The sequence below is a fragment of the Triticum aestivum genome, chromosome 4D (genome assembly GCF_018294505.1).
Source record: "Triticum aestivum cultivar Chinese Spring chromosome 4D, IWGSC CS RefSeq v2.1, whole genome shotgun sequence".
Lineage (NCBI taxonomy): Eukaryota > Viridiplantae > Streptophyta > Magnoliopsida > Poales > Poaceae > Triticum > Triticum aestivum.
This window is the reverse complement of record NC_057805.1, coordinates 191,235,391-191,307,479: the sequence shown is the minus strand read 5'-3', so window position 1 is coordinate 191,307,479 and position 72,089 is coordinate 191,235,391.

Here is a 72,089-nt window from a genome sequence, read left to right as displayed (position 1 = left end):
TGGTCTTGGTACCCACGCGCCGCCGCCGCAGACGGTGCGCGGTCTTGACGTGGTGGTGCCGGGAGTGCAGGAGCATCCTCTTGCGGCCGCTGGACCTCCTGGCAGCTTTCTTCTTCATGCGCGGGCGCCCTGCGCGGCGGGTCACACCATGGGGCCGCGCGTCTTGGTCCGAGGACGACATCTTGATGGGGAGGTGATGGAGGCGATCCATGGGCTACGTCGCCCGCAGCGGGAGGCGGGCGAGGTAGCGAGAGGGACTGTGCAGGAGAGCCCCCGGCGGCGCTGATGACCTCGTCGATGCGGTTCAACCAGTCCTCATAGAGGTCATCGACGGGGCGGTAGTGAAGGAGCTCGCGCGCCATGAGCAGCGCAGCCTGCGCGTCCGCGGGCCCGCGACAAGCATGAGACGATGACCTGGCTGGAGTCAGCGATGGGGTGGTGGTGCGTCCGTCCCTCCACACGGAGGGGTGCAACGACAAAGCTTGCTGCTCGTTCCTCGCCGGGCCGGTGGCGACATTGGCGGCGGGTGACGAAGAATGACGGGGAGGCCCGCTGACGAGCGCCGTCTAGGCAACGCGAGCAGCGAGAGCGGCTCGGCTCTCAGCACGGGCTCGACGAGCATCAGCCATGGAACCAGTGGGGCGGTGGTGCATCGACCGACGGAAAAGAGGCTTTGGTGCACCCCTACCTGGCGCGCCAAATGTCAGATTCAGGGTTCCACAGACCCTTGAGAGGTTTGAACTCTGGGGTGCGCACGAAGAACACTCTCTCCCCAGTCTTCCCACTCAACGATCCCACAGCCTAGCTAGACGAACCCAAAGAACAAGAGACACAGGGATTTATCCTGGTTTGGGCCACCTTGCGGTGTAATACCCTACTCCAGCTTTGTGGTGGATTGCCTCGAGGGGCTGAGGATGAACTAATACAATGGTGGAACAGCCTTAGGAGGTGAGGTGTTCTTGGGCTCGATGAGCTGGTGAGGTGGTCAGGGTGGAATGGCCCCCCTTTCAGATGCCCCTCTATGGTGGCGGCTAAGTCCTATTTATAGTGGCCTTGGTCCTCTTCCCAAATGCACGCGGGAAGGGATCCCACAATGGCCAAATTTGAAGGGGGACAACTAGTACAAGCTATCCTGACAAAAGTTGTCTTCGCCTGTAAAAGGCTCTGGTGGTGATGCTGTAGTGGGCTCCGCGATGACCTCTGTCCTGCCGTCTTGGCAGTCTTGGTCTCTTTGCACATATAAGGAAACCTTTGTTTGATGCGTCGGGACTCCATGCCTGCGCTTGAGTCCTTAGCACCAAAGAGGAAACTGGTACACTACGCCCGCTGGCGCCCGCCTGACCTTGGTCGTCATGGCTCACATCATGTGAACCTCGCGAGGTGAGCTCTGCATAGATATCTCTGCTCCTCGGGAGCTAGCCTAGCGTGGCTGCCCCCAGGGAGGTCTTGGTGTCGTCCGCCTCGGGAGGCTTGGCCCCTCGCGAGGGTCCTGAGTTGTTGCTTGCCAAAGCTGGGTCGTACCGGGCCATCGATGGTGCCACGCCACAGGCCACAGGCAGGCAAGTCTGGGTACCCCCATTCCCAGGATGCCGACAAACTATGATCAATCAAGGGGGCTCCTATGGTCGGTCGAGGCTCTGATACCAACTTGTCACGCCCAATATGCGATCCTATCCGAGAGGAACTTGAAGGTCCCACCAAGGATAGAGCCGCATATTGAAACACTTTTGCAAGGTGGATATCATTACATCGTACCATTACAATATAGCTGGGGATACATACGAAGGCATACAAATGCCACAAGAATACATCAATAGAACATACATGAGAACAACATCCGTCTACGGATGAAACACAAATAGAAACTCAAACGACATCCACCCTGCTAGCCCAGGCTGCCGACCAGGAAGCTATAACAAGATCGACGACGAAGAAGAACTCCAAAACAAGTAAACATCACTCTCACGTCGGATCATCGCATTACCTGTACATGCAACTGTTGTTGTAGTAATCTGTGAGCCACGAGGACTCAGCAATCCCATTGCCATGGGTATCAAGACTAGCAAAGTTTAATGGGTATGGAATGGATAAGTGGTGAGGTTGCAGCAAGCGGCTAAGAAATATATGGTGGCTAACTTATGAGTACAAGAGTAAGATGAGAAACTACACAAACGGTCGCAAACTAGTAATGATCAATAAGTGATCCTGAACTACTTACGTTCAAACATAACCCAACCGTGTTCTCTTCTCGAACGCATCTGAAAAGAGACAATCACGGTTATGCACGCGATTGGTGTATTTTAGTTGAGTTTAGATCAAGTTCACTACAACCGGATATTAACAAATTCCCATCTGCCACATAACTGCGGGCTTGGCTCTCGAAAGTTCAAACCCTGCAGGGGTGTCCCAACTTAGCCCATCACAAGCTATCACGATCAACGGAGGAAAATCCTCCTCCCAGGACAACCCGATCAGACTCGGAATCCCGGTTTACAACACATTTCGACAATGGTAAAACAAGTCCAGCAAGACCTCCCGACGTGCCGACAACCTGATAGTACCCATGCGTATCTCATCTCAGGCCAGGATGAATGAGCTACGCGTACATGTGGTAAAGAAAATAAATTAGGTTTCCCTAGGGCGGCCCCGCACAGTGCTCTAGTTTGGGACCAACACCATCAGCACTACCCCCTGTATTATGCTGATTAACGAACCTCAGGGACGCGACCCCTATGCGTCAAATTTATTATCATGTTTAGTTATTAAGTTGAGCAAATGGTAAAACAAATGTTGGGTCTTACTGAAGGAGTTTTATTCAAAGTGAATTGTCAAGGGGGCCCCATAAACCCCAACCATGCTAGGAACGCAAAATCAAGGAACATAACACTGGTATGACAGAAACTATGGCGGCATGAGTGGAACACTTCCACCCATTACCAAATATATATGTGCATTAATTAAATCAGAGATACTGTGATATCCCAAAATATCCATGTCCCAGCATGGACCAACCTGCAATTGCATCTCCAACTAGCAACGCTATAAGCAGGGCAGAGCAAAGCGGTAACATAGCTAAACATCGGTTTGCTAGGATGGTGAAAAAGGTTAGAGGCTGTCATGGCAATTTGGGAGGCTTGACAAACAAGTGGTAGGTAGCGCGGCATAGCGATATCATCGAGACAACTAGCATAGCAAAGATAGTAGTGAGATCCAAGCTGAGGGTTATCTTGCCTGAAATCCCGCTAGGAAGAAGATCGAGTCCATGAAGTAGACGAACCAACGTAGTCGAACGGATCCTCACAATCGCAACGTTACCAGAACTATCAAGATGACGCAACACCGGAAAGAAGAAAACAACACGGTAAACACCCAACACATAAGTATGATGCATGACAATTCTATATGATGCTACTCATGGCAAGAGATGATGCATACAAGAACAACACATTCACGCAAGTTTAAATGAGGCCGGAATAAACATACACCAATTCCGGAAACTCCCCATATGCAAATTTCGGAATTGGTCGAGATCTGAATATCTCATTATGTTTAAGTTGTTAAATAGAAAGTTAAAATGCATCATGATGATCTACGCGTCTTTCTAGTCAAGTTACATATAAGGTTCATTTAATTCGGAGCTACGGTCTAGAAGATATGAGCACAACAAGTTAAACATGGCATTGATGCAGATGCAAGCAAAACACAAACAAAAACACTGCAAAACATGGATGCAATAAGGCATGATGAATCTACATGCAAAACCAAGCAAGTTTCATATAGAGCATGCTCAAAATGGAGCAACGCATCAACACGTACACTCAAGACAGGATATAACATCAATCTGCCTAAATAGCAACTGGGCACTTTGTAAGCAAGGAAACAACATGCTACAGGAAACATATGAGCACAAACTTGACATGCACTTAAAGTATAGGTAACGTGCTTCAAATATAATTAGTGTTCAAGTTCATAGGAGTCAAGATTAATCCAACATGAGCAAAGCAAAAGGCAACTTTATAACACAGATTATGACGGTGAAAAACAGGGCATACATGAGAAGGAATAACATGTTGACAAGTTGGAGGCATGAAACAAGCATGCCTCAGAGCAAGATCATCGCAAAAAAAACTATGGTACTAATGTACGAGTCAAGCACTACAAAACATGATTAATGAGCTACTGTTGCAAACCACTATAACATGCTCAGAACATCATGGAAAGATTGCAAATAATAACAGATTCACAGACATGGTGGAATTTAGTGAACATGGTAGAAACAATGACAAGTAGATATGTTTGCAAGCTTGGTTAACACAACATAGCACATATCATGGCAAGTGAATATAACCAACAGCAAGAAGACATATTTGTGCAACTACTCATGTCAAGAACATGGTCATAGGATGCATAGAACACCAGATATTCACATGGCAAAACTGAACTTACTGATAAAAGGCTGGCAGAAACATTATTTAGCAACTTTAGAGCATGGTAATGGCAAGCTACAGCAGGGAATAATTGCAAACAAGGGCATCGACGGATAGAGCATGACAAGATCTACAAAACATCCTTACTGAGCATCTCCCAAATATGCATGGCTTCACTAGTAGCGTCATGTTAACATGGCAACATGAAAGTGCTAGTTATCGACTAGTTCCAGTTGTTGTGACAACTGTACGTTTGGTTAGGGAGGCTGAGATTCAACTCAGAAGACCGCGTCTTCACCTTATTCCCCTTGAGCTAAGAACACACAGTCCTTGCCCACTCACTCTGGTAAGTATTCAAGGTAGACTTCCAAACCTTCATAGACTTCATTCACCGGCAATCCACAATGGCTCTTGGATGCTCAGAACGCAACGCCTAACCGACTGGAAGATTCACAGTCCTCAAGTGTAACAAGTCTTCAGATCACGCGGACAGAAAGACTTTAGTGATGCGTAACACTCTTTGGCTCTTGGTGTTTTGGCTTTGTCCTTGCAAGGATGTCTCTCTCAAATGCTTCGGAGGTGGGTTGCTCTCAACGACAAAAGCCGTGCACTAACTCTGAGCAGCCACCAATTTAAGGTATAGGGGGTGGGCTATTTATAGCCAGGAGGCAACCCGACCTGATATGTCTTAAATGACCCTGGGTCACTAAGGAACTAACACGTGTCCAACGGTCAGATTTCAAACACACGCGGCAGCTTGACTTGGGCTACAAGTAAAGCTGACTCATCCAGCTCTGGATAAGATTTGCTCTCATTGTCTTTGCTCAAAGACATAGGATTTGGTTGAGCATCACATCAGTCACTCTGACTTTGTCACTTGGACCCCACTTAACAGTACGGTGGTTCCTATGACTCAACAAGGAAGAAAAGGAAACTACGAAACAACTATGTCTTCGCACTCCATAGTCCTCATGCGATGTCTTCTCATGTCATAGTCTTCATGTGAATCTCTTCACAGACCACCATTGTCTTCAAGGTATTCACAAATTTTTAGGGGTCATCTCTGGTAGGTAAACCGAATCAATATGGGACTACTACCTGTGTTATCCTGCAATTCTCAGAAACACATTAGACCCTCAACCAAGTTTGTCGTCAATACTCCAAAACCAACTAGGGATGGCACTAGATGAACTTACAATCTCCCCCTTTTTGGTGATTGATGAAAAACTGGTTGAAGTTTTCAACGGGGATAAAAGTATGTGAAAGTTGAGAATTACGGCATTGTCTTCATAAGTAACAAAAGGCTTCCCCTGAAGATTTGCATATAGGTAGTTTGCTTTTGAATGCAAATGCACATGGAAGGTTTTACTTTGTGGAGATCCTTTTCAACTTATGAAGACAATTCATCAAGCATATAGAAAGATAGCAAAGATAATGACATGCATAATGAAAAATGGACGTCTACGGTATGACTTCATGCGAGGTTTATCATCGCATCACAAAAGTGGCAAAAAAGTAGCAGACGACCATCGAGTTTAAGTGTTACAACTCAGAGAACCAAATGTTTCAAATGACGAGAGTTGTAAAAAACTTAGCCAAAAATAATGCAACCACCCATAAGGACCCGCTTGAAGACTATCAACTCATAAGCTTCTCCCCCTTTTGTCAGTAATGACCAAAACGGTTTGAAGACATAGAGTACCTACTCGTTCCCATCAGGAGTAGATGTAGGTTCAGGGTCGACGCTGAAGTTTGGTGGTGCAGACGGGCCTGATGCAGTGTTGAGATGTAGTGAAGCCATGGTTGGTGAAGTGGGGTCGTCTTCTTTATCGATGACCCTCGCAACAACAGTTGCAGCCGAAGATGAATACTCAGAATCTTCTATAGAGGGAGTGCGACGCCAACTTGCATTTTGGGGAGGCCTGGAGTCAAATTTGAAGTCCCCAATGAATCCATCGTCGTGAAGATCAGCTTCAGGACAGAGTAGTGTGAGACTCTTCCAGGACCGCCGACAGGCTTCATGGGCAACAAACGAGTTCTTGGTGGCCAAGTTTCGAATGCGATTGACATCCACCAAGATACTCTGCATCTGACGCTTGAGCCAGTCATGATGCTTATCCTGCTTATGATGTAAGGCCACAAGAAGCTCTCGGTCGTTGAGTACACGAGAATGCTTCCGAGGCCTTTGAGAAATTGTACTGTGAGTGGCTTTGGTGTTTGCACGATGGGGCACACGCATATTGCCAGCCAGAGGATAGGATCGAGTTGCAGCATTGGGAACAAGAATACCCTCCATTGGCTATGTGAAGCTTTGGTGATCAGCATTATGAAGATATAGTGGCTCCTTGGCAGGCTCCGGGTAGATGGCTTCGACGGACAGATCAACCTCGGGAAGAAATACAAGGTGGTTGCGCGCTGAGGGCTGATAGTCAACAGAAGAGTGGAGCTTGATGAGGCGCATCACCCATGGAGCATAGAACTTCAGGCCAAACAGATCAATCCCAGATGCAGCAAGTTGTCTGATGAAGAAATCCTGGGTGTTGCATCTGATGCCATTGACAATATAGAATACCAAAGTCTTCATGGTTCCTTCAAGTTTGGCTTCAGAAGAACATACCTTGATTGGCCATAGAGTACACCGCAGAATATGATAAACTGTGCGGGGCAAGTACTCGAGGTCTTTGAAGAATAATTCCTTGGGATATTCAGCATCTTGAGGCAGTGGCTTCATCATACTGGGCATCTGACTCATATTGGGTTCAGGCCTCTGAAAGATACTCTGTAGTTCATTGCGGTGAAGCTGACAACCAGGCTCATACAATTCACCTGGAGTGGGCAGGGAAGTAAGCTCGATGATGTCTTGAGCTTTGGCTTCATGATGCACATCCCCTGTCATCCACTCAAGGATCCATGTCTTCGGATCCCTGTTGTAGCCCCGAATGTGAAGTGTGGCATAGAACTGCAGCAGAAGCTCGTCATTCCTGTGCTCCTTGTCAGTGACGAACTGTAGAAGACCAACCTCCCTGGAGCAATCAAGACTTCTTCCAGACAGGGCAGCCCAGCAATAGCTTCACAATCAAGACGCATGTGTGGAAAGATTCGCTCTTGATTGTATAGGATGCAGGAGTAGGAGCTGCGCTGCTGATGGCTCCAGAATCAATCAGAAGAGATCTTTGGCTTCGAGTAAGGATTATTGGCGTTGTTGAAGAAGGTGTTGTGTGCTCTGAAGCTGGTGACGCTGAATGATCCTGGCGATGTTGCAGCACCTGGAAGCCTAGGCAACCTTGGCTTTGGCTTCTGAACCTGAGGCCTCTGCTCCACATGGTAGTCATACTGTGGTCCGGGAGAGCAGTGGGAGGAACCAAGATAGGCCATTTCATAGTGACCAGCTGCCCACGATCAAATGCCTGTTCAATGGTGTGAGGCCTAGGAGGTGGAAAAGTGGCTTCAACGCTGATATTGGCTTCAGGCTGCACATTAGCTTCAGACACCACATTTGCTTCAGGCTCCACATTGTCTTCGACCATGACAATGTAATTAGCTTCAGCATCATTGTTTGTGGCAGCCTCAGTGGTGTTAACCTCTGTTCGTTCAATGAAAGGAGGGTTGGGCACAGTCACATTCTCCCTGAGAATGACTTGATTAGTAGCAGGGGGTGTGGCAACTCGTTCTTCTTCTCTTTCTCCTTGATCTTCATCAGCTGATGCAGCCGGAATGTCTTCAATAGCTTTAGCTTCAGACTCAGAAACGTTCGCAGTAGGGGTGGCTTCAGGAAACACTTGACGTGCTACTGAGCTTTGTTGCGCTTCCCCTTCCGGAATGCTCGACATGGTGACCTGCGTTCTGGGGCCTTTGTGAAGCCTGCGGAAAGTTGGTGACACCTGTGGTGATGGAGTGGTCTGCACCATGTAGTTTTCGTCCTCAAGCACTGGAGTGGTGATTTGAGGTGGTGGAGTTCTGGGTGTCTCATCATGAATGGTGGTGTCTTGTTGAGGGCGATCGGCCCATGCATCATCCTGAGAAATTGGCATCAATGGGCGACCAATGCTGATGAGTTCGCTGTTCATAAGAATAGGCAATATACCATTTGGTGCTCAAGTTGAGGAAGGACTTCATCATCTTCTACATTGTCTGCACGACCAATGTCTTCAGCCGTGGTGGGGTCAACAGCGGGAACTTCTTCATCTTCAGAAGCCTCTGTGAAAGCAGGCTCGTGAATCACAAGGTGACATTCTTGGTTGGTGGAGGCTGGACGGGCAACAGAAATGGGCTCAACAACAAGGGGTTCAGAGGCCGCAACACGCTCTTTCTTTGAAGACTTTGTCTTCAATTTCTTCTTCAATGGTGCATCATCAGAAGCATTCTTGTTCTTGCGTTTCTTGGCTTCGGCTTCAGCTGCCCTTGTCTTCTTCAGTTCTGAAGCAACTGAGGGGACCATAGGCTTCGAGCCTGTCATGCTGGCAGGGATGACAATGCGAGGTTCTTCCTGCCTTGATGCTTCACTTTGGGCTTCAGCCGACTTCTTCTTTTGTTTGGCAGCCATCTTGGGGTTGATGTCAGGACGCCCAAGAGCCTTGCGCTTCTCAGCCACATTGTGTGCTTCAACACATTTCTGTGCAAAGTACTTCATGCGCTCTCTTGAACCTTTTGCTTCTTCATGCTTCTTGTGAAACTGTTCCTTGAGCTCATGCAACATCTTCTTGAAGATATGAACATTTGCCACGCTGAGCTTGGCCATGTTCTTCTTGAAGTGAGCCTTCTCATAGTCAATTTTATTCTTGAGCTCGACAATCTTCTGAGCCAAGGCCAACTCATTTGCAATGGCTCCGTGAAATGTGACGCTAATGTCCACAGGAAGCTGAAGATCATCAATGCTAATGCTCTGGTCGTCGAACCACTCATCAATGACGTTGTTTAGCATATCAACATCAAAGAGGGGCATATCGTTGAAGATCTTCGCCTCTTGCTTGATCTTGATCAGTAGCTCAAGGGCATCATCACCAAGATCTTCATCGCTGGACAGATCAATGGTGTCATCCTCATTGCGGAGAACGGCAGCAGGATTCAGTTCATGCCCATAAATCTTCTTGGGCTTCTTGGTTTTCTTTGTCTTCTCGGTCTTCTTGGAGACACGAGACAGATCTTCAGATTGCACACTGGGTTCAGGAGGTGCAGTTGTTGGGTAACGTAGTAATTTCAAAAAAATTCCTACGCACACGCAAGATCATGGTGATGCATAGCAACGAGAGGGGAGAGTGTTGTCCACATACCCTCGTAGACCGACAGCGGAAGCGTTCTCACAACGCGGTTGATGTAGTTGTACGTCTTCACGATCCGACCGATCAAGTACCGAACACACGGCACCTCCGAGTTCTACACACGTTCAGCTCGATGACGTCCCTCGAACTCCGATCCAGCCGAGTGTTGAGGGAGAGTTTCGTCAGCACGACGGCGTGGTGACGATGATGATGTTCCACCGACGCAGGGCTTCGCCTAAGCACCGCTACGTATTATCGAGGGAGTATGGTGGAGGGGGCACCGCACACGGCTAAGAACGACCGAGGATCAAGTGTGTCGATGGGGTGCCCCTGCCCCGCGTATATAAAGGAGGGAGGAGGGAGGGCCGCCCAGGGAGGTGGCGCGCCAGGGGAGTCCTAATCCCACCGGGAGTAGGATCCCCTTTCCTGTCACTGGAGTCCTTCCAGGGGAGTGGGAAGAGGGGAAGAGGAGAAGAGAGGAAGGAGGGGCGCCCCCCCCCCTAGTCCAATTCGGACCTAGTCAAATGGGGGGGGGGGCGCGGCCTGCGGTCTCCCTCCTCCCCTAAGCCCAATAAGGCCCATACTTATTCTCTCGTATTCCGTACTCCCCGTACTCCGAAAAATACCCGAACCACTCTGGAACCTTTCCGATGTCCGAAATATAGTCGCGTCCAATATATCGATCTTTACGCATCGGCCATTTCGAGACTCCTCGTCATGTTCCCCGATCTCATCCGGGACTCCGAACTCCTTCGGTACATCAAAACTCATAAACTCATAATATAATTGTCATCGAAACCTTAAGCGTGCGGACCCTACGGGTTCGAGAACAATGTAGACATGACCGAGACACGTCTCCGGTTAATAACCAATAGCGGAACCTGGATGCTCATATTGGCTCCTACATATTCTACGAAGATCTTTATCGGTCAGACCGCATAACAACATACGTTGTTCCCTTTTGTCATCGGTATGTTACTTGCTCGAGATTCGATCATCGGTATCTTAATACCTAGTTCAATCTCATTACCGGCAAGTCTCTTTACTCGTTCCGTAATACATCATCCTGCAACTAAACTCATTAGTTGCAATGCTTACAAGGCTTAAGTGATGTGCATTACCGAGAGGGCCCAGAGATACCTCTCCGACAATCGGAGTGACAAATCCTAATCTCGAAATACGCCAACCCAAAAGTACCTTCGGAGACACGTGTAGAGCACCTTTATAATCACCCAGTTACGTTGTGACGTTTGGTGCACACAAAGTGTTCCTCTAGTAAACGGGAGTTGCATAATCTCATAGTCATACAAACATGTATAAGTCATGAAGAAAACAATAGCAACATACTAAACGATCAAGTGCTATGCTAACGGAATGGGTCAAGTAAATCACATCATGTTCCTAATGATGTGATCCTGTTAATCAAATGACAACTCATGTCTATGGTTTAGGAAACATAACCATCTTTGATCAATGAGCTAGTCAAGTAGAGGCATACTAGTGACACTCTATTTGTCTATGTATTCACACATGTATTATGTTTCCGGTTAATACAATTCTAGCATGAATAATAAACATTTATCATGATATGAGGAAATAAATAATAACTTTATTATTGCCTTCCTTCAGTCTCCCACTTGCACTAGAGTCAATAATCTAGTTCACATAGCCATGTGATTAACACCCATAGTTCACATCGACATGTGACCAACACCCAAAGGGTTTACTAGAGTCAATAATCTAGTTCACATCGCTATGTGATTAACACCCAAAGAGTACTGAGGTGTGATCATGTTTTTGCTTGTGAGAGAAGTTTAGTCAACGGGTCTGTCACATTCAGATCCGTAAGGATTTTGCAAATTCCTATGTCTACAATGCTCTGCACGGAGCTACTCTAGCTAATTGCTCCCACTTTCAATATGTATCTAGACCGAGACTTAGAGTCATCTAGATTTAGTGTCAAAACTTGCATCGACGTAACCCTTTACGACGAACCTTTTGTCACTTCCATAATCGAGAAACATTTCCTTATTCCACTAAGGATAATTTTGACCGCTGTCCAGTGATCTACTCCTAGATCACTATTGTACTCCCTTGCCAAAATCAGTGTAGGGTATACAATAGATCTGGTACACAGCATGGCATACTTTATAGAACCTATGGCCAAGGCATAGGGAATGACTTTCATTCTCTTTCTATCTTCTGCCGTGGTCGGGCTTTGAGTCTTACTCAATTTCACACCTTGTAACACAGGCAAGAACTCTTTCTTTGACTGTTCTATTTTGAACTACTTCAAAATCTTGTTAAGGTATGTACTCATTGAAAAACTTATCAAGCGTCTTCATCTATCTCTATAGATCTTGATGCTCAATATGTAAGCAGCTTCACCGAGGTCTATCTTTGAAAAACTCCTTTCAAACACTCCTTTATGCTTGCAGAATAATTCTACATTATTTCTGATTAACAATATGTCATTCACATATACTTATCAGAAATGCTGTAGTGCTCCCACTCACTTTCTTGTAAATACAGGCTTCACCGCAAGTCTGTATACAACTATATGCTTTGATCAACTTATCAAAGCGTATATTCCAACTCCGAGATGCTTGCACCAGTCCATTGATGGATCGCTGGAGCTTGCATATTTTGTTAGCACCTTTAGGATTGACAAAACCTTCTGGTTGCATCATATACAACTCTTCTTTAATAAATCCATTAAGGAATGCAGTTTTGTTTATCCCTTTGCCATATTTCATAAAATGCGGCAATTGCTAACATGATTCGGACAGACTTAAGCATAGATACGAGTGAGAAACTCTCATCGTAGTCAACATCTTGAACTTGTCGAAAACCTTTTGCGACAATTCTAGCTTTGTAGATAGTGACACTACTATCAGCGTCCGTCTTCCTCTTGAAGATCCATTTAATCTCAATGGCTCGCCGATCATTGGGCAAGTCAATCAAAGTCCATACTTTGTTCTCATATATGGATCTTATCTCAGATTTCATGGCCTCAAGCCATTTCGTGGAATCTGGGCTCACCATCGCTTCTTCATAGTTCGTAGGTTCGTCATGGTCTAGTAACATAACCTCCAGAACAGGATTACCGTACCACTCTGGTGCGGATCTTACTCTGGTTGACCTACGAGGTTCAGTAATAACTTGATCTGAAGTTCCATGATCATCATCATTAACTTCCTCACTAATTGGTGTAGGAGTCACAGGAACAGATTTCTGTGATGAACTACTTTCCAATAAGGGAGCAGGTACAGTTACCTCATCAAGTTCTACTTTCCTCCCACTCACTTCTTTCGAGAGAAACTCCTTCTCTAGAAAGGATCCATACTAAGCAACGAATGTCTTGCCTTCGGATCTGTGATAGAAGGTATACCCAACTGTTTCCTTTGGGTATCCTATGAAGACACATTTCTCCGATTTGGGTTTGAGCTTATCAGGATGAAACTTTTTCACATAAGCATCGCAACCCCAAATTTTAAGAAACGACAACTTTGGTTTCTTGCTAAACCTCAGTTCATAGGCGTCGTCTCAATGGATTTTGATGGTGCCCTATTTTAACGTGAATGCACTGTCTCTAATGCATAACCCCAAAACGATAGTGGTAGATCGGTAAGATACATCATATATCGCACCATATCTAATAAAGTACGATTACGACGTTCGGACACACCATTACACCGTGGTGTTCCAGTGGCGTGAGTAGTGAAACTATTTCACATTGTTTTAACTGAAGGCCAAACTCGTAACTCAAATACTCTTCTCCACGATCAGATCATAGAAACCTTATTTTCTTGTCACGATGATTTTCCACTTCACTCTGAAATTCTTTGAACTTTTCAAATGTTTCAGACTTATGTTTCATCAAGTAGATATACCCATATCTGCTCAAATCATCTGTGAAGGTCAGAAAATAATGATACCTGCTATGAGCCTCAATATTCATCGGGCCACATACATCTGTATGTATGATTTCCAACAAATCTGTTGCTCTCTCCATAGTTACCGGAGAACGGCGTTTTAGTCATCTTGCCCATGAGGCACGGTTCGCAAGCATCAAGTGATTCATAATCAAGTGATTCCAAAATCCCATCAGTATGGAGTTTCTTCATGCGCTTTACACCAATATGACCTAAACGGCAGTGCCACAAATAAGTTGCACTATCATTATTAACTTTGCATCTTTTGCTTCAATATTATGATTATGTGTATCACTACGATCGAGATCCAACAACCATTTTCGTTGGTGTGTATGACCATAGAAGGTTTTTATTCATGTAAACAGAACAACAATTGTTCTCTAACTTAAATGAATAACCGAATTGCAAAAAACATGATCAAATCATATTCATGCTCAACGCAAACACCAAATAACACTTATTTAATTTCAACACTAATCTCGAAAGTATAGGGAGTGTGCGATGATGATCATATCAATCTTGGAACTACTTCCAACATACATCGTCACCTCGCCTTTTACTAGTCTCTGTTTATTCTGCAACTCCCGTTTCAAGTTACTACTCTTTAGCAACTGAACCAGTATCAAATACTGAGGGGTTGCTATAAACACTAGTAAGTACACATCAATAACATGTATATCCAATATACCTTTGTTCACTTTGCCATCCTTCTTATCCACCAAATACTTGGGGTAGTTACGCTTACAGTGAACAGTCCCTTTGAAGTAGAAGCACTTAGTCTCAGGCTTAGGACCAGACTTAGGCTTCTTCACTCGAGCAGCAACTTGCTTGCCGTTCTTCTTGAAGTTCCCCTTCTTCCCTTTGCCCTTTTCTTGAAACTAGTGGTCTCGTCAACTATCAACACTTGATGTTTTTCTTGATTTCTACCTTCGTCGATTTCAGCATCACGAAGAGCTCGGGAATTACTTTCGTCATCCCTTGCATACTATAGTTCATCACGAAGTTCTACTAACTTGGTGATGGTGACTAGAGAATTCTGTCAATCACTATTTTATCTGGAAGATTAACTCCCACTTGATTCAAGCGATTGTAGTACCCAGACAATCTGAGCACATGCTCACTAGTTGAGCGATTCTCCTCCATCTTTTAGCTATAGAACTTGTTGGAGACTTCATATCTCTCAACTCGGGTATTTGCTTGAAATATTAACTTCAACTCCTGGAACATCTTATATGTTCCATGACGTTCAAAACGTCTTTGAAGTCCCGATTCTAAGCTGTTAAGCATGGTGCACTAAACTATCAAGTAGTCATCATATTGAGCTAGCCAAACGTTCATAACGTCTGCATCTGCTCCTGCAATAGGTCTGTCACCTAGCGGTGCATCAAGGACATAATTTTTCTGTGCAGCAATGAGGATAATCCTCAGATCACGGATCCAATCCGCATCTTTGCTACTAACATCTTTCAACATAATTTTTCTCTAGGAACATATCAAAAATAAACAGGGAAGCAACAACGCGAGCTATTGATCTACAACATAATTTGCAAAATACTATCAGGACTAAGTTCATGATAAATTTAAGTTCAATTAATCATATTACTTAAGAACTCCCACTTAGATAGACATCCTTCTCATCATCTAAGTGATTACGTGATCCAAATCAACTAAACCATGTCCGATCATCACGTGAGATGGAGTAGTTTCAATGGTGAACATCACTATGTTGATCATATCTACTATATGATTCACGCTCGACCTTTCGGTCTCTGTGTTCCGAGGCCATATCTGTATATGCTAGGCTCGTCAAGTTTAACCTGAGTATTCCGCGTGTGCAACTGTTTTGCACCCGTTGTATTTGAACATAGAGCCTATCACACCCGATCATCACGTGGTGTCTCAGCACGAAGAACTTTCGCAACGGTGCATACTCAGGGAGAACACTTTTATCTTGAAATTTTAGTGAGAGATCATCTTATAATGCTACCGTCAATCAAAGCAAGATAAGATGCATAAAGGATTAACATCACATGCAATCAATATAAGTGATATGATATGGCCATCATCATCTTGTGCTTGTGATCTCCATCTCCGAAGCACCGTGTTCGTGATCTCCATCTCCGAAGTACCGTGTTCGTGATCTCCATCTCTGAAGCACCGTGTTCGTGATCTCCATCTCCGAAGTACCGTGTTCGTGATCTCCATCTCCGAAGCACCGTGTTCGTGATCTCCATCTCCGAAGCACCGTCATGATCACCATCGTTACCGGCGCGACACCTTGATCTCCATCGTAGTATCGTTGTCGTCTCGCCAACTAATTGCTTTTACGACTATCGCTACCGCTTAGTGATAAAGTAAAACTATTACATGGCGATTGCATTTCATACAATAAAGCGACAACCATATGGCTCCTGCCAGTTGCCAATAACTCGGTTACAAAACATGATCATCTCACACAACAAATTATATCACATCATGTCTTGACCATATCACATCACAACATGCCCTGCAAAAACAAGTTAGACGTCCTCTACTTTGTTGTTGCAAGTTTTACGTGGCTGCTACGGGCTTAGCAAGAACCGTTCTTACCTACGCATCAAAACCACAACGATAGTTTGTCAAGTTGGTGCTGTTTTAACCTTCGCAAGGGCCGGGCGTAGCCACACTCGGTTCAACTAAAGTGAGAGAGACAGACACCCGCCAGTCACCTTTAAGCAACGAGTGCTCGCAACGGTGAAACCAGTCTCGCGTAAGCGTACGCGTAATGTCGGTCCAGGCCGCTTCATCTCACAATACCGCTGAACCAAAGTATGACATGCTGGTAAGCAGTATGACTTATATCGCCCACAACTCACTTGTGTTCTATTCGTGCATAGCATCAACGCATAAACCAGGCTCGGATGCCACTGTTGGGTAACGTAGTAATTTCAAAAAAATTCCTACGCACACGCAAGATCATGGTGATGCATAGCAACGAGAGGGGAGAGTGTTGTCCACGTACCCTCGTAGACCAACAGCGGAAGCGTTATCACAACGCGGTTGATGTAGTTGTACGTCTTCGCGATCCGACCGATCAAGTACCGAACGCACGGCACCTCCGAGTTCTACACACGTTCAGCTCGATGACGTCCCTCGAACTCCGATCCAGCCGAGTGTTGAGGGAGAGTTTCGTCAGCACGACGGCGTGGTGACGATGATGATGTTCCACCGACGCAGGGCTTCGCGTAAGCTCCGCAACGGTATTATCGAGGTGTAATATGGTGGAGGGGGGCACCGCACACGGCTAGAATATCGTATATCAAGTGTGTCGATGGAGTGCCCCCCTGCCCCCGTATATAAAGGAGCAAGGGGAAGAGGGCCGGCCAAGGGGAGGTGGCGCGCCCAAGGGGGGAGTCCTAATCCCACCGGGAGTAGGACTCCTCCTTTCCTTGTGGGAGTAGGAGATGGGAAGGGGAAAGGAGAAAGAAGGAAGGGGGCGCCCCCCCTCCCTAGTCCAATTCGGACTAGCCCATGGGGAGGGGTGCGGCCACCCTTTGAGGTCTTTCCCTCCTTTCCCGTATGGCCCATTAAGGCCCAATACGAATTCCCGTAACTCTCCCGTACTCCGAAAAATACCCGAATCACTCGGAACCTTTCCGAAGTCCGAATATAGTCGTCCAATATATCGATCTTTACGTATCGGCCATTTCAAGACTCCTCGTCATGTCCCCGATCTCATCCAGGACTCCAAACTCCTTCGGTACATCAAAACTCAATAAAACTATCATCGTAACGTTAAGCGTGCGGACCCTTCGGGTTCGAGAACTATGTAGACATGACCGAGACACCTCTCCGATCAATAACCAATAGCGGGACCTGGATGCCCATATTGGCTCCCACATATTCTACGAAGATCTTTATCGGTCAGACCGCATAACAACATACGTTGTTCCCTTTGTCATCGGTATGTTACTTGCCCGAGATTCGATCGTCGGTATCTCGATACCTAGTTCAATCTCGTTACTGGCAAGTCTCTTTACTCGTTCCGTAATACATCATCCCGCAACTAACTCATTAGTCACAATGTTTGCAAGGCTTATAGTGATGTGCATTACCGAGTGGGCCCAGAGATACCTCTCCGACAATCGGAGTGACAAATCCTAATCTCGAAATACGCCAACCCAACAAGTACCTTTGGAGACACCTGTAGAGCACCTTTATAATCACCCATTTACATTGTGACGTTTGGTAGCACACAAAGTGTTCCTCCGGTAAACGGGAGTTGCATAATCTCATAGTCAGAGGAACATGTATAAGTCATGAAGAAAGCAATAGCAACATACTAAACGATCGGGTGCTAAGCTAACGGAATGGGTCAAGTCAATCACGTCATTCTCCTAATGAGGTGATCTCATTAATCAAATGACAACTCATGTCTATGGCTAGGAAACATAATCATCTTTGATTAACGAGCTAGTCAAGTAGAGGCATACTAGTGACACTCTGTTTGTCTATGTATTCACACATGTATTATGTTTCCGGTTAATACAATTCTAGCATGAATAATAAACATTTATCATGATATAAGGAAATATATAATACTTTATTATTGCCTCTAGGGCATATTTCCTTCAGCAGTGGCCAATGGCTTCACACGCGAAGCTTTTGGTGAGGCAGAGGGTTTCGAAGCCTTTATTTTCTTCTTCTTCTGCGACTTTGGTGGTGCTGGCGCGTCTTCAGAGTCAGCGTCATCGGCTGATTGATCCATGGTGGCCCTCTGAGCTGCGATGTGAGAGAGAAGGCCATCAAAGTTGTCAAAGGGGGTGATGATATTGGGATTTGCATCAAGGGTGCCATCATCCCTCGGAGCAGACGGAGCAGGGTTGAAGTCGAGCCCGAATGCCTTCTCGTTCTTAGCCGCTGACTCCTTTGCAAACTAAAAATTCCGCTTGAAGAGATTGTCTCGCGACACCATAGCATTGATGTCAGATCAGCATTCTCAAGCTTTGGTCCTCGGACCATGCATGGGTAGAAGCCTTGAGCAATGGCTTCAGACTTGGACTTGGGCTGCAGATTTCTGTATAGAATATCTCCCCATGGGTGCTTGATGGCATTCTTTTTAGCATATTCAGCAGTCACAAATCTGTACCTGAACCATTCTTCCGCCCAATATCTTCGAGTCCATTGGGTTCGGGTCTTGCACTGGCCATAGCTTTCCTCAGGATCTGTCTTGTACATTTCAAACAGATCAGGAGGTAAATCCTTAGCTGTATCTCCACGGTGCTTCCTGCCGCCCTTTCTAGCTGATTTCTCAGTTGCCATTATATTCAGACTAAACGGCTTCAAGACAGTGAATGGCTTCCTTTTGCTGGTCACACAGGAACTGGCTTCAGGTGAGTGAATAGAACGCTGTAAGAACTCTGCGAATGAATGCAGACTATGAGAACCAAGGGATTCTCCCACGGACATGTACCTGTGACAGCATTAGAGGTGCGAGGGAAGGGGAAGAGGTCATATGCATTCTCAGAAGATTTTGAAGATAAATCAGTTTGAAGACCTTGACCTCATAGTGCGAATACATTCACTTATTTGATGAGAGTTGGTTTCTGATTTGTACGAATCCATGAATAAGTACAAGTGAGTAATCTAACTAGTTGTGAAGCATAAGTGAATATACTTGGCATGATATGAGATTCAGATGAAGAAGGATCTAGATTTGAAAGTGAAGAAACCACTTTTGATTAAAGTGGATAGATTTGACGGATCAAAAAGGCAGTAAGAAGTAAGTTTTAATTACCGCTGATGAACTGCTAGACAAGGTGGAGAGAGAGGCCGAGCAGTTCAATCTCCCGCGCCCTAACTTGGCGGCGGAAGACACCTAAGGCGGTGGCGGAGAGGACGAGGTTCGTGGCCGCTGTGAGGACGGCGTCGAAGAAGTCGCGGCAGCGAAGTGCATCGTCTCCGGCGTCGACGCAAGCTAGTGGAGGCGCTAGACTTTGTGCGAGGTGGAAGAAGAAATAATGACTGCGGTGAGTGTATATTTATAAGGAAAGGACAGCACAGCATAATTACGCAGGTGCCCCTGGCAGTTCACATCTGAAGGACACGTGGCATGCATGCAACTTATTGGAAGTTGTTCCATGTTCCCACACACGCCTGGATTGTCAGGTGGTCGTTCCGGCTTCTCCGGTAATAAGGATATAACATCAAAAACAGATTTCAACTTTTGTCTCTTTGTCTTCTGCTGACAAGGATGCAGAGAAGACAATCGACAGGTTTCAATAGAATGCATATGATTTGGATAGATAGAATTTGAGGTAGAAGCACAGAAGGGGTTAGGGTCCGATCACATTCACTTAGATCAAAAATTCAAGTATGAAGACAAAGCTATAAGTGAATGCTGTAGAGGACTGAACATCAATATAGGTATATATCAGCATAAGACCAACTCAACATTGTGAAGATAAACGTAAAGTCAAATCAAGGTTGAAGACAAATCAAATGCGAAGACTATGCAATTATGACACCAATTGAAACATTTCAAAAGAATTTGGTGGTGGCTTTACCCACCATATAGGAAGTATTAGACCCAGAAACGACGCACAATTATCGTGGTGCTCCGAAGTCAAATTCTGCATTAATGTATTCACACTTAGAGTGTATGTCTTCATTGATTGAAGATACACGTTACTTCGTGTGTTCCACATCTAAGTCATCAATATGCATAAGCGTTAGTATGTGTGTCCAATTACAGGACATTCGAGTATTCTAAGATATTTAGCTCACACCGCAACTTGCAAAACCTTTTCTCATCCAAGGGCTTTGTGAAGATATCTGCCAATTGCTCTTCAGTGTTGACGTGAATGATATCAATATCTTCCTTCATGACATGATCTCTGAGAAAGTGATGACGAATCTGAAGGTGCTTTGTCTTTGAGTGCTGGACTGGGTTGTTGGCAATCTTGATGGCGCTTTCATTGTGGCAGTAAAGTCACACTTGCTTCAGGTTGATGCCATAGTCCTTGAGAGTTTGCTTCATCCATAGAAGCTGACCGCAGCAAGATCCAGCAACAATGTATTCAGATTCAGCAGTGGAGAGGGATACACAGTTCTGCTTCTTTGAAGACCAACATACAAGAGATCGTCCAAGAAAATGACATGTGCCTGATGTGGACTTGCGACCAACCTTGTCACCAGCATAATCAGCATCTGAGAATCCAACTAGATCAAACGCTGAGCCCTATGGATACCATAATCCTAGTGTTGGGGTGTAAGCCAAATATCGAGGAATTCACTTCACTTCTAAGTGATGCGATTCCTTTGGGTCCGCTTGGAATTGGGCACACATGCAAACACTAAGCATTATATGTGGCCTAGATGCACATAAATAGAGTAAATAACCAATCATGGAGCGGTATACCTTTTGATCGAACTCTTTACCATTGTCGTCGGGACCCAATTGACCTTTGGTTGGCATTGGCGTCGTGTACCCTTTGCAGTCTTGCATTCCAAACTTCTTTAGGCAATCTTTGAGGTATTTCTCTTGTGATATGAAGATGCCGTTGCTCTGCTGACGGATTTGAAGACCGAGGAAGAATTTCAGCTCACCCATCATGGACATCTGATATTGCTCTTGCATCATGTGTCAAAACTCATCACTGTATCTCTTGTCAGTGCAGCCGAAGATAATGTCATCCACATAGATCTGGCATACAAACAGTTCACCATCGTATGTCTTCGTGAAGAGAGTGGGATCCAGGGAACCAGGTTTGAAGACTTTGCTCTTCAGTAAGTCTTTGAGTGTGTCATACCAAGCACGAGGGGCTTGTTTGAAGCCATATAGTGCCTTGTTGAGCTTGTATACCATGTCAGGATGTTTTGGGTCCTCAAAGCTAGGTGGTTGTGCAACATACACTTCTTCTTCAATCTTGCCACTAAGAAAAGCACTGTTCACATCCATTTGGTACAGGAGGATGTTGTGATGGTTGGCATAGGCTAGCAGTATGCGAATGGCTTCAAGATTAGCCATCGGAGCAAATGTTTCATCAAAGTCAATCCCTTCAACTTGAGTGTATCCTTGAGCAACGAGACGAGCCTTTTTCTGACAACTTGACCATGCTCATCTTGTTTGTTGCGATAGATCCATTTAGTGCCTATGATATTGTGCTTGCGAGGATTAGGACGCTTAACCAATTCCCACACATTGTTCAGCTCGAATTGTTGAAGCTCTTATTGCATAGCTTGAATCCATTCAGGTTCCATGAAGGTTTCAGCAACTTTCTTGGGTTCAGATATAGAGACAAATGCAAAGTGGCCATACAAAATTGCTAGCTGTGTTGCTCTTGAATGAGTGAGTGGACCAGGTGCATTGATGCTATCAATTATCTTCTCAATTCGTACTTCATTTGCAACACGAGGATGAACTGGACGAAGACTTTGCCCTTGCTGATCATTGTCTTCGTCTTCAGCACTGGCTTCAGGCTGAGCAGTGTATTCAGGTTGATTAGGTGCAGAAATGATGATTTCTTCTTCAGCCTGTGCCTCTGAAGGTATGATTTCTCCAGTACCCATAAGCTTGATCGATTCACTAGGTGAGACTTCATCTAGCACACTTGGCAGGTGCTCTCTTTGTGAGCCGTTAGTTTCATCGAACCGCACATCCACAGTTTCAACCACTTTATAGTGAAAGAGGTTGAAGACTCTGTAGGAGTGCGAATCCTTTCCATAGCCAAGCATAAAACCTTCATGTGCTTTCGGTGCGAATTTTGAAGTGTGATGTGGATCCTTGATCCAGCACCTAGCACCAAATACTCTGACGTAACTGACTTTTGGCTTCTTACTAGTTAGGAGCTCATAGGATGTCTTCTTTGGAAGCTTGTGAAGATAGACACAATTGATGACGTGGCATGCAGTATCAATGGCTTCAGGCCTGAACTTCCTTGGAGTCTTGTACTCATCAAGCATGGTCCGAGCCATCTCAATGAGTGTTCTGTTCTTGCGCTCCATGATGCCATTCTGTTGAGGTATGTATGGAGCTGAGAACTCATGAGTGATGCCCAATGTATCAAGATAAGTATCGAGGCCGGTGTTCTTGAACTCTGTGCCGTTGTCACTTCTGATGTGCTTGATCTTGATGCCATAGATCATCATGGCATGATTGGCAAATCGTCTGAAGACATCCTGCACTTCATTGTTGTAGAGAATTATATGTACCCATGTATATCTAGAGTAATCATCAACAATGACGAAGCCATAGAGGAAAGCAGTGGTAGTAAGGGTAGAGTAGTCAGTAGGGCCAAATAAGTCCATGTGAAGCAGCTCGAAGGTACGAGTCGTCGTCATGATTGTCTACGAGGGATGCTTGGCCCTAGTCACCTTTCCAGCTTCGCAGGCACCACACAGATGATCCTTATTGAACTTGACGCCCTCGATGCCAACGACATGTTTCTTCTTTGTGAGTGTGTACAAGTTCCTCATGCCAACATGCCCTAGCCTCCGATGCCAGAGCCACCACTCTGAAGCTTTTGCTAGAAGACATATGGCCAACTGTGATCCTGTTGAGAAATCTACCATGTACGGATCATCTTTTAGATACCCTTCAAAGACTAGAGATTTGTCAGATTCCATAAGCACAAGGCAACGATATTTTCCAAATATCACAATCATGTTCAAGTCACAAAGCATTGAGACATACATTAAGTTGAAACCAAGGGATTCAACAAGCATCACTTTATCCATTTGCTGATCCTTTGAGATTGCTACTCTACCTAGACCCAATACCTTGCTTTTACCAGTGTGAGCAAATGTGATGTGACTCTTGTCAGATGGACGTAGGGTTGAATCCATCAGAAGACTTCGATCACCAGTCATGTGGTTAGTGCATCCACTATCCATAATCCATTCTGAAGCCTTTGGTGTCATACCCTACAGTGCAGTTTGGGGGATAGGCTTCACCAAGGGTATTGTGAAGCATAAACATTTGACGAACCAGTGGATTATGAAAGTTCAGATCTTGGTTAGGATAAACGGGATGATTGTCAAGGAATCCTGGAACAAAAACATAGTTAGACCATTTGGGCATTTTATCTTGCGCCCCACAAGATGTTTTAGGTCCCCACCATAAGCATTAGACGCCTTTGATTTCCGGCTAGAGAACTTTCCCTGCAAAAGAGAGTTAATTTTTCTTAACCACCCACATCTTCAGTGGTGGCTTAGAAGCACTGCGTCTAAGTGCAGCATCTGAGAACTTCGGCTTTGGAGCCCTAGCAAATAGCCTTGCAGGAGGTGAATAATACTCATAAGAATAAGCAGAATAGTTCTTGGTCTTGTGAACATAGTGGTTTGACGAAACACGCTCATATTCATAAGTCTTAGTATGGTTTCCATGCAAAACATTGGCGTTAGGGTGACTCTAGTGAGTCCTCTGTCTATATGAAGCCTTTGGTCTGGGGTTTATCTTCTTCCCAGGCGGTGTCATGATGACATTCACAGGAAGATTCTCAACACAACTTTTGGGAACCCAGATCTTCTTCATAGGTGGCCCATTCCTGCAGTTAGTACCAATATACCTGGCAAACACTTCACCATTCCGATTTTTAAACAGCTTATAGTTTGCATCAAAGGATTCATCAATGATAATCGAGTTAGCACAAGTGAAGCCAGATAAGGTAGATGGATCCACTGAAGGTCGCTTTGCAGCAACCCATGTGGTTTTGGGGTACTGCTCAGGCTTCCAGTAAGAACTATCAACATTCATTTTCCTCTCGAACCCAACACGCTCTTTCCTAGGGTTTCGGTTCAGAATCTGCTTTTTGAGGACATCACATAGTGTCTGATGCCCTTTAAGACTTTGGTACATTCCGGTCTCAAGCAATGTCTTCAACCTGGCATTCTCCTCAGCAATAGTAGTGGTATCCTCAGTAGAGGGGTTAGTTACCACATCAACAGTTGAAGATATTGCAACAGTAGTAGCAGTAGAACATTCATCAATAGAGACAGTGTTATCACGCTCAAGATATTTTAGACATGGTGGTTCAAATCCTTCGTGAGCAGAACTGATCTGTTGAGCACGAAGTGACTCGTTCTCTTTTTGAAGATCTTCATGAGCCGTTCCCAAGTTCTTGCTTCCTTTGAAGATAATCGTAGGAAAGATTTTCATGAGTTGTTGAGAGCGTTTCATGACGACTTTCAAGTTCCTCGTACTTAACATGAAGATATTTGATGTCTTCAATTAAGGATTGAGATCGGGTCATTTCCGCGTCCAACAGGTCATCGCTTTTGTCTAACAACTTTCGAATATGTTCCATAGCAGTTTGTTGTTCAGTTGCAATTTTAGCAAGTGTTTTGTAGCTAGGTTTAGATTCACATTCAGAGTCATCTTCACTTGATGTTTGAAAGTAAGCATCGCGTGAGTTTACCTTGGCACCATGTGCCATGAAGCAGTAGGTGGGAGTAGAGTCATCCTCATCATTAGCATCAACGTTGGTGACGGGGCCATTGTCTTCAGTGTTGAAGATGGACTTGGCAACATAAGCAGTAGCTAGAGCCAGGCTTGCCACACCTGAATCAGACTCCTCCTCAGACTCCACCTCTGCCTCCTCAGAAGCAGACTCCTCCTCTGAATCCATCTCCTTGCTAACAAATCCACGAGCCTTGCCAGATGAGCTCTTCTTGTGTGATGAAGACTTTGATGAAGACTTTGAAGAAGACTCTGAGGATTTCTTCTTCTTGTTGTCATCAGAATCATATTCCTTGCTCTTCTTCTTCTTCTTCTTCTTCTTCTTCTTCTTGGTCTCATTGTCCCACAGTGGACACTCAGAGATGTAGTGACCAGGTTTCTTGCACTTGTGGCATGTTCTCTTCTTGTGATCACGAGGGGAAGCTTCATCATTTCTTGAGCTGGATCTTGAAGACTTTCCGAAGCCTTTCTTCTTGGTGAACTTTTGGAACTTCTTCACAAGCATAGCAAGCTCCTTTCCAATGTCTTCAGGATCTTTAGAACAACTGTCAGATTCTTCTTCAGATGAGGAAACAACCTTTGCCTTCAAAGCGCGAGTTCGGCCATAGTTTGGACCATAGATATCTCTTTTTCAGATAACTGGAACTCATGTGTGTTGAGCCTCTCAAGTATATCAGACGAACCAAGAGTCTTGAAGTCATGGCGTTCTTAAATCATCAGGGCCAGGGTGTCGAATGATTTGCGATCTCAAGAGTGTCTTGACGATTTCATGCTTGGTGATCTCAGTGGTGCCGAGTGCGTGAAGCTCATTTGTGATATCAGTGAGGCGATCAAATGTGAGTTGGACATTCTCATTGTCATTTCTCTTGAAGCGGTTGAAGAGGTTGCGAAGAACACTGATCTTTGAGTCTCTCTAGGTTGAGACGCCTTCGTTGACCATTGAGAGCCAGTCCTAGACTAGCTTCACAGTTTCCAGAGCACTCACACGACTATACTGTCCTTTGGTCAGATGACCACAGATGATGTTCTTGGCAGTCGAGTCCAGTTGAATGAACCTCTTGACATCAACAGCGGTGACACCTTCACCGACCTTGGGAACGCCATTCTTGGCGACATACCAGAGGTCGACATCAATGGCTTCAAGATGCATACGCATCTTATTCTTCCAGTAGTGGTAATGAGTGCCATCGAAGACAAGGCACACAGCGGAGACTTTGACTATCCTTGCAGTCATCATAGCTAAAACTCCAGGTTGTTAAACCGAATCACACAGAACAAGGGAGCACCTTGCTCTGATACCAATTGAAAGTGCTAGTTATCGACTAGAGGGGTGGTGAATAGGCAATTTTTATGAAAGTCTTCAAAACACGGGGGCTTTGAAGACAAATTGTAGAAATGAACCTATTGATATGCAGCGGAAGGTAGACTACACTAGACAAGCCATAGTCAAGTAAGCAATGAAGTGAAAGCACGAAGACTATCAGCAGCTAGGTAGTATGGATCAGGATGGAAGATAGTATGAAGCCAAACAACAAACAGTCTTTACACAGTGAAGCCAATCAGTTCAAGCAATCAGGCAATGACTTCACGAAGACAAACTGTAAAGTAGAGAGATGGGAAGGATAGAACCAGTTGCTTGGAGAGGACACGGATTTGGTAGACCAGTTCCAGTTGCTTTGACAACTGTACGTCTGGTTAGGGAGGGTGAGATTCAACTCAGAAGACCGCATCTTCACCTTATTCCCCTTGAGCTAAGAACACACAGTCCTCACGCAATCACTCTGGTAAGTCTTCAAGGTAGAATTCCAAACCTTCACAGACTTCGTTCACCTACAATCCACAATGACTCTTGGATGCTCAGAACGTGACGCCTAACCGGCTGGAGGATTCACAGTCCTCAAGTGTAACAAGTCTTCAGATCACGCGGACAGAAAGACTTCAGTGATGCCTAACACTCTTTGGCTCTGGGTGTTTTGGGCTTTGTCCTCGCAAGGATCTCTCTCTCAAATGCTTCGGAGGTGTGTTGCTCTCAACGATGAAAGCCGTGCACTAACTCTGAGCAGCCACCAATTTATGGTATAGGGGGTAGGCTATTTATAGCCAGGAGGCAACCGGACCTGATATGTCTGAAATGACCCTGGGTCCCTAAGGAACTGACATGTGTCCACGGTCAGATTTCAAACACACGCGGCAGCTTGACTTGGGCTGCAAGTAAAGCTGACTCATCCAGCTCTGGATAAGATTTGCTCTCATTGTCTTCGCTCGAAGACATAGGATTTGGTTGAGCATCACATCAGTCACTCTGACATTGTTCACTTGGACCCTAGTTAACAGTACGGTGGTTCCTATGACTCAACAAGGAAGAAAAGGAAACTACGAAACAACTATGTCTTCGCACTCCATAGTCTTCATGCCATGTCTTATTATGTCATAGTCTTCAATGTGAATCTCTTCACATACCACCATTATCATCAATGTCTTCACACATTTTTAGGGGTCATCTCTGGTCGGTAAACCGAATCAATATGGGACTACTACCTGTGTTATCCTGCAATTCTCACAAACACATTAGTCCCTCAACCAAGTTTATCATCAATACTCCAAAACCAACTAGGGATGGCACTAGATGCACTTACACAACATAATATAGCAGAAATCACACAGTCACTGAAATCAACAACAGGAAGTACCCTACTTTGCATGCGTGTGCTAGTCACCACAGGGCATAACAAAATACATGTAATTGCACCATTGTAAAGATGACATGAGTGTTCCCCTAAAACATATTGACATGATGCTCAAAAGAAAATCACACAAAATACTATGAAAAAGACAAATAGGCAAGTTACAATAGTTTTCAGTAGGTTATAACACTTAGCACTTTTGCAACGTTTATTAAGGCATCAAGATGAACAGTAACATGTAAGCAAACTACACCATCATGTATACCACTCAGAGATGAACAATTTGACATATCATACAGGCAAATTGGAGCTACCTACACAAAGTTATGCCATGACAAAGATGCACACATGATAAAGCAGATCTGGGACAGACGAAATATACCCTCGCAAAAAACGTAGACGAGGAGGTGCAGGACGAGGAGATCCGGGACGCGTGGGTCTTGTTTGGTTGGCTAGATGGGTGGATCTGGTCCACCTGACCAGATCTGGGCGGCGGCGAACTCCGGCGAGGTGCGGTGGCCGGTGGGGACGGCGACGTGGGGGCGCGGAACGACGGTGGCGGGTCTCGCGGAGGCAGTGAGGCGCGGGTGGCGCTGGGCGGCTCTAGATAGCGCGCGTTGTGGCGGCGACGAGGCGGCGGCATGAGACGGCAGCGGGGCTAGAGCGCGGGTGCTGGCGAGGCGATTTGGGCGCGTGGCGACCGGCGCGGTGGAGCGGGTGGTGTGAGGCGGCGAGGTGCGGCGAGGGGAAGCTCGGGCGGCGGCGCGCGCGTTGGAGGGCAGGGCGAGCGAACGGGGGAGCCGGGTGCTCGAGCGGCGGCGCGGGCTCGTCCGAGCCCAAATGGGCTCGGGCGGGCCTGAGATGGGCTTCGGCGGGCCTGCGGGGGGAGGAGGGAGGCAGGGGCGATGTGGCGGTGCCCGGTTGGCTGGGGCGCCGGCGCTGGCAGCGGCTGGTCATTGGCAACGCGCTGAGTAGCGGCGGGGAGGTGGCTGCGGGTGGATTCTGAGGAGTGGGGAGGCTAGAGGTAGGTGGAGGCTAGGGGATGCCCAAAATGGCAAGGGGAAGGGATTTATATAGGGAAAGCTAAGGTTTAGGGGGGGTTTTCGGAGCCATACGGTCGCCATCGGATGGCCCGGAGAGGAGGGAGGGTGCTAGGTGGGTTAGTGGGCAGGTTTGGTGGGCTACAAACACAGAGGGGTCCGGTGGTTAACGCGGTTAACCATTGGGGCATCAAACGGCCTTCAAATGGAACGAAATTTGACAGGTGGTCTACCGGTGATGTACCAAGACCACACGTCAACTCTCGGTCCATTCCGAGAACGCTTTTCTCCCGCTCACGAAATGAGATTTGGGAGGTGCGACGGGTGCGTGTGTGAGTGTCAGAATCCGAACCGGACAAAGGAGAAAATGCCGAACATGACTGGGTGCAAGTTTTGAAAAGCATGCAGATGAAATGCACATGATGACATGGCAAAGTGCAACACGCAAGCGGAAGACATGGAAATGACGGTGAATAACGGGAAGACATCTGGCGCATCGATTGAGGGAGTCTTGGACTAAGGGGTCCTGAGGCGTCCGGCCTGCTAACCATGGGCCGGACTGATGGGCTGTGAAGATACTAAGACCGAAGACTGCACCCGTGTCCGGATGGGACACTCCTTGGCGTGGAAGGCAAGCTTGGCGACCGAATATGTAGATTCCTTTCTTTGTAACCAATCTTGTGTAACCCTAGAACCTCCCGGTGTCTATATAAACCGGAGGACTTAGTCCGAAAAGGTAGATACTCATTACCATAGTCATACAGACTAGACTTCTAGGGTTTAGCCATTACGATGTCGTGGTTGATCAACTCTTGTAATACTCATATCCATCAAGATCAATCAAGTAGGAAGTAGGGTATTACCTCCATAGAGAGGGCCCGAACCTGGGTAAACATCATGTCCCCTGTCTTCTGTTACCATCGACCTTAGACGCACAGTTCGGGACCCCCTACCCGAGATCCGCCGGTTTTGACACCGACATTGGTGCTTTTATTGAGAGTTCCACTATGCCGTCGACGACAGGATCGATGACTCGCCTCGTCCTTAAAGACAATATCACTGCTGGAGGAGAACTGGCTCCAGGGCAAACTCTCCGGCTGGGCGGCTTTACCATGACCGCCCGTTCGGCCGTTAAGCCGACGATGACCTCTCGAGCCATCGAAAATCCCCTTCGTATCGACTCCAAACACTCCAAGCAGATGAATCCGGCGGAGTTTTCGTCTTTAAACGAGTTCCTTGATCGCATCGCCACCCTAGGAATCGCCACAGATTACGATTGGATCGGGCTTAAAGCCGACCAAAGAGAAATCAAATCTCCACCGGTCACCCACCAGATAGCTGTAGTCGAGGAGCAAGGTGGCGACTCTTCCCCGACACTGAAGACGGACTACGTCCGGATCGCCAACCCCACAGAACCGGATACCCACCAGCAAAAGGAGGTGACCGGCCTTCCGAACATAGAATCGGACGGCGGGCATATGCAACCAGAAGATACTCCGGAGCCCGGACTGTTAAGCCCGGAAAACCTTCCGACTCTGGATCATCTATCGGGTCAGGGTCAGGGTCCGGATCCAATCCCACCCACCCACCCAGACATAAGCGCTCTCATGAGCATACAACAGCAGTCTCAGGAAACGGTCCACCACTTCTGGGCCAGATTCCTCCTTGTCAAGGACAAGGTTAAAGATTGCCATGACGAGGACGCGATATCAGTGTTCTGCAACAATTGCACGAACGAAGGAATCCTCAACGCCATTAATCGCCGCCGCATACTACACTTCACTGACTTGGCAACTATCGTACAGAAGTACAGCGCAATGGAGAGCGCCTGGAAAGATCAGGCAGCTTGTTGGGAGCCATCGGTCCCAACTCAACCGCTGGTCCAGGCGAAAAGGGTGCATCCCCGTGACACGCCCAGTCCAATAGCCAAGAAATATAAACCCATTACGCAAAATACACACAACACCGGACACCACACCAACCCACAGCCTTAGAGCATGTTGGATACTCCGGCAGGTAGCCAAAAGCGGCGAGGGCATCCTTACCAAAAACACCCTAGAGCAACACCCTCCAGAAGACGACGACCCCAGAGTACTGACGGTCTTTGAGACATTCGCTTCAAACAATAAGCGCAAAAGGGCACTTCACGGCCTCGCCGTAGTCTGTCAAATCACCACAGTAAACCCTTGGAATGGCAAGGCTATAACATTTAATGCCGTCGACGAACCAAAATACAGGACAGTCCGAGCACCAGCCGCTTTAGTCCTCAGTCCCATCGTGGACGCCTTTCAACTCACCAAGGACCTCATGGACGGTGGCAGTGGCCTAAACCTCATCTATGAGGATACACTCCACAAAATGGAAATAGACAGGAGTCGCATCAAGCAAAGCAGCACGACCTTCCGAGGAATCATTCCCAGTCGGGGGGTGCGGTGTGCGGGAAAAATCACACTTGACGTGGTATTCGACACGCCGGAGAATTATCGGTCTGAAGAAATCACCTTCCAAGTGGCTCCTTTCAGCAGCGGATACCACGCCCTGTTGGGGCGGGATGCTTTTACATGCTTCCAAGCTATACCTCATTACGGGTATATGAAGCTCAAAATGCCTAGACCAAACAGCATAATCACTCTTGTCAGTGATCCGGACATAGCACTCCGCGCCAAAAACAAAACCGCATCCCTGGCCCTTGAGGCATTATCTGAAGCCCTCGCGGCCGAAGAATTAACCGCACTGTGCTCCGTGGTGGATAGGGACGATGTTATCTTAGACAAACGACCCAAATCCACCTCCTTCAAACCGGCAGAAGAAATATTCAAATTCCAGGTCCACCCAACGGACCCCAAGAAGACAGCATCTATTGGAGCACAACTAGACCCAATGGTCGACGCCGCACTAAGGGATTTCCTTCGCGAAAACTGGGATATATTCGCCTGGCACCCTTCTGACATGCCCGGAATCCCACGTGAGCTGGCCGAACATAGCCTTAATATCTTAAAGGGATACAAACCAATCAAATCTGCGACGCTTTTCTGAGCCCAAACGCCAAGCTATGGGGGAGGAGCTGGCCAAGCTAATTGAGGCCGGATTCATCAGAGAAATAAAACATCCGAACTGGCTGGCAAACCTGGTGATGGTACCAAAGAAGGACAAGTCCTGGCGGTTGTGCGTCGATTTTAAAGACCTCAATAAGGCTTGCCCTAAGGATCCCTTCCCCCTCCCCCGCATTGATCAAATCATTGATGCTACCGCAGGACACGACTCATTGTGCTTCTTGATGCATATTCCGGATACCATCAAATCAAAATGAAGGAGTCCGATCAAGCTGCAACAACATTCATTACCCCATATGGGCCATTCTGCTTCAACACCGTGCCCTTCGGGCTCAAGAACGCCGGTGCCACATACCAACGCATGATTCAAACATGCCTGGAGAAACAGACCGGCAAGACAGTTGAAGCTTATGTGGATGATGTCGTCATCAAAACTAGGCGCATCGAAACACTAATAGACGATTTACGTCTCATATTTGATAACCTCCACGCGTATGACATTAAGCTCAATCCGAAAAAGTGCATTTTCAGCGTCCCCGCTGGAAAATTGCTGGGCCTCATCGTTTCCAACAGAGGAATTGAAGCAAATCCAGCCAAAATCCGAGCTCTGTCACAATTGGCTACGCCAACAAACCTTAAACAAGTCCAAAAGCTCGCGGGTTGCATGGCAGCTCTAAGCCGCTTTATCTCCAGATTGGGAGAAAATGCACTGCCACTCTATCGCCTTCTACGGCGAACCGATCACTTCGAGTAGATGGACGCGACAATAGCCGGACTGGAGGAAATAAAAACCCTTCTTGCGAGCAACCCAATCCTAGCCGCGCCAAACGTCGGTGAACCGATGTTATTATACATATCGGCAACACATTAGGTGGTGAGCGCCGTGCTCGTCGTTGAACGAGAATAGGATAGACACAAATTCCCGCTTCAGAAGCCAGTATACTACGTATCCACTGTCCTTACACCATGCAAATCCCGGTACCCCCATTATCAAAAGATAGCATACGCGGTCTTCATGGCATCCCGAAAGCTCCGTCACTACTTCTAGGAGTGTTCGATCACGGTGGCTTCCGAAGTACCACTCAATGACATTATAAACAACCGCGTTGCCATGGGCCGGATTGCCAAATGGGCCATTGAGCTCCTTCCATTTGATATTACATACAAACCATGTCGAGCTATTAAATCCCAAGTACTGGCTGACTTCGTCACCGAATGGACAGAGGCCGAACTCCCCAAAGAATACGACACATATTCCAATTGGGTTATGTATTTTGATGGCTCCAAAATGCTGGCAGGGCTAGGGGCGGGCGTTGTTTTAACGTCACCTACTGGCGATGTCGTTCAGTACGTACTCCAAATACTATAGACAGACTCCAACAATGCAGCCGAATACGAGGCCTTATTACACGGTCTCCGGATGGCTGTCTCCATGGGCATACAACGCCTAGAAGTGCGCGGGGACTCAAACCTTGCTATATCTCAAATAAATGGAGACTTCGACGCCAAAGATCCAAAGATGGCAGCTTATCATAATGCCATCACAAAAATGTCGGCCCGGTTCGAGGGGCTCGAGTTCCATCATGTGGCGCGATAAAGTAATCAAGCGGCGGACGTCCTTGCTCGTATCGGCGCTAAGCGCGACCCCGTCCCGCCTAATATCTTTCTGGAAAGGCTTTTTAAGCCATCCGTGGTGTGGCAGGGGGAAAACGACGACACTAGTCTGGATCCGAACATAACCCCAGATTCCGAAAAGACCGACATCGTCGGAGGCTCAGCCACCGAAATAACACCGTCGGCCCATCTCATCATGGCAGTCATTTCCCCATGGACCGAACCCTTCCCGGCTTACCTTAACAGGAAGGAGCTTCCTGAGGACCAGAATGAGGCCCGCCGCATTGTCCGGCGTTCAAAGGCCGACAAGGTTCACGACGGACAACTCTATAAGAAAAGCGCTACCGGAGTCCTTCAAAGATGTATCTCCGAGGAGGAGGGGCGGCAGCTCCTGGCTGAGATTCATGCCGGTCTCGGCGGGCACCACGCCGCAGCTCGGGCCCTTGTTAGCAAGGCCTTCCGTACAGGGTTCTATTGGCCGACGGCCCGAGCGGATGCACATGACCTTGTCCAACGTTGCGTTGGATGCCAACTCTTCGCCAACCAAAGCCATATGCCCCCCACCGCCCTACAAACAATCCCCATCACGTGGCCTTTTGCGGTCTAGGGAATAGATATGGTTGGACCCCTTAAAGGAGGAAGCCATAAGAAAAAATATTTGCTAGTCATGGTGGATAAATTCACCAAGTGGATAGAGGCCAAACCAGTTAAAACGACCGAGTTCGGGCCGGTAATATACTTTATATCCGCCGTCGTACACTGTTATGGTGTTCCGCACAGCATCATCACTGATAACGGCTCCAATTTCACAGCCGACGAAGTGAAAACCTGGTGCACTAATCTGGGCATCAAGCTCGATTACGCCTCTGTCTATCATCCACAGACAAACGGCCAAGTCGAACGAGCCAATGGTCTTATTATGAGTGGCATTAAACCCAGACTAGTGCGGTCTTTGAAGGAATCAGGCAAGCACTGGGTTGAGGAGCTCGACTCCATATTCTGGGGGTTGCGGACCACGCCCAATCGCACTACCGGATGCAACCCCTTTTTCATGGTGTACGGCGCAGAGGCAGTATTACCCTGCGACATTATTCATGACTCACCTCGAGTGCACATGTACGAAGAGAGAGAGGCCGAGCTCGATCGGCAGGACAGCTTAGACGCCCTGGAGGAGGAGCGCAACGTCGCAAAAGCCTGTTCCGCATTTTATCAACAACAGGCTCGCAGGTATCAAAGCAGAGAAGTGCGGGCCAAAACTTACAACGTCGGCGAACTCGTTCTATGCCTGCCGGAGAAGAAAAAGGACAAACTCAAGCCCAAGTGGGAGGGCCCCTTCATCATCGACGAAGTTCTCACCGGAGGAGCATACCACTTGCGTGATGCGTCAGACAATCGACTAGAGCCAAATCCCTGGAACGCGGCCAGACTCCGAAGATTGTATGCCTAGTGCCAAACTCTTTGTTCGTCTCCTTCCTCTTATTGTTTTCATCATTTTTTCTCTCTTTTCGTTTTTTTTCTCTTTACCCTTAAAGGCTTTCGTGCGGTTAGACCGTGCACCCCCGACGCATACATCTTCAAGTATGTACGTCTATCATACCTGGGGGCTTCTTGGACAGAAGCTTGCTATTTCTATTTTTCCGAGCATAAAGCTCATCACATATGCGTTTTCTCCCATATGTACCTTTTCTTTGCCATTATATGCATCGATCTGACTTAAGTTTTGGCCAAACTGGGTTGCCTAGCTCCTGTGCTTATGTCCTACGTTCCCGTTAGTTCGGCTAGGGCATAAAGGGAGCACCTCCGCGATTGTTACTGTCGGGTCATCCGGATGTGTACCTCAGATTGGGTGAAGCCGAAAGCTAGCGTTCTTAAGGGAATGTTCGGTTGGTGAACTAAAGATGTTTTTGCACTCGCTCCATTATGAACCCCCAGAAGTTATACACACTGATTTTTTTCATCACAGTCCGGACATGCACATAGATGCATGCACACCCAGGGAAAGGAACCCTTAATGGAACTATTCTCTCTGGAAGATGTTTCTTACAATTTCAATGTAATATAACATAACTAGCGGGATACAACTTGTCTGTTCAAGCACTTATGACCCCTACGCCTGGTTTCCACGCATACCCCGGTTTATTTTTCCGCTCAGGTATTTGGAAACACTCCGCACCTTCGGGTCAAGAGATCGAAGCGAAAAGGTCGTCCATGACAATCGTTTTACAATCCAGCTAGAAGGAAAATACATAGTCACTTAGGACTTCAAAATTTCCTCCTCTATACCGTCCAACAGGCGGTCTAATTTACAATCCTGTTGGGAGTATCTAGCAGCCACCTCTACCTGGCCATATACTAAACTAACGGGAATTTCTTCCCCATTTGACCCTAGCGGTCCGACCCGGGCCATGTGATTCAGATCCCGCTTGGTATATCGTGTTTTTACCATGGCCCAGGCCACTCGCGCACCCTCTCGGCAGGCCGATATCTTCCATAGTCAGATACGCCACCGCGCTCCCATGAACAGTTCTACAAGCTTCTCCATACTCCCTAGAGGGGAGTCGGATGGCCATAAGGCCTTGGCTACACTCCGCATTGCCTGCCGAGCTTGCTCGTGCAACTACGATAGCCCTTGCAGAAGATCACTTGATGATCCAGACACCTCCTCTTCGGGGCGGCCCGTCAATATACCTGCAATCATAGCTATATCAGCTACTTTTACTTCCAAACTGTTATAAGGTAAATACGGCCACATACTGAATATGCCACCTCGCAGTTTTTTGTTCTCCTTCACGGACTCGGCTAGCTGGGCTCGTACATCTTTCAGTTCTTCGCCCAGTTTGGTGTTTGAACCTTGGAGTTTGTTTTTCTCCTCTCTGACTTTAGTCAGGACGCGCTCGCCCGCAGCACACTGTCTCTTCGCCTCACTCTCACTCGTCTGCGCGGCCTTCAGTTCCTCTTCCAGTTGGTCTGATGACCCTGTTATGAGACAAGCAGCAGTTTTAACATAGCTGGCGTATCAGTTTTTGTTTCTCGATGGGGGGAAATGTTACCAGAGGACGCCTTCTTGAGATTTTTCAGTTCAGTGGTAGCAGTAGTTAGCTGTGTCCGGCACTGCTCCAGCTCTTGGGCTAGCAAGTCATTCTTCTCCATAAGAACCTGGTTACACAACGATCCTTAAACAGTTGTCCCAACTTCTTCAAGTCTCGGGGGCTACTGGCTCATGGTTATCAAATTCGGGCAAGGTAAACTTACCTGCACATCTTTCAAATGTTGCTCAGTGGCTCTGTTAAGCCCATGTCAAGCAGCTCGGATATATGCATCAGCCGAGCTGAAGGCACCGAACGCCTCTTTTGAGAAGTGGGGATTTCGTAAAACGGCATTCCGGCGCCGGTGATCGATGGCGCTTTCCACCTCCGAATTGGTGACGGACATATTTTCCGAACCCTCGGCAGAAGGACAGTCCGGAGCCATTCCCATATCGGGCCCCTTCTCTTCGGCCAGAAGCGAATCTTGGTTATTAGAAGCACGACTGGCCGGGTCCCTAGACATAGTCTGTCGAACCTTTTTCCTGATACAAAATGAACATATGAGTCCACTTTTTTGCCCGTTGTTCGGTGTTCTAAATGGACGGGTTAATATTTTAGTGAACAAAGCTCAGGGAGGGGAATAAGTGGAGCAAAAAAGTTGAGGGCTCACCCAGCTAGGAGGATTGTACATGGAATATCATTCTCTGTGCGTGATGCGCAGGAACTCCTCTTCCTCACCCTTGAACAGTTCGGCCAATATTTTGGCTAGGGTGGCAGGGGTGTCTGGACCTTTACTGCCGCAGCGGGAGGTGTCATCTTACCCATTGTAATTCTACATGGGAAGTCCTCTATATTGGAGTGGCTGAAATCCCCATATTATGGAGGTCGCCATCACTTCGACTATCGTATACCCGGACTGGGCAAGCGTCCTGATCTTGCTGAGGAGTTGGCGAACTTCCGCACTATCTTCCTCCTCGAGGCTCCGAGGGCGCCAGCTGTGGCGCTTCTTCAGAGGAACACTCACAAACTCGGGGAGACCTCTCCCGACTGGATCTGGAAGTATGATGTCATAAATGTAGAACCACTCGGAGGTCCACTCTTCGGAAGCTTTCTTTGGTGTGCCGGAGAGGTATCCGGTCTCAGCAATATGCCATATTTCGGCCCCGCCCACTTCGAATATCGATCCCTCGTGGTTGCGCGGGACAAGGCAAAACAACTTTCTCCACAGATCAAAATGGGCCTCACAACCCAGGAATAGTTCGCATAAAGCGACATAACCCGCAATGTGCAGGACGGAGGCTGGGGTAAAATTGTGCAGCTCGAGGCCATAATATTCCAGAAGCCCTCGGAGGAATGGGTGAATAGGAAATCCCACGCCCCTCAGCAGATAGGGGATGAAGCACGCTCGTTCTCCCGCAAACGGATTGGGGAAATCCTCCGCCTGGGTTTTGCCGTTGAAGGAGGCCAATCCTGCTCGAACAGGGACCAGATCTGCAGGAGGGAGAAATCCCTGCATTTGCAACTTCTCCAATTGGCTGTGGGACACAGAGCACCTCTCCCACTCGCCCCTCTCTAGGTTGTAAGGGGAAGAGGAGCTGGGAATATTAGCCATGTTGGAAAGGTCTTTCCTGGCAGTCTCTGAGGATTTTCTCCGCGTGGTGCCGAAAGGATCTGAGATCCAATCTCTTTAAATAGACGCTCTTTCATGCAGGGCTAGGGTGTTATTTGCAAAAAATACCCTGACCGTCCGCATTCGCCAGACACGTGGAAGATGAAGTCATAGATACACAGAAGCCGAGGGATGCGACATTGAATTAAAAGCCAAATACATTACTCGGAAGCCGTCGGAGGAGGAACCCGCCTTGCAATGCCGAAGACAATCTGAGCGTCGAACACCTCGTCATTGAAGCCTGGTTTGGGGGCTACTGAGGGAGTCCTGGACTAAGGGGTCCTCGGGCGTCCGGCCTGCTAACCATGGGCCGGACTGATGGGCTATGAAGATACGAAGACCGAAGACTGCACCCGTGTCCGGATGGGACTCTCCTTGGCGTGGAAGGCAAGCTTGGCGACCGAATATGTAGATTCCTTTCTTTTTAACCGACCTTGTGTAACCCTAGATCCTCTCGGTGTCTATATAAACCGGAGGACTTAGTCCGGAAAGGGAGATACTCATTACCATAGTCATACAGGCTAGACTTCTAGGGCTTAGCCATCACGATCTCATGGTAGATCAACTCTTGTAATACTCATATCCATCAACATCAATCAAGCAGGAAGAATGGTATGACCTCCATAGAGAGGGCCCAAACCTGGGTAAACATCGTGTCCCCTGTCTCCTGTTACCATCGACCTTGAACGCACAGTTCGGGATCCCCTACCCGAGATCCGCCGGGTTTGACACCGACATCGGTTTCGGGGCATTACATCAGGTACTTGGAGGGAAGCCTTGGAGCATCTACACTCGACAACCAAGACGACAAGGACACCAAGTACAATGACCAAGAGGAAGAGCTACCAGGAATCTACAGCCACTTGACGACCGGTACTCGTCGGACATCCGACGCCTGGGAGCTCCAGCCAGCCCAGCCAAGTCCCAGCCTGCGCAAGGTCCAGTGATTGGACGACCGACAACGACCGGACGTCCGATATGCTCCAGCCAACAGACGACCGAGCACCTTCAGAAGACCGACGCCACCACCACCGAGCCAAAGCATCAGAAGTATGGAGAACACCGGACCACCGACGCCCCAGACGTCCGACGCCGAGCAAAAATCCAACTCCGACACTCCTGAGACAAAACGTTGGACTTCCGATGAGTACCAGACGTCCAGACCCTCGAGGTGCCATCGGACGATCGGTAGATGCCGGACGTCCGACGCTTGTGTGTTGGCAGCGTGTTGGACCGAGGCCCATGTACCCCTTCACCCACTTAGACTATATATACTCGTCCTCCTTGTCGATGTCAAAACCGGCGGATCTCGGGTAGGGGGTCCCGAACTGTGCGTCTAAGGCGGATGGTAACATGAGGCGGGGGACACAATGTTTACCCAGGTTCGGGCCCTCTCAATGGAGGTAATACCCTACTTCCTGCTTGAATGATCTTGATGATATGAGTATTACAAGGGTTGATCTACCACGAGATCGTAGAGGCTAAACCCTAGAAGCTAGCCTATGATTATGATTGTTCTTGTCCTACGGACTAAACCCTCCGGTTTATATAGACACTGGAGGGGGCTAGGGTTACACAGAGTCGGTTACAAGGGAGGAGATCTACAGATCCGAATTGCCAAGCTTGCCTTCCACGCAAAGGAGAGTCCTATCCGGACACAGGGCGAAGTCTTCAATCTTGTATCTTCATAGTCCAACAGTCCGGCCAAAGTATATAGTCCGGCTGTCTAAGGACCCCTTAATCCAGGATTCCCTCTGTAGCCCCTGAACCAGGCTTCAATGACGATGAGTCCGGCGCGTAGATCGTCTTCGGCATTGCAAGGCGAGTTCCTCCTCCGAATACTCCATAGAAGATTTTGAACACAAGGATCGTGTCTGGCTCTACAAAACAAATTCCACATACCACCATAGAGAGTACAATATCCCACATATCTAATCTGCGGACAAATTTCATAATGTGACATCACGCCATGGCCGGGTCATTATTCGAACCGTTTTTCTCAACGAGCTACTGCACATATTGCGAGGCGGTTTTCTTGGCATGTCTTGTTGAAGCAGAGATCGTGTCCCCTTATCACAGGATTCTCATCAATACAGGTGTGGGTAACCCAGCTGCGCCATCAATCACGGCACTTGGGGAATAAGCGAGTTTACCGGGCAGGTGGGGAGGCGCACAGTTTCTTCCGCCCTTATAAAGGGACAAGGACTCCTCTTCTTCACCCACGCCTTCTCCTTCCCCGCCCATCCATTCTCGCGCACTCAAGCTCCAGCGCCCAAGTTCCCATTTTCTCCGCAAAACCACTCCAGACATGTCCGGAGCAAGAGGCAAGTGGATGGTCTCGTTCGTTACGGAGGAGAACATTATGAAGCTCCGGGGAGCCGGATACCTGGGCGCAGACATTGCGCACCAGCTCCCAGACGCGGGGCAGATCGTCCCAACTCCAGAACCCCACGAAAGGGTTGTATTCCTTACCCACTTCATCCGCGGGCTGGGATTTCCCCTCCACCCATTCGTCTGCGGGCTCATGTTCTACTACGGGATGGGCTTCCATGATCTGGCCCCTAATTTCATCCTCAACATCTCGGCGTTTATCGTCGTGTGTGAGGCCTTCCTCTGCATCAAGCCTCACTTCGGCCTATGGCTGAAGACCTTCAATGTTAAACCAAAGGTGGTGGTCGGCCAGCAAGCGGAGTGCGGAAGTGCCATGGTGGTCAAAATGCCCAACGTCACCTGGCTCGAAGGCTCCTATGTGGTGACCGTGAAGGGGTGGCAATCGGGGTGGTTCTACATCACCGAGCCACGCGACACCAACTGGCTGGCGGCCCCCGAATTTTGATCCGGCATCCCCATGCGACTCACCTCCTGGAAAGAGAAGGGCCTATCCTGGGATTCATCGATGGAGCTGACCGGACTCCAGAACTGTGTTAAAAACATGATAGGCAATAAAATCAAGCTTGTCAACGTGGTCCAGGTCATGCTCTTCTGCCGGATCCTCCCGTTTCAAAGACAGGCATTCAATATGTGGGAGTTCCACCCGGCTAAGCACCAGATGCTGCGAGAGCTCTTCGACACGACGCACCAGGACATCTAGAAGGTGCTGTTCAAGTCCGCCGAGGTACCTCCTCCCCTTACCGAAGATCGCGGACTCAGCGCAAAGCGCCCTCCCAATCCGGTAAGCTCGTTATATCTCATAAGATGTTTCTTTCCCCTCCACGCCATTTAACAGGACTCGGTCGCAACGGCGGAGCGGATCGATTGTCCGGCCCCACTGCCCGAAGATCCAGCAAGGGCTCTCTTAATGGAGATGTTGGTTCCGGCGCCCTATGAGGCGCCGGAGAAGAAGGCCAAGAAGAAGGCCGCGGGGACCAGGAATGGTCTCCGGCGCAAGGTTGTATCGGACTCATCGTCCGATAACACCGAGGCGCCCTCCTCCCACGAAAACGAGGAGGAGGAATAGGAAAGTTCTCCCCCCAGCCGGGGGAGACGAGAAAAGGAAGGCCGCCCCATCTGGGGAGGCCGAAGGGTCCAAGAAGGGAAGGAGTCTCCTTCCGGACTGCTCCACAGCGGCCGCCTTCAGCGACGAGGAGTGGTTACCCAGGGACAAGCCCCTGGCGAAGTCATAAGTATCCGGATACCACAATAGTTCTTGGTATATTTTATTTTATTGCTTCTTATCATGCCAAACATGATCATGCAGTCCATCCAAAGCCCATATCGATGTATCCTCTTCGGATGAGTCTTTGGGCCAGTCGGAGATGAACAACAATTCACTCCCGACCACCTCCTCCCCCCGCCCTACGGACGACGTTGAGGTGTTGTCTCAAAGGGCACTGAACCAAGGGGAGATAGTTCCGGAGGCGCCCCAAGGCGACGTTCCAGGCGCTGGGCGCATGGGGGGCAAGACTCCCACGGGCTCTAATGCCGGGGGCAGCAAGTTTAGCCCCCAGCCGAATACTGTGTCGGAACCTCCAGTGGTTCCAGATTCTGTCAGTCGATCCCTCGCCAAGGGGGGCAAGCCGCTGTGCCGATGGCCTCTGTCCATCCAGAGGCATCAGATAATTTGCTGGAAGCGCTTCGCGGTTCTTCCATTGACGAAGAGCACTGCACTATCATGAGTGTGGTGGTCAAGAAGGTTCGGTCCGCCAAAAGTGGACTGACTGAAGCCTGTGCCAGCCTCCTAACAGGCTTTGAGGTGAGTAATCAAATTATGAGAAAATGTTACAGCATAGATAGTAGCCCCTGATGCTCTGTTTGGTGTTCGCAAAGAAAGGCCGAACAGAGGATCAAATAATAATCTCAGGAGTCTAATCAGAATATGTCTATCTGAATAAGCAGGCGGAGGTCTCCGCACTGAAGGGGGACCTTGACCGGTCCGAGGAAGAGCTCGGCCTCACCAAGAAGCAGCTCGAAGAGAACAAAGGTAACTGATTCCCCGTCTGTTTATTGATAAAGAAAAAGGAAGGTGGTTTGTTAGATCATAGGATCGTCATGAATTTTGCTAGGGGCCACGACCGAAGTGGCGGCCCTGAAGAAGGCGATGTCCGAGGCCGAAGGCAAAGCGGCCAGGGAGCACGCCGAGTGCGAGAAGCAAGAGGCCCGAGTCGGCGAGGTTCAACAAGAGCTCCAGGAGTTTGTCAAGAAGTACGAGTCCTTGGGGCGTCACTCTAAGACGCAAGGGTCCGAGCTTGCGAAGGCCCTCGGGAACGCACAAAATGCCAAGGCCGAAGCCCATAAGGCCCTCCAGGAAATTGAGGCGGTCAAGAAGATAGCGGCGGGTAAGGCATTCATTATGCAAAGCAAGCATGTGAAGGAAACTTTCCTTTTACTTACCCGAATTCGGAGCTCTCCAGGAGCGTTCCCAGATCAACCCAGCAGTGTGTCGGATGCCGCGGAGTTCTACCGGGCCGAGGAAGGGAGCTCGACAGATAAGTTGTTCTGGTCTCAGTATACTGGGACCAAACATCCGATGCTCTTGAGCGACCAGTTAAAGCAACTGGTCGAGCTTCACAAGGCGGCCGAACTGGCCATGAAGGGTCTTATAGTCCGGATGTGGCCTGGCGAGCCCCTGCCTGGCAGCTATTTCGGCCTGGTAAGGCGGCTTGTGAACGCCTGCCCATGGTCTGAAGTCATAAAGTGGTCCGTCTGCATTGAGGGTGCTCGCAGGGCTTTTGCCCGGGCGAAAGTGCACTGGGCGATGATGGACGCCGAAAAGCTAGTGAAGGAGGGGCTGCCGGAGGGCAAGGAGCATCGCCACCCCGAAAAGTATTATGACAGTGTCCTGAAGGGTGCTCGCCTTGTGGTAGAGGAATGTTCTAAGGATGTAATATTTGAATGAATGTACTCATGTGATCCTGTAATATGAAATGAGTTCATGTGCGCTATGTAACTCTTGTTAATTTAAAATATTACCTTCTATGCGGTCATTTATAAAATTTGAGAGTTGGCCAGTCATCGGCTTCTGACCCCATGTAACTAGTACTGAGGTGTTCCGGATAAACCTGATCACTCTTTATCCCAGTTTTGGGTCCTTCAAAGGAGGTGTTCAGCACAACGAACTAGGCAATCAGACTATAAAGCTTTATCACTCTCACTTAGCCATAGAAGTCTACAATTTTAAATTTTGGCGAAGCCCCTAGTATTCGGAAGGCCGAACTTGGGGCGCTATGTACGCCTAAATCGGACAAGGCCGACTCCTCGCCCAAAGCGAAAAAAATCTTTAAGGATTTGAGGCCTCTCGAACAGCGACCAGCTCTCACCTCATCATAACAGTCAGTTTTCGGCTTTCTCTACTGAGGTGTTCGTCCGGAAGAACCGGGACACAATCGCAGTAGTTCTCCCAGCGCTGCCTTAGCCGATATAGCGGAACGTAAGGTACCAAAACATGGGAGCCGGGCAAACCCAACTATTGACCCAAGACATGATTCGGAGCTGATGCATATAATGATATAAGTTCGGGGTGCTGCACTGTCGAAAGTGTTCGGACTTTTCTTGCCGTGTAGCCCCTGGCGCACTGGACGTATCCGAATATACGGGTGCAATTTGTCGTAAATAAGCAGACAGGAAAAAAGATAAAGGAGTGCAATAATGAGCTAATGTTGTACATTGTTATTTAAATGATACGTCAAAGCGTATGCATACATGTTGTGCAATAAGTAAAAAATAGGACTATTTGACATGTTGTAGGATCGGAAGTATGTCTAGAGGGGCGGTGATTGGACTACTTGACCAAATAAAAATCTAGCCTTTTCCCACTTTTAGTTCTTGGCAGATTTTAGCAACTTTGCACAAGTAAAGCAATCAACCTACACATGCAATTCTAAGAGTATAGCAGCGGAATGTAAAACAATAGCATATGAAGGTAAATGGATGAGTTTGAAGGAGCAAACGCAATGTTGACACATAGATTTTTTATCCGTGGTTCCGATAGGTGGTGCTATCATACATCCACGTTGATGGAGACTTCAACCCAAGAAGGGTAACGGTTGCGCGAGCCCACGGAGGGCTCCACCCACGAAGGGTCCACGAAGAAGCAACCTTGTCTATCCCACCATGGCCGTCGCCCACGAAGGACTTGCCTCACTCGGGTAGATCTTCACGAAGTAGGCGATCTCCTTGCCCTTACAAACTCCTTGGTTCAACTCCACAATCTTGACGGAGGCTCCCAAGTAACACCTAGCCAATCTAGGAGACACCACTCTGCAAGAAGTAACAAATGGTCTGTTGATGATGAACTCCTTGCTCTTGTGCTTCAAATGATAGTCTCCCCAACATTCAACTCTCTCTCATAGTATTGGATTTGGTAGAAAGAAGATTTGAGTGGAAAGCAACTTGGGGAAGGCTAGAGATCAAGATTCATGTGGTTGGAATGGAATATCTTGACCTCCACACAAGTGTAGGTGGTTCTCTCTCAGAAAATATGTGTTGGAAGTGTAGGCATGTTCTGATGGCTCTCTCCACGAATGAAGACTGGGTGGAGGGGTATATATAGCCTCCAGACAAAATCTAACCGTTACACACAAATCACCAAACTCGGTGGGACCGAATCATGAAAGTCGGTCGAACCGATTTAGTTCAAAATGTGAACGTTAGGATTATCGGTGGGACCGACTGGATCAACTCGGTGGGACCGATGTCATTAGGGTTAGGGTATAACGTAATGTCGGTGAGACCGATTACACAAACTCGGTGAGACCGATTTTGGTAATAGTCAAACAAAGAGTTGGTCAGGCAAACTCGGTGGGACCGATTCGCTCATCTCGGTTGGACCAAAACATTACGAAAGGGAAACAGAGAGTTTGCATTGCAATCTCGGTGGGACCGATCGCTCATCTCGGTTTGATCGAAATGTTACGAAAAGGAAACAGAGAGATTACAACCCCATCTCGGTGGGACCGAGATCCCTATCGGTGAGACCGAATTGATTAGGGTTTCTGGTAGTGGCTATGACAACTGAACTCGGTGGCTCCGGATATGAAAATTTCGGTGGGGCCGAGTTGGACTTTTTGGTTTAGGACATATGTGGATATGAGAAAGTAGTGGAGGGTTTTGGAGCATATCACTAAGCATTTTGAGCAAGATCCTCATTAAGCAACACCTCATCCCTTCTTAATAGTATTGGCTTTTCCTATAGACTCAATGTGATCTTGGATCACTAAAATAGAAAATGTAGAGTCTTGTGCTTTGAGCTTGAGCCAATCCTTTGTCCTTAGCATTTTGAAGGGGCCACTTTCTAATCCAAGCCATGCCAATCATTGAGCTTTCCTGAAATGTTTATCTTGGAATAGCATTAGCTCAATGAGCTATATGTTGTTAGGAATTACCAAAACCACCCAGGGATAGTTGCACTTTCAATCTCCCCCTTTTTGGTAATTGATGACAACATATAGATCAAAGCTTAGACAAATGATAATAAGATTGAGAAAACATTGTCGCCTTGAGAAGTATGTGATAAGCAAGAGCTCCCCCTAAATTTGTGCATTATTTAAGATTTGCTTTTGAATTCAAATGCACAATCTATTAGGATCATGGGTTACTCTTCCATGTCACATACATCTGGGTGGAGCGCTCAAAATGATAGAGATTAAAAACATGCACTCATCACCAAACAAAGTGAATGATCATAATAGAATATATGAGATAATATCATCCAATCAAGCATTAAGGGTAGCATATGATCAAACACATGATCAAACAAGTATCTCACAAGTAGCTCACACAAGCACGCAATAAAGTTTCAAACCAAACCAAATAAGTGCAAAGAGAGATAAAAACCAACACTCTCTCTCTCGAAGCCTATGATCTATACATTTTTCTCCCCCTTTAGCAACAAGTTACCAAAAAGTTCAAAAAAGTATAGTGCTAAACGACTCTCAGGCTTGATCTTCGGGAGGTGGTGTTGAGAGAACTCCAAGGACGAAGGCTTCTGATGAAGTAGTTGGAGCTGGTGGAGTAGCTGTTGGAGTTGGAACTAGAGCTGTAGCTGCTGGTGCTGATGTTGTAGCTCTGGTGTCAGTCACTAGCACTGCAGCAGACCTCTGTCCTCTGGGCACTCTAGCAAATGCATCTGTGGTAGACTTGCCCTTCTTCTCCTCTGCTTCCTCCTGAAGTTGGTCAACTGCAGTTTGGATTTCAGTTACTTTGACATCAAGGTCATAGAATTTTGTCTCAATAATCCTTTCCAATCTCTCCTGGTTCTTGGTCAGGGTGGCCAAGCCCTGCTCAATCCTCAGAGTGGATTGGATCAGATATCCAAGCTGGTCTTGCTTGCTCTTCAAGAATACCTGAGATGCCTCTTCCATAGTTGGCATATTTGCAGCCTTCTCAGCCTTAGCCTTCTCTCTCTTTTCTTGTGCTTGCACAGATCATGGTTCATTCTCAGTCATCACAACAGTGTTATCCTCAAATTCAGGGTAGATGGGCAGGTGCTCCTTGTCCAAAATGTACTTGCCTTTGTCCATCTTTGAGTTGATGAGCTCCTGGATGTGTGGGGCATATCCACAACTTCTCTTCTGATCAGCTGCAGTCCTCTTGATTGTTTCCACAATCAGGCTCATAACCTTGAACTTCTGTGGGACATCAAATATGTGCAGCAAGTTGATAGCATGTCCTCTGATCATCTTGTGATCACCTGACTTGGGTAGCAGTGTGTGCCTTAGAATCCAATTGATAGTTGGCAGACCAGACAACAAATAGTGTACAGATCCAAACTTATGTGTCTCCAAAGCATCATCTGGGATCTCTTTGTACATGTTGGCCATAGAGTTGTGGTCTTTCTTCTTCTTTGCATAGATATCCAAGTCATCCTCATGTTCTTCAGGAGCATTGATCAATTGAGCCCATTCTTCAACTGTAGACTAGTACCTAGTACCTTCAGACATCCACACAATCCTTCCATCTGGATAGAAGTGGGCAGTGTAGTAAAACTGCATAATGAGTTCATCATTCCACTTGGCGAACTTCTGAGCCACAAACTTATCAACTCCACATGCCTTGAAGCTATCATATACTCTAGGGAAGTGATCCTCATTCTCCTTGATGAAATCCCAGTCAACACATCTCATGTCACATACTATGGGCTTCTTGTCAAGCAGAATTGTCTCATAGAAGTCCTGCTGTTCCTTAGTGTGGACTCTGTAGTCCATAGCAGTCCTTCTCCTGGTAGCATATGGATCAGACTCTCTCCATAGTCTCAATCCTAAATCCTTCCCGATTTCCATGTTCTCTGCAACTGGGTGTGCATCATTGTGATCAGGGATCTTGGGCTTCAGCTTTCTCAACACAACAGAATCATGTTCTTCTTCTTCTTCAGCAGCTTGAGGCACTGGGGCCTTGTTCTTGTCCTCGGCATGGATGTTCCTAGTGCTCCTCTTGGGTTTTGGCATTGGAGCTGGAGCAGCAGCCTTGGGAGCAGCTTTGGGCTTAGATGGAGCAGCCTCTGATCTGATTGCATCTCCCATGAGCTTTTGAGCTTTGGGTGCTGGTGCAGCATCCTCTTCCTCTTCCTCTTCAGAATCTTTCCTCATTGAGGGCTTGCCAAGAACTCTGGTAGTAGTGGTTCTTGCCCTCTTCTTCTTCTTATCTTCTCCAGATGCCTCTTCTTCAGACTTAATGGTGAACTTCATGGTTTCACCTGTGGCAACTTTTCTTGGCTTAGACATGGGCTGTCTTCTTGCTGGCATCTTTGTTTTCAGACCTGGCTTAGTTGCAGCAGCTGAGCCATACTCTTTCTTAAGCACGTTCTTCTTTGAAGTGGCTTCATCTTCAACAGCCACATAATCTTCATCTTCAGAGTCAGAATTCCTCTTCTTCCTTGTCCTGGTGGCAGCCTTTGGCAGATTGCTTGGAGTGCTCCTGCTGCCATCATCATAGCTGCTAGAGGGACTAGTGCCCTCACTCAACTGAACCTATTCCTCTGACTTGTTCTGGCTGTCACTTTGGTCAGACATCTTGCAGGCAAACTGTCAGCAGACCCGGTGAATAGGTTATAGATGAGGTAGAGTAGATGAGCATCACAAAGTATAGGAGTTTTTAGCAAAAAGATGACTTGAAAACTTAGTTTTAGTTCTTCATAGAAAGCATTTCAGATCTACCGATTTGTAAACTCGGTGATACCGAAGCAGCTTTGGGAACCTGAACTAGTGAACTCGGTCAGAACAAGTCACAGTTCGGTGGTACCGAGACTCCTAGGGTTTCATAGAGAATCGAACTCGGTCACACCGATTTTCAATTTTCGTTCGGAATGAAAATGCGTGTGCTCTGGCCTAAACCAAAATCGGTGAGACCGATTTCTACAACTCGGTCGGTCTGAGATGAATTCAGCGGAGATCTAACCCTAAATTTTCAAATCAAAACTAATCTGCGGGATGATTTCGCTCGACAGGATGATTTCAATCATGGCAAGAATCATGGCAAAGCAATGTGCTAAGAATCGGAGTTAAGGGTTAGCACAATGATCAAGTTCGTACTCTTGTTCGGCGACGAACTTGCTACGGCGGCAACGGCGGTGAAGATTTCCGTTGACGGCGACGGAGACCAGCGACGAGAGGTCGCTGGCGACGAGAGGACGATCCGGAGACCAGAGGAGGTAGAGTAGGTTACGCGCGGGCGAAGGGTTTCGGAGAAATTTCCAAAATTTGACCCGGCGGTATATATAACCTGACCCTGTCGGTGTGACCGAGTGGAACGACTCGATGGCACCGAGATGCAAAACTGCAAGCAGTTACTGCAACTCGATGTGACCGAAAAGTTCTAATTGGTTGCACCGATATTGAAAACCCTAGATCTACTTGGTGACTCGGTAGGACCGAAAAGGATGAATCGGTTAGGCCGAGATGCACAAAGAGGTTTTGGAGGTTTAACTCTATGATGAATCGGGATCTCTGAGTGCTCCTCACACATAGTGGTTCGAATCTGACTTGATCAAACTTTGTGATGTACATGAATAGAGTTTGAGACGAGAAGAGCATAGATAGCTAGAGGGTGTTCTTAGGCATTCTTGTCCATCCATTTGGCAAAAAGAGACAAAGCCAAACAATCAAAGCAACAAATGGATGTCCTCGAATGAGTAAAGTATGCAACCAACATGCTCACACAATAAAATGGCAAATGAAATATGTGACAAAGCATGCACAAACATTCTAGCATCTATCAAGCAATTGGCGATGACTAGGTCATCTATATATGAGTATATTGACTTAGGAGTCAAATGAGAACATTTGATCATAGGTCATACTCATCGTTTAAGCACAAGTGGGGTTACCACTTGTACATAAAGCATTGTTGTGATCACACCATTAGAGTTTCTTTAGCTCATTGGTTTGAGTAAATCTCCCCCTAGATGTGATATCCCCCTAAAAGGGATGAACTAACCTTGGGTTTTGTCGATGATGACTTCATGTAGGTGTTGAAGATGTAGATGCTCAATGTTGATGTAGATCATTCGGAGCAATCCTTTGGAGTGGGTTACACTTTCAATACCTACATGGGTTAGTCCCACAAGGAACACACAAGGATATCCATAGACATAGAGTGATGCACACACAAGATGATGTCCATGAAAGCATTAGGTTACCTTGTCCCTTGTCTTACCAACAAGAGGGTTTGTGACTCCTTGAACTAGTGCAAGATATGGAAGTTGTTTGCACTTGTCCTTGCCAAAATGATAAGAGTGAAGTATGTTGGCGGAGTCACCCTCAAGAACTCTCTAGTTCTTCTTCTTCGGGATCCACATCATCTTGATGGGAATCCTTGGAATCGTAGTTGTGCTTGATGAAGTAGAACTTGATGTCGTCTTGGGAATCCACTTGACCAAAGCCTTAGGTGCTTCTTCAAATGCATCAATTTCCTCTTGAAGCTTGTCCTTCCCTTTTTGCTTGTGGTCTTGTGGTGCAAGATCATCTTGAGCTTGTGTTCCTTTGAAAGAAGTAGGATCATACTTCTGTTATTGAGGAACAAACTTCGTCTTGGGGTATTGATCTTCTTCCCACTCAACTCCATTGGCATTGAACTTTCGTTCAAAACCAACACCTTGATTCTTCCGGTGTCTTCCTTGCTTGCGTACAATTTCCTCAAATTGCTTACTTCCGGCAAGGCTCTTGTAAACACCTTTCTCTATAATTCCCTTCAATAAGCTATTTTCTTGCTCAAGTGTAACTTGGCTAAGAGAATCATTAGTGGAATCAAGAGAACTACTAGAAGCAACAACATTGGATTTAGCATGATTGTTGTTACTACTAGATGAAGAATCTTTCTTGTTCTTGTTGCTAGATTTAACTTGTGGCATGTAAGTAGACAAGAGTAAACGCTTGGCAATGTAAGAAGAACTTTTCTTGCGAAGATCATCATTGATTGCCTTTAAAAACTCATGCTCTTGCTCAAGGTTGAGCTTTTCAAAGTGTAGCTTATCATGAGTCTTTAAAAGTTCTCGATGATTTTCCAAGGTAGTTTCATGAGCTAACTTAAGAGTGTTTAGTTCTTTAGTTAGACGCTCAATCTCCTTCTTGTCATCATCATTCGTTTTATCTTGATTAGCATGATTAACTCACGTTTCATAATAGTTTTCATCACTAGAGTTGTCAACAAGTAAATCATCATCACCTAGCAAATCATCTTCATCACTATTGAAATCAACATACTCGGGATGTGTTACCTTTGGACCTTTGGACATGAAGCATCTTCCAATTCCTTCATTTGGTGAGTCAAATATGTCGTAGGAGTTGGTTGACACAAGTGCTAGACCGGCAACACCTTCATCTTGAGTATATTCGGAGTCGGAGTGATAACTTCTTTCAGAGGGATTGTCGGAGTCGGAGACGGATACCCATTCACCAACATGAGCTTGATGTCTTCTTTTTGTGTAGCTCCTTGATGACTTTTCTTTTCTTTTCTTTTCGAATCCTTGCTTCTCCGAGAGGGTCTTCGTTCATAACGATCATCTCTACTCCTCCTTTCTCTTGGTGGTGATTCTTCTCTTCTACTTATTCTTTTGGGAGAATCTTCTCTTCTTTTGTAGGGGGGCGTACACTCATTGGAGTAGTGTCCGGGTCTTCCAAAATTGTAACAATTTAGCTCACGACTAGAAGATCTTTTGTCATTGTAGGACCTTGACTTGGAGCTTCTTTCTTTGCTTCTATTCTTGTAGAACTTGTTGAAGTTCTTCACCATTAAGCTCAATTCTTCATTGAAGGTTTGCTTCTCACTTGACGATGTGGGAGCATCACACAAGGCTTTGTAAGCACCACTTGACTTGTTGTGAAGCTCTTCCTTCTCCTTGAATGACATCTCATGAGCAACAATTCTTCCAATGACTTCCGTTGGCTGGAGATCTTTGTAATTGGGCATCATTTGGATCAATGTGCACATGGTATCATATTTTCCATCCAAGGCTCTTAGGATCTTCTTGATGATGAATTTGTCGGTCATCTCTTCACTTCCCAAGCCGGCAATCTCATTTGTGATGAGAGCAAGCCTAGAATACATTTCGGTGACACCTTCACCATCCTTCATTTTGAACTTGTCAAGTTGACTTTGAAGCACATCCAATTTGGATTCCTTGATGGAGTCGGTACCTTCGTGCATATCAATCAATGTATCCCAAATTTCCTTTGCATTCTCAAGACGGCTGATTTTGTTGAATTCTTCGGGGCACAATCCATTGAAGAGAATATCACAAGCTTGAGCGTTGTATTGTAGCATCTTCAATTCTTCCGCGGTAGCTTCACGGTTCAGTTCTCTCCCATCAAAGAATTCACCTTGCAAGCCAATACACACAATAGCCCAAACGGCGGGGTTATGTCCAAGAATACGCATTTTCATCTTCTACTTCCAACTAGCAAAATTTGTACCATCAAAGTAAGGACCTCTATGGTGGTAATTTCCCTCGCTAGATGCCATACTCTCCTAGGTTGTGAAACCAAGGCTATGACCACCAAAAGCTATGGAAATCAAAGCAAATGGAGACCAAAGCTCTGATACCACTTGTAGGATCGGAAGTATGTCTAGAGGGGGGGTGATTAGACTACTTGACCAAATAAAAATCTAGCCTTTTCCCACTTTTAGTTCTTGGCAGATTTTAGCAACTTTGCACAAGTCAAGCAATCAACCTACACATGCAATTCTAAGAGTATAGCAGCAGAATGTAAAACAATTGCATATGAAGGTAAAGGGATGATTTGAAGGAGCAAACGCAATGTTGACACGGAGATTTTTTATCCGTGGTTCCGATAGGTGGTGCTATCGTACATCCACGTTGATGGAGACTTCAACCCATGAAGGGTAACGGTTGCGCGAGTCCACGGAGGGCTCCACCCACGAAGGGTCCACGAAGAAGCAACCTTGTCTATCCCACCATGGCCGTCGCCCACGAAGGACTTGCCTCACTCCGGTAAATCTTCACGAAGTAGGCGATCTCCTTGCCCTTACAAACTCCTTGGTTCAACTCCACAATCTTGACGGAGGCTCCCATGTAACACCTAGCCAATCTAGGAGACACCACTCTCCAAGAAGTAACAAATGGTGTGTTGATGATGAACTCCTTGCTCTTGTGCTTCAAATGATAGTCTCCCCAACACTCAACTCTCTCTCATAGGATTGGATTTAGTAGAAAGAAGATTTGAGTGGAAAGCAACTTGGGGAAGGCTAGAGATCAAGATTCATGTGGTTGGAATGGAATATCTTGACCTCCACACAAGTGTAGGTGGTTCTCTCTCAGAAAACATGTGTTGGAAGTGTAGGCATGCTCTGATGGCTCTCTCCACGAATGAAGAGTGGGTGGAGGGGTATATATAGCCTCCACACAAAATCTAACCGTTACACACAAATCACCAAACTCAGTGGGACCGAATCATGAAACTCGGTCGGACCGATTTAGTTCAAAATGTGAACGTTAGGATTCTCTGTGGGACCGACTGGATCAACTCGGTGGGACTGATGTCATTAGGGTTAGGGCATAACGTAATTTTGGTGAGACCGATTACACAAACTCGGTGAGACCGATTTTGATAATAGTCAAACAGAGAGTTGGTCAGGCAAACTCGGTGGGACCGATTCGCTCATCTGGGTTGGACCGAAATGTTACGAAAGGGAAACAGAGAGTTTGCATTGCAATCTCGTGGGACCGATCACTCATCTCGGTTTGACCGAAATGTTACGAAAAGGAAACAGAGAGATTACAACCCCATCTCGGTGGCACCGAGATCCCTATCGGTGAGACCGAATTGATTAGGGTTTCTGGCAGTGGCTATGACAACTGAAGTCAGTGGATCCGGATATGAAAATTTCGGTGGGGCCGAGTTGGACTTTTTGGTTGAGGACATATGTGGATATGAGAAAGTAGTGGAGGGTTTTGGAGCATATCACTAAGCATTTTGAGCAAGATCCTTATTAAGAAACACCTCATCCCTTCTTAATAGTATTGGCTTTTCCTATAGACTCAATGTGATCTTGGATCACTAAAATAGAAAATGTAGAGTCTTGTGCTTTGAGCTTGAGCCAATCCTTTGTCCTTAGCATTTGAAGGGTCCACTTTCTAATCCAAGCCATGCCAATCAATGAGCTTTCCTGAAATGTTTATCTTGGAATAGCATTAGCTCAATGAGCTATATGTTGTTAGGAATTACCAAAACCACCCAGGGATAGTTGCACTTTCACATGTCCTATCCAATGGCAAGCTGCGTGTGGGTATGCAAAACAGGTATATCGATCGTTACCAGAGACCACCTGGGGATTCCCTTGTACGTCAAAGCTTCTTGCTTCCTTGGTGTTTCCTTCCCGTGTTGGGTCCAATTATCAGACGATCGGAGAGGGCCTGCAGATAATAGGGGCCTGAAAGGAAGAAAATGTTAAAGGTATACGGTTCCTGAGGCGGTTGAGCCGCATTGTGGGCCATTCCATGGCCGTGCCTCCGCCTATGCCCATGGTATCTTGAGTGAGTAATTATGTACGCGCGGCGCGAATTTCGCCGCTTGACTGGGACTAGGACGGAGGCTAAATTGTTAGGCGAGCTCTAAACGTGCCCGGCGATCCTTTTGCAGGGTACTCCGGACTCGCTTGAAGGTGTCCGGGGTCTTTTTCGCCGAATTGGCGGTTTGCCTCATAAGGCTGCTTTGCGCTTCTGCTGCAAGGGCCGCAGTGTGCTCCTCCGTGTGGAGCGAGCGTTCTGTGTTTCCATTAATTGTTATAACCCCACGAGTTCCTGGCATTTTGAGCTTGAGATATGCATAATGCGGTACCGCATTGAATCTGGCAAATGCGGTTCGCCCGAGCACTGCGTGATAGCCACTGCGGAAGGGGGCGATATCGAAGATTAACTCCTTGCTTTAGAAGTTGTCCGGAGATCCGAAGACCACTTCCAGTGTGATTGAGCCCATGCAACAGGCCTCTACACTTGGGATGACACCTTTAAAGGTGTTTTTGGTGGGTTTGGTCCTCGAGGGGTCTATACCCATTTTGTGCACTGTATCCTGATAGAGCAGGTTCAAGCTGCTGCCACCGTCCATAAGGACTCGAGTGAGGTGAAATCCGTCAATGATGAGGTCAAGGACCAATGCGGCAGAACCGCAATGACGGATACTGGTGGGGTGGTCCCTGCGATCGAAGGTGATCAGACAAGAAGACCATGGGTTGAACTTTGGGGCGACTGGCTTCATCGCATAGACGTCCCTTAGTGCACGCTTCTGTTCCCGCTTGGGAATATGGGTTGCGTATATCATGTTTACCGTTTTCACTTGGGGAGGAAATTTCTTCTGTCCTCCTGTGTTCGGCGGCCGGGGCTCCTCCTCGTTGTCACTATGCAGCCCCTTTTCCTTGTTTTCGACATTCAACTTGCCGGCCTATTTGAACACCCAGCATTCTTTGTTGGTGTGGTTGGCTGGTATATCGGGGGTGCCGTGAATTTGACACGAGCGATCGAGTATGCGGTCCAAGCTGGACGGGCCCGGATTGCTTCTTTTGAACGGTTTTTTCCGCTGACCGGATATAGAGCCACTGAATCCGGCATTAATTGCTGTGTCTTCGGCGTTGTCGCCGTTGTTGCAGCGCTTGTGTCTGTTGCGCTGTGGCCTGCTGTTGCTATCTTTGGCATCTGAATTGCTAAGATTTCTTGATGTGTTGTTGCTGCGAGCCAGCCGGCTGTCCTCACCCGCACAAAAGCGGGTCATGAGTGTCGTGAGGGCTGCCATGGACTTCGGCTTTTCTTGGCCGAGGTGTCGGGCGAGCCACTCGTCGCGGATGTTATGCTTAAATGCCGCTAAGGCCTCAGCATCTGGACAGTCAACACTTTGGTTCTTTTTAGTTAGGAATTGAGTCCAGAATTTCCTGGCTAATTCCCCTGGCTGTTGGGTTATGTGACTCAAGTCATTGGCATCCGGTGGTCGCACATAAGTGCCCTGGAAGTTGTCAAGGAATGCGTCCTCCAAATTCTCCCAACTGCCAATGGAGTTTGCCGGCAGGCTATTGAGCCAATGCTGAGCAGGTCCTTTGACTTTTAATGGGAGGTACTTGATGGCATGTGATCGTCACCGCGGGCCATGTGGATGTGGAGGAGGAAATCTTCAATCCATACCACGGGGTCTGTTGTACCATCATATGATTCAATGTTCACGGGTTTAAAACCTTCTGGGAATTCGTGATCCATTACTTCATGAGTGAAGCATAGAGGGTGTGCGGCGCCTCTGTGTCGGGCTATATCACGACGCAGTTCATACGAGTCTTGTCTGCTGTATTCGGCCTGGTCGGATTTGCTTTTAGTATATCTGGCGTGACGGTCGTCGTCACGCGTTGGGGCGCGCCCCCATGATCCGTAGATCGATCTTGCATGTCCTGCTTTGTTTTCCAATACGTCTCGCAGGTCCTGCGTGTTACCCCGGGCCTTGGTGTTTTTGTTTAACTTGCGACGGGGTGCGGGCTTGAGTTCGGCTTGATATGCCGCTTTGTCTTGGCCACGAGGTGGCCGGTCAGCCGCATCATACGCTGGAAGCGTAGGCTTTAATGCTTCCTCCTCGAGTTGGGGTAGCAACCTGCGCTTCGGGTAACTGTTGGTTGGGCGTTCGAGTTCGTATTCCTCGGCTGCCAGGACCTCAGTCCATTTATCCGCTAGCAGATCTTGGTCAGCTTGACACTGCTGTTGCCTTTTCTTCAGGCTTTTTGCTGTGGCTAAAAGCCGGCGCTTGAAGTGCTCCTGTTCGACGGGATCCTCAGGCACGATAAATTCTTCGTCGCCGAGGCTCACCTCGTCTTCGGAGAGAGGCATGTAATTGTCATCCTCTAATTCTACGTCTGTTGCCTGTTCCTTAGGGCTAGCTTGCCCATCCTCCCGCTTGAGGCCTGGCTGGAGGGGATTGTCTTCGTCTTCGGCACTATCCGCAGCGTTATTGTCCCTTGTGCCGGTATCGCTGCTTTTGCTATGGCGGGGCTTAGAGCGGCGCCGATGACGCCGGTGCTTAGATTGCTTCTCGAGGGGATTATCCTCCGTTGCCTTATTGCCATCGCTTTCTTTGGGGGTGTCCACCATGTATATATCATACGATGAGGTGGCAGTACAGCGCCCTGTGGGCGGTGGTTCCTGTTCTTCTCCTGCATCTTTGTCCATATTGTCGATGTCTTCGGAGCCGAAATCAAGCATGTCGGATAAGTCGTCGACAGTGGCTATTAAGTGGGTGGTGGGTGGTGGGTGGGGAACGAATTTCTTCGTCGTCCGCTTCCCACTCAAGCCGGACACAGTTCGGCCAAGGGACTCCTGACAAGGAGAGAGACCTTAATGAATTTAGCACATCGCCCAGGGCGAGTGCTGAAAGATATCCGCAGAGGAAAACTCCATGATCGGTGCCCAATCAGATTCGATAGGCACGGACGCAGGCGGTTCGGAGCCCGTGGCCGGGGACGAATCCAAGAGTCCAGCAACGCAGGTATCGTAGGAGGTGAAGTCAGTATTCGGCTCTATCGTCGCTGAGTGTGCGGCCTCCGTGGCGGGGTCCATCCACCCGTCCTCGGACGGCGCAATCTGCCCCGGATAGAGGGCCGGAGTCGCCACAGGTGTGATCTCCTGAACACCGTCCGGCGGCAGAGCTAAGTCATGCTCGTCATGACTGTACGGTGCACCTGACACAAGCCCGAATCCATCGAAGATCAAGTCTCCGCGGATGTCGGCATTATAGTTTAAGTTTCCAAACCTGACCTGATGGTCAGGGGCATAGCTCTCGATCTGCTCCAGATGGCCAAGCGAGTTGGCCCGCAGTGCGAAGCCGCTGAATACGAAGATCTGTCCGGGGAGTAAAACCTCACCCTGTATCGCACCATTGCCGATGATCGAAGGAGCCATCAAGCCTTATGGTGACGGCACAGTGGAACTCTCAATGAAAGCACCAATGTCGGTGTCAAAACCGGCGGATCTCTGGTAGGGGGTCCCGAACTGTGCGTCTAAGGCGGATGGTAACAGGAGGCGGGGGACACAATGTTTACCTAGGTTCGGGCCCTCTCAATGGAGGTAATACCCTATTTCCTGCTTGATTGATCTTGATGATATGAGTATTACAAGAGTTGATCTACCACGAGATTGTAGAGGCTAAACCCTAGAAGCTAGCCTATGATTATGATTGTTCTTGTCCTACAGACTAAACCCTCCGGTTTATATAGACACCGGAGGGGGCTAGGGTTACACAGAGTCGGTTTCAAGGGAGGAGATCTACATATCCGAATTGCCAAGCTTGCCTTCCACGCAAAGGAGAGTCCCATCCGGACACAGGGCGAAGTCTTCAATCTTGTATCTTCATAGTCCAACAGTCCGGCCAAAGTATATAGTCCGGCTATCCGAGGACCCCCTAATCCAGGACTCCCTCACTCCTCCCTCTTTCTAGGGTTAGTATTGGTTTAGCTCATACTTGCGATAGAGCTTTGCTCATCCATACGTATCTACTCCACCGAGAGAGACCGCCTTGGATTCAAGGCCCCTAATGGGAAGACCTTCAAGACCTCCTCACGGAGAAGAACTTGCTACTTGTATCGTCCCTTGTTGATCGTGGATCATGTATCTCTTTCTTTTTTGAGGATCTAGCATATGTGTAATCGAAACTCGTTGGTTTGAGTGATTTCTCTCGTGTTTCCCCTCGTGTTATTCGTAGGATCCACTCCATTTCTTGAAAGATCGGGCACCTAGGGTTCTACCCTATATCATCTTGGTATCATGAGCCTAGGTTGATCACAATTTTGGAGCCCCTACCCCTATTTTCTAGCCTTGTTTTGTTCTGTTCCTCCCAAATTTGAAGATCCCCACAAAATAGCCCTCCCAATTTTTTTGATTTGTTGGTGTGATGAAATATTGTTGGATCTGATCCGTGGATTTCGTGTGTGGTAGGGAGATCAAGCTTTTCCCAATCTTTTTCCTCCTTTCCATCCACAAATTCGTCCAAATTTTGCCCCAATTTCTTCACAATCCACGAGTTCATCCCCTTCTCCCCAAGCCAGAAATTGCCAGCCGCACCGGACCTCCGACACATACCGGAAATCTGGTGACCCAAAACAGAGACCAACTCTCGGACTTCCGACCCCGACCGGACGTCCGACGACTGGTCTTTCGACAACTCCCGGACGTCCGACAAATCCTGACGAAACTGAACTTTCACACTTCTGCATTAGCAATACATTTCCACTTCTGCACTCGCACACTCCGATTACCCACTTCCGCTTACGCACTTGCATACCACCACCGCATTCCGCAGCCACCATCGTTTTTCCGCCGTCAACTCCGACAATTTTGACACGTTTTACTTTGAGAATTTGGGTTGTGGTTCACGTGTCCTATTGTGTTTCGGCTATATAGGTACGTTTCGGCTTCGACATCAATGCCACTCATCTTCACCTCGGACTCATCATCGACCTCGACAACTTCATTAATTTTGACACCCTCAATCGTATGCAAGGACGTTAACTTCGACGACATCTTTGTCTACTCCTTGGCATTGCATTGATAACCACCATAGCCCATTTATGCGTTACCTTCCTATCGAGACTAGCCTTTGAGTATTGCCGGCAACATAAATTTTGCACATTAGTGATCATACTTCACATAGCATACATACCATCGGTATACATATCTTGGGTATCATGTCTTGTGTCACAAGGTTGTCATAGCATATACACAATTGCTATCTTGGTTCGTGAAGTTTTGCATGAGAAAGAGCTCAAAAGAGAAAGAGCCAAACAAGCTTTTAAGCAAAAGGAAAAGATAAGCAAAGAGCTTTTAAGCAAGAACCATAGCATCATACTACATTAAGATTGTCATACTCGATCATCTTGGATCATATCATCGGGACACCATACATATAGCATACTTGGGATAGAAGTTGTTGCATTTTTGCCTAGCAGGTTGTGCACAAGTCTCGTATCTGCCTATCGTGCAATTGTGCTAGGGTTTCTCTAGAGTTGTGCTACAAGAGCATTTTTCATGCATTTGCCGCTCATTTTTGGATTGCACAACCCCATTTATCTATTTGCGTGTCTGTTTCCGTGTACCACTACTTGCTATAGGTCTACATGTTACATTTGCGAATGTGCGAATCGTTTTCAACATTATTGAGTTTCATAAACAATTGCATAGATTTTGTGCCACAATCCTAACCGAGCTCCACCAAAGGCTTTTACTTGTGTAGGTGTGAGAACCGAAGAGAATTGGTACCAATTGTGCTATTCCCTTGTTACACATTTGAGTGATCATTGATCCATCTTCAACATCGGTCAAGGTACATTTGGTATAGTTCTTTTCTTCTTCCACTCACACATTTACTTGCAATGATGGTTATGCCAAGATCTTCTACCAACCCACTCTTCATCGAGCAAGACGACGACTCGACCTCCTACATCACCAAGAACCACCTCTTTGGCGCACAATGAGCTTTGCATGAAGAACAACAAGCATTGAGCGACCGCATCGACAACCTCGCCACCGACTTGCGTCTCTCTGAGCAACGTACACGAGACTACTTCGACAACAAGCTCGATGAAGAGAAACAAGAGAACAATGCAAGAATGGACGAAATTCGTGCCTTGTTGATCAACCGCTCTTCTACCACTTCATCATGTTCAAGACGAAGCCACTCAAGTCGACACTCCTCTGAGAACTCAAGTACACCGACGTCGAACACTCTTCGCCAAACTGCGCGCCAAGACCGTCAAGCAAACCGCAATCCTCTACATGGCAATCATACGAAAGAGTAACTTGAAGAGCAAGAATATCGACATTGTCAAAATCAAGCTACATTCACGCAAGCACAAGAACGACAACGTCTACGCCAACAAGAGGAAGAGCGAGCGCGACAACACCAAGACGTACAAGATGCCGAGGCACAACGTCAAGAACAGCTATGGCGAGAAGCTCAAGCACTTGAGGCGCAACGTGCCCTCCCCAACACAAGTCGCGCCGTTGCCGCACGCAACCGCCATAGGCGCGAGCAAGAAGAAGCACTTCACAATGAAGTTCAAGAGAGAATTTATCAACCACAGTTGCACCGACAAGTTCCTCAAGCTCCTCCACAAGCTCGTCAAGCTCCTCCACAAGCTCGACAAGCTCCTCCACAAGCTCAACAAGAAACTCAAGTTCACCAAGAGCAACAAGACAATGGAAATAATCGACGCCAAGAGCAAGTTGAGGGAGACAATCCTCCTCGGCAAGGACGTCATCAGCCTCGACCCCAACACAACTATGAGCAAGAGAAGAAGATTGCTGAAAGGACAAGTGCTCCCTGGGTGGTTTTGGTAATTAATGTCAACATATCTCTTGTTGGACTAAGGTTTTCATCTAGTATATTTCAGTCAAGTTCAATAGATGGAGTGGCGTGGACAAGAGGATATGGAACTCCTTCAAGTTGCTAAGGATAAAGGATTGGCTCAAGCTCAAAATCTCAAGACTCTACATTTTACTTTTAGTGATCCATGTCACATTGAGTCCGTAGGAAAGCCAATACTATTAAAAGGGGATGAGGTGTTGCTTAGTGGCTTGCTTGCTCAAAGTGCTTAGTGATATGCTCCAAAACCCTCAACCAATTTCTCAATCGACATATGTCCCAAACCAAAATTCAAAATCGGCCCCACCGAAACTTTCTATCCGGCGCCACTGAGTTGACTTGACATAGCCACTGCCACAAACCCTAGTCAATTCGGTTTCACCGATGGGATCCCTGTCTCACCGAGATGGGCTTGCAAACTCTCTGGATCCTGATGCATTAAATTTGGTCTTACCGAGTTATGTAATCGGTCCCACCGAGTTTGTCTGACCAACTCTCTGGCTAGCCTATTACCAAAATCGGTCCCACCGAGTTTGTGTAGTCGGTCAAACCGAGACGAGGTTTTACCCTAACCCTAGCACATCGGTCCCACCGAGTTGACCATATCGGTCCCACCGAAATGCCTAATGGTCACATTATGAACTGAATCGGTCCGACCGACTTTTCTGATTCGGTCCCACCGAGTTTGGTGATTTGTGTGTAACGGTTAGATTTTGTGTGGAGGCCATATATACCCCTCCACCCACTCTTCATTCGAGAGGAGAGCCATCAGAACATGCCTACACTTCCAGCTTACATTTTCTGGGATAGAACCACCTACTCATGTGTTGAGGTCAAGATATTCCATTCCAACCACATAAATCTTGATCTCTATCCTACTCCAACTTGCTTTCCACTCAAATCATCTTTCCACCAAATCCAAATCTGTGAGAGAGAGTTGAGTGTTGGGGAGACTATCATTTGAAGCACAAGAGCAAGGAGTTCATCATCAACACACCGTCTATTACCTTTTGGAGAGTGGTGTCTCCTTGATTGGTTAGGTGTCACTTGGGAGCCTCCGTCAAGATTGTGGAGTTGAACCAAGGAGTTTGTATGGGCAAGGAGATCGCCTACTTCGTGAAGATCTACCCTAGTGAGGCAAGTCCTTCATGGGCGATGGCCATGGTGGGATAGACAAGGTTGCTTCTTCATGGACTCGTGCAACTGTTACCCTTCATGGGTTGAAGTCTCCATCAACGTGGATGTACGATAGCACCACCTATCGGAACCACGCCAAAAATCTCTGCGTCTCCAATTGCGTTTGCACACTCCAATCCCATCCCTTTACATTCTTGTAAATTGCATGCTTTACTTTCCGCTGCTCATATACTCTTGTCATGCTTGCTTGATATGTATTGTGAATGTTCAAACTTGTGCTAAAACTCCACCTTAACTTGAAGAACATAAAAACTGCAACTTTTTCTTGTTAAGAGTCTATTCACCCCCCCTCTAGACACCTCTTCTCGATCCTTTCAATTGGTATGAGAGCATTGGTCTCCATTTCTTTGGTTTAAAGACCTTTGGAGGAAGATGGATGTGTCTACGTTGGGGAGTCTTAGACATAGAGTGCCTATTCTTGATGGAGAGTACTTTCATGAGTGAAAAAATGAGATGCTTGAGATTTTCAATGAATATCACTTGAACAAGTACATTAGTAGTCCTTGCATTCCCCCTAGTGATCATTTGCATCCCACTCCCCATGAGGATCTTGACATGATTCGCAATCTTAGAACTATCAATCTTATTGTTAGAGGATTTCCCAAAAATTTGATTGCTAGCTTACCTGATCTTGATTGTGCTTACACCATATGGAGATTTCTAGAGGAACGATTCCCAAATTATTCCTTGAAAAATTTAGATGAGATTGTCCATAAATCTCTTGTCTTGAATAGGATGAGTACTAGTGATCCTAAGTTTGATGGTTGCCTGTTTGAGCTTCGTGATCTCATGCGTGCCAAAGGAGATGTTGGAATTATTAGCAATATCATTTCCGAAGTCATTACAATCCATAGAGATGAACACTGTTATGGTCATACTTCTAATGGATCACCTTCTCTAGGAAATGATCAATTACAAGACGATGTTGAACATGGATATTATGATGAGGATGGTGATAGTGACTTTGATCTCGATGAGTCTATGAGACACTTTGGTCTTATGGCTAATCTTCGCGGCTACATGGCTGGAGGAAAGGAATGGGTCCTTGATAGTGGATGTACTGATCATATGACCGGAGATAAGGATATGTTTCGTGAGCTTGCTGAAAACGACGGCCCTCGGAAGTATGTCACTTTTGGTGATAACTCAAAGGGTAAGGTGGTTGGCCTTGGTAAGGTGGCCATCTCACATGATAGCTCCATACAAAATGTTATGCTCGTTGAATCTCTTGGCTACAATTTACTTTCTGTATCTAGACTTGCTGACTTTGGATCAATGTCCTATTCCCTGAAGTAGATTGCCAAGTGTTTCGTAGAGATAATCATAAAATGGTCTTTACCGGTATATGTAGAGGTGATCTTTACATTGTTAACTTCACTAAAAAGGCTCAACCTAGAACTTGTTTAATTGCAAAATCTTCAAAAGGTTGGTTGTGGCATAGAAGGTTAGGTCATGTGGGCATGGGAAATCTTGATAAGCTTATTAAAGGTGATAATATCCTTGGAGTAAAAGATGTTACATTTGACAAGGATAGATTGTGCAGTACTTGTCAAGCAGGAAAACAAGTAGGAGGAAGTCACCCCGTGAAGAACATCATGACCACGAGAAGACCGCTTGAGCTACTTCATATGGATCTTTTTGATCCCAATGCCTACAAAAGTCTCGGTGGTAACTCATTTGGTCTAGTCATAGTCGATGATTTTTCAAGACTTACGTGGGTGTTCTTTCTTGATGATAAATCGCAGGTACAAAAGATCTTCAAGAACTTCGCTAGGAAGGCCCAAAATCAATTTGAAGTGAAGATCAAGAAGGTTCGCAGCGACAACGGAACGGAGTTCAAGAATGCAAATGTGGATACCTTTCTTGACGAAGAAGGGATTTCACACGAGTTCTCGGCTACGTACATGCCTCAACAAAATGGAGTTGTTGAGAGGAAGAACCGAACTCTTAGTGAAATGGCGAGAACGATGCTTGATGAGTACAAGACTCCGAAACACTTTTGGGCGGAAGCGGTTGAGACATCTTGTCATGCAACAAATCTCTTGTATCTTCACAAGCTACTCGGAAAGACGGCACACGAGCTCCTCACCGGTAACAAACCCCAAGTTGGATACTTTTGAGTATTTGGCTCAAAGTGTTACATTCTTGATAAGCATCGTCGTTCTAAAGTTTCTCCTAAATCTCATGAGGGTTCCCTAAAGTTTCTCCTAAATCTCATGAGGGTTCCCTAGAGTGGAGAGCATCGTCGTTCTAAAGTTTCTAAAGTTTGTGGGTGGTATGCTGAAGAGAACAAGAGCTTGATGCCGAGCTTGATAAGCATCGTCGTTCTAAAGTTCTTGAGCTACTTTTGGAAGACCCTATGTGCCAAGCTCGTCATCAAGCTCTTGTTCTCTTCAGCATACCACCCACAAACCGACAGCCAAAGGAGGTCATGGACCGGATGCTCTCCACTCTACTACGCGTGTTGATCAAGAAGAACATCAAGGAGTGGGATGAGTGTCTACCCATCGCCGAGTATGCCTACAACCATGCAAAACACTCAACTACCGGCAAGTCCCCCTTCGAGGGCATCTACGGCTTCAACCCATTGTCCTGTTTGGACATTCTTCCTCTACCTCGACAAGAGTGCATCAACATGGACGCAAGCGCACGAGTGAGATACCTCAAGAAGATGCATGAAGATACAAGGCACACCATCGAGCGCCAAGTGCAACGACTCGCGACCAAGCTCAACATCAACAAGCAACCCATGATATTCAACATTGGTGATCTCATGTGGCTACACCTTCGCAAGGAACGCTTCCCCAACGAACGCAAGTCCAAGCTTAGACCACGAGCCAACGGACCCTTCAAGGTGCTCAAGCGCTACAACAACAATGCTTACAAGGTCGATCTCCCGCGCGACAAGTACAATGTAAGCGACATCTTCAACGTCAAAGATCTCTCGCCCTACCATGGTGATGAGGATTTCGATTCGAGGTAGGATCTTTCCCAAGGGGGGGGGGAGATGATGCGGAGCATCCTATGGTCATCCCCATGGACCGGCCTACGTCTCCCATGACACCACTTGGTCCTATCACAAGAGCTCGAGCAAAGGCTATCGAAGATAAGGTGAACTTGCTCCTCTCCGAACTACCATTTTCCTATATGTGAGACATGGCTACTACCTCAAGCGGAAACCCTATGTGTGATCAGGTACTTGGAGGGAAGCCTTGGAGAAGCTACACTCGACAACCAAGATGTTAAGGACACCAAGTACAATGACCAAGAGGAAGAGCTACCAGGAATCTACAGCCACCGGACGACCGGTACTCGTCGGATGTCTGACATGCTCCAGCGACCGGACGTCCGACATGCTCCAGCCACCGGACGACCGACGCCACTACCACCGAGCCAAAGCGTCAGAAGTAAGGAGAACACCGGACGACCGACACCCCAGACGTCCGACGCCGGCCGGAAATCCGACGCCGACCCTCCCGAGCCACGGAACGATTATCGGATGTCCGGGCCCTCGGTAGCCACTGAACGACCGGTAGATGTCCGACGTCCGACCCCTGTGTGTTGGCAGCGTGTTGGGCCGAGGCCCATGTACCCCTTCGCCCACTTAGACTATATATACTCCTCATCCTCCCTCTTTCTAGGGTTAGCATTGGTTTAGCTTATACTTGAGATAGAGCTTTTCTCATCCATACGGATCTACTCCACCGAGAGAGATCGCGGCCTCTACGGAGAAGATACACCTTGGAGTCAAGACCCCTAACGGGAAGACCTTCAAGACCTCCTCACGGAGAAAAAATTGCAACTTGTATCGCCCCTTGTTCATCGTGGATCATGTATATCTTTGTGTTTCGAGGATCTAGCATATGTGTAATCGAATCTTGTTGGTTTGAGTGATTTCTCTCATGTTTCCCCTCGTGTTCTTCATAGGATCCACTCCATTTCGTGAAAGATCGGGCACCTGGGGTTCTACCCTATATCATCTTGGTATCATGAGCCTAGGTTAATCATGATTTTGGAGCCCCTACCCCTGTTTTCTAGCCTTGTTTTGTTGTGTTCTTCCCAAATTAGAAAATCCCCACAATAATAGCCCTCCCATTTTTTTGTGATTTGTTGGTGTGATGAATATTGTTGGATTAGATCCGTGGATTTCGTGTGTGGTAGGTAGATGTAGCTTTTCCCAATCTTTTTCCTCCTTTCCATCCACAAATTCGTCCGAATTTTGCCCCAATTTCTTCACAATCCACGAGTTCATCCCCTTCTCCCCGAGCCCGAAATCGCCAGCCGCACTGGACATCCGACACATACCGGAAATCCAGTGACCCAAAACAGAGACGAACTCTTGGACTTCCAACCTCGATCGGATGTCCGACGACCGGTCGTCCGACAACTCTCGGACGTCCAACAAATCCTGATGAAACTGAACTTCCACACTTCTGCATTGCCAATACATTTCCACTTCCGCACTCGCACACTCCGATTACCCACTTCCCCTTATGCACTTGCATACCATCATTTTTCCTCCACCAACTCCGACAATTTTGACACGTTTTACTTTGAGAATTTGAGTTGTGGTTCCTGTGTCCTATTGTGTTTCGGCTATATAGGTACGTTTCGGCTTCGACATCAATGCCACTCATCTTTGCCTCGGACTCATCATCGACCTCGACAACTTCACCAATTTTGAGACCCTCAACCATAAGCAAGGATGATAACTTTGACGACATCTTTGTGTACTCCTTGCCATTGCATTGATAACCATCATGGCCCATTTTTGCATTATCTTCCCATCAAGACTAGCCTTTGAGTATTGCCGGCATAGGATGCACCGTACAGGCTAGGAGTCCTCGACATAGGACGCACCGTACAGGCTGTTGAACAGGACAAGGGCCTTACTAAGATCTTGGGTCTACGTGGTCATGTCCTACAATCATAGCACACACTGGCAGTAAGCATAGCCCACACAGTACCGGGCGATCTATGAAAGGAGGAGCTGATACGTCTCAGTCGTATCTATAATTTTTATTGTTTCATGCCAATATTCTACAACTTTCACATACTTTTGGCAACAATTTATATGGTTTTATTGGACTAACATATTGACTCAGTGCCCAGTGCAGTTCCTGTTTGTTTCATGTTTTTGTTTTGCAGGGAATTCATATCAAAGAAAATCCAAACACGATAAAATTTATTTTGGAACATATGTGATTTTCGGGAAAAAGAATCAACGCGAGACGATGCTCGAGGGGCCCACAAGCTCAAGGGGCACGCCCCCTACCCTAGGCGCGCCTAGAGGGCTTGTGGCGCCCCTAGAAGTCGGTTGGAGGTGTCCTTTCGCCAGGAAGCTAATATCCGGATAAAAATCGCCTGAAATTTTCAGCCCAATCGGAGTTACGGATCTTCGGGAATTTAAGAAACAGTTTTCGGCGAGAAAACAAGAAAGAGAAACAGAAGAGAACAAAGAGAGAGATCCAATCTCGGAGGGGCTCCTGCCCTTTGGGAGTCATGGCAGCCATGGACCAGAGGGGAAACTCTCCTCACATCTAGGGGGAGGCCAAGGAAGAAGAAGGAGGGGGGCTCTCTCACCCTCTCTCCTGGTGGCGTTGGAACGGCGCCGGGGCAACCATCGTGACAACGATCTACACCAACAACTTTGTCGCCGTAACCACCAACTCTCTCCTCCTCTATGTAGTGGTGTAAAACCTCTTCTCCTCACTGTAATATCTACTTAAACACGGTGCTTAATGATATATATTATTATCCACTGATGTGTGGCAATCCTATGATGTTTGAGTAGATTCCTTTTGTCCTACGCATTAATTCTGGTATGGTGTGATTGATATGAGTTGTATGTTGATATGGTGCTGTCCTATGGTGCCCTCCGTGTTGTGCAAGAGTGTGGGTTTACCGCTCTAGGGTTTTGCAATACGTTCATAATTCTCTTATAGTGGGTAGCGAGAGTGGCAGAAGCTAAAGAACATATGAGTTAGATGTTTTGGTTCATCCTCACATAACACACATTTAATAGATTCTATATGGAAGCTTTTCCTGGTAAGCAAATATCTAGTACTGAGCATATCCTATAGTAGTAACCAGAAGAAGATTTTTTTGCTTAGATAGAGTGCAGGATTTCCATATCCAATGGAAAGGTTTGTGTGCATCTGCAGGATTTCCAATATATTCCAGGTATATTCTTTTATCATAATATTTAGATCCAACCCAGTAGAATTGCCATGAGTCCAAATCTATCTATCTATCTGATTCCCACTGTCATTTATTAAATCTCTCAACTGGATACTCTGTTGGACATCAATATTGGACATTGGTAGATGAAATAACTCATAGAAGTTGGTATCATTTAGATTGCTCGGAGCTTCCAGTGTGATATGAGCGCTTTTTGCGTAGGAAAATAGTTGAGCCATCATGTTGGTCAATGGTTGTGAGCACCATTTTTCATACCATAAGCTAATTGTACTACCCGTCCCTGCAACACAAACTGTCATGTTTTTAAAGTCTTGGATAATAGAACAACAATCTCTCCACCAGAAAGATCCCACAGCTGTGGGGAATCTTGGTAGTTCCCCATTAGCATAGTAATTATTCCATATCAAGTTCACCTAGGGGATATATTTTTTGTTAAAGAATTTGAACAAATATTTGGTGAGAAGTGCTCTGTTTGCATTCTGAGATCTAGCACTAGTCCTCCTGTTTTTTAGGTAGTTATACTTTCTCCCACTTAACAAGACAATTGCCATGTTTGTTGATACCTTTACCATACCAGAGAAAACTTCTCCCAGATTTCTCAAAGTGGTCTAGGATAGTGAAAGGCACTCTAATGCAACACATAGCAAATATGGGCAATGCAGAGACAATGGCCTTAAGATGTGTGAGCCTACCATAGTATGTCATCATGGAAGCAATGCCAGATAGCCTGTTATCCAATCTTGATACCATGGTCATTAGATCAATTACTTTGGGCCTAGTGGAACCCATAGGCAGTCCTAGGTAAGTGAAGGGCATAGTTTCCTTCTTGCATTTGAGTAAGTCTGCCAATTCTTGTGCTCTGTCATCAGAAATATTAATAAGAACAAGGGAAGATTTTTTGTAATTTACAACCAGCCCTGTGAACCTAGAAAAACTCTCCAGTATATCAGTAAAGGTATTGATTTGTTCCTCATTGGCAGGCAGTATAATAAGTGTGTCATCAGCATACTGAATAATGGGGTAGCATTCTGTGAAGTTGGTATCAATAGGTAACTTGAGAGAACCAGTTCTCCAAGCATCATTAACCATAATTTGCAGTAGCTCTCGCACCATAACATATAACAAAGGTGAAAATGGGTCCCCTTGTCTAACACCACATTTGCAATGTATATTTTTCCCAGGTACACCATTAAGTATGACAGAGGTAGATGTAGTGGACAATATCATATTGACCCATCTGACCCATTTCTCACTAAAACCCAGATGTTTCATCATGAAAAGGATATAATTATAGTTCACCTTGTGAAATGGCTTCACAAAGTCAATTTTGAAAATGATGATATCTTCTTTTGATTTGACACATATGGATGTATTCAAAACTCCATGCAAGAACCATACTGATTCTTGCTAACTCTAGATATAATGACTAGCTGGGCTCTATTAGCAAGAAGTTTTTTGAGAATTTTGATAGGCATGGTTACCAGGGAGATAGGTCTGATATCATTGAGGGATTCAGGGTTGTCATTCTTAGGGATTAGTGTGATATATGTAGTATTGATAGGCTGCAGAGAAACTGTTTCTAGGTAAAAGTCATTAATGAACTTGTAGAAATAGTGTCTGATGATATGACAACATTTTTTCATGAATAGTCCATTAAATCCACCAGGTCCGGGGGATTTATCATTAGGCATGTGTTTCATTATGTAATCAATTTCCTCAGTAGATAAATGTTGGGGAACGTAGTAATTTCAAAAAAATTCCTACGCACACGCAAGATCATGGTGATGCATAGCAACGAGAGGGGAGAGTGTGTCCATGTACCCTCGTAGACCGAAAGCGGAAGCATTAGCACAACGCGGTTGATGTAGTCATACGTCTTCACGATCCGACCGATCAAGTACCGAACGCACGGCACCTCCGAGTTCTGCACACGTTCAACTCGATGACGTCCCTCGAACTCTGATCTAGCCGAGCTTTGAGGGAGAGTTCTGTCAGCACGACGGCGTGGTGACGATGATGATGTTCTACCGACGCAGGGCTTCGCCTAAGCACCGCTACGATATTATCGAGGTGGACTATGGTGGAGAGGGGCACTGCACATGGAAAAAAGATCCAAGAGATCAATTGTTGTGTCTATGGGATGCCCCTCTCCTCCTTATATAAAGGGGGGAGGAGAGGGCCGGCCAAGGGGAGGAGGCGCGCCCATGGGGGGAGTCCTACTCCCACCGGGAGTAGGACTCACTCCTTTTCCTATTTGGAGAGGGAGAGGGAAGGAAGAGGAAGGAGGGAGGAAGGAAAGGGGGCCGGCCCCCCTCCCAATTCGGATTGGGCTTGGAGAGGGCGCGCCCCTCCATTGCTCCTTTCCCCTCCTTTCCACTAAAACCCATTAAGGCGCATATACCTCCCGGGGGGTTCCGATAACCTCCCGGAACTCCGGTATTATCCCGATCTCACCCGGAACCATTTCGGTATCCAAATATAGTCGTCCAATATATCGATCTTTACGTTTCGACCATTTCGAGACTCCTCATCATGTCCGTGATCATATCCGGGACTCCGAACAACCTTCGGTACATCAAAACACATAAACTCATAATATAACCGTCATCAAACTTTAGGCGTGCGGACCCTACGGGTTCGAGAACTATGTAGACATGACCGAGACACGTCTCCGGTCAATAACCAATAGCGGAACCTGGATGCTCATATTGGCTCCCACATATTCTACGAAGATCTTTATCGGTCAAACCGCATAACAACATACGTTGTTCCCTTTATCATCGGTATGTTACTTCCCCAAGATTCAATCGTCAGTATCTCAATACCTAGTTCAATCTCGTTACCGGCAAGTCTCTTTACTCATTCCGTAATACATCATCCCGCAACTAACTCATTAGTTGCAATGCTTGCAAGGCTTAAGTGATGTGCATTACCGAGTGGGCCCAGAGATACCTCTCCGACAATCGGAGTGACAAATCCTAATCTCGAAATATGCCAACCCAACAAGTACCTTCGGAGACACCTGTAGAGCACCTTTATAATCACCCAGTTATGTTGTGACGTTTGGTAGCACACAAAGTGTTCCTCCGGTAAACGGGAGTTGCATAATCTCATAGTCATAGGAACATGTATAAGTCTTGAGGAAAGCAATAGCAACATACTAAACGATTGAGTGCTACCTAACGGAATGGGTCATGTCTGTAAGTGCATCTAGTGCCACCCCTAGTTGGTTTTGGAGTATTGACGACAAACCTGGTTGAGGGACTAATGTGTTTGTG